Raw genomic sequence first — 72,089 nt, 5'->3', positions numbered from 1 at the left:
TCAAATCATGTGTATATACCTCTTGAACGCCTCCGTGGTCAGTGCTCTGAGGGGTAAAGCTCTCGACCAGCAAGCCGAAGGTCGCGTGTTCAATTCTGGTGTGCGCAAGTAAATTTTATTTGATTTATTTGTGTTTTTCACAACTTATTCATTTGAAAAAATGTATAGTATACTTGCGGCACGTTCCAGAGTGGAAGATACTCTTAGGGTCTCGCCCAACATTTAAGACCACCATTCAGAATTGAAACGTTGCTTGAAATGGCTTTAGCCGTGTTTGGTAATCAGATCTGAATAGCCAAGTAGTAACCGATCTTCCTCTTCTCCCCATCTCCTTCCCGTCCATAGTATCTTCAGCCTCGCAACATACCCCGATTGGGGATGCCATAGTCTCACTGGCTCCAAACGATTGTGCAGTATTCGCATGAAAAAAAAGGGAAAAAAAGCCCTTGAAGAAAATTTCAACTCTTCGCGAAGTATAAATAGTTAACCCAGAAAAAGCTCTTCGTTCGTATTTTTAGTTGGATGAAAAAACATAACTTCTTCTTCATTATAGTGAATTGGTTTTGGGGTATTATGCCGTGTTGCGCTACCTCCTTCTTTAGCAAACGTTTCGGACAACGTTGGCTAAAGAAGGAGTTAGCGCATCAGGAAACCTGTTAATTCATTGTTAAGGCCTGCAATCCTGTTTTTAACCGGAATTACTAATAATTTGAAGAGATTATTAATAAAGTAGCAAAAATTATTTTTTTCTGTGTATCCGTGCAATTCTCTCGGCCCCGACGCGATCTTTAACAGAACTATATAAATAATTAATTCAATATTTGTAATAGTTAGGTGTACCGTTTGAATATCACTGCTTTGGGCGATTTCGACTCTCGAGTCAATGGACTATTCAGCAGTTTAATGTGGTCTAGAAAATGAATAAAATACTAATTCTATTCACACCACAAAAGTAGGTACATCTTTATAATATGTGTTATACATTTCACATATGAACTGGATCCACTGAACCGATTTGATTATTATTAACAATTAAACCATTTTACAACAAAGTCCAGTCTATGAATTTTAATTGCGAGTTGAGACCGTTATAATATCTTGCGGTTTTGCCAAACTCGAGCGTAGAAATATATTATAATTTTCTATGAACAATTAACAATTATTAGATATACAGGGTGCGCCAGAGAAACTTACTTATTTGAAAAAATTCCCGTCCGTTGAGTTGGGCAGGTAAAGGGGCGGGAGGGGGCGCATCTGGAGGAGGACGTCCCCAAGTTTGTTTCCCATTCTCGTTAGTTGCCATTATGCTGTGGTCTAGAGTGCAGCGGGCATGAATTTGCTGCGACAACATTTCCCCAACAGCCTCATCTCTCTCCGAGGCGATCTCCCATGGCCGGCGCGCTCTCCGGATTTGACTCCATGTGATTTTTTTTTATGGGGTTCTTTGAAATCCCTTGTTTATGTCGATCGACCACGGACCATAGATCACCTGAAGAACAACATTCGCGATGCTATTGCCAATATTCCGATTGATATGCTGAGAAGAGTGGACGAGAACTTCAAAAAACGACTTAACCAGTGTATGCGCGATGAGGGTCGCCATTTAAAGATGTAATTTTTAAGACAGTATGAAAAAAAACTTGGTACATTGCATTTTCAAATAAAAAAGAATTACAACAATAACTACAGCGCTTTTGTTTTTATTGAACTTTCAAATAAGTAAGTTTCTCTGGCGCACCCTGTATATATCCGATGGGAATCATTTTAATTTGCACATAACCGCAAACATTAATCACAGGTTCATCGAAAAATATGATTACTTGGAATAATCATATCCAATTTCCAGTATACATTTGAAAATATATGTTTTTTAGGAGAAAGCAAGTTATTAAACTTAAATACATATAAATTGTAAAAAAATCTTCCGAGAAAAAATAAATGCCGCCGACAGGAATTGAACCCGCAGCCTTCTGATTGTCGGTCCAATATGTTCTTATCCTTTGTACTATACATAAAATCCTTGTCTCGTAAACATTACTTTATCATTAAATATGATATTATTTTTAATTTTACAACTTTATGTCCGGGTTAAACCTTCCCTAAAAACTAAACCCTTCCACACACTTTTCCATAAATGATCATCTAGTCAATCCTCAATATACAAGTGCATTATATAAGCATTATAAATATAAAATAATACAAGAACAACACGTCAACTCACGAGATATCAAATGGGAATATAATTCACCGATTCCAGATATTTTCATATCAGAGGGTTTGGCTCGAAATATATATTTATTGAGACTTTATGTCCGGGTTAAATCTTCCCCACAGGAAAAACTAATCCCTTCCACACACTTTTCCACAAATGATCATCTAGTCAATCCACATTATACAAGTGCATTATATAAGCATATAAGAAATACAAAATAATCAAATGGGAAAATAATATATAAATATTTGTTTTTATTAATGGATGTATTTATATTTTTTGTTTGTTTGACTGATGATTGAACCATCCTTCCCAGGCATTGGAGTCAACAACGCTAACACCTAAGCCAAATTCTAATTGGATAGTACCTACATTAACTGCTGTACATTTATATTTATTAAATGTTATGTCATCTGTTAAAAATTGGGGATGATCCTTTTTGAATAAAAACTGGTTTTCTTGATACCACTTTACATTTATTTCAAACTATTGAAACAGGTACAATATTTATAAAGAAACTGTGCGAATAACACTGCTACGATCGCTCTGACTTATGAGCTTGTTTATTATCGAGTTATTGTTGAGAAAAGAACGAAAAAATACATAATGCGAGCCTTTTTAAAGACTTCAAAACCCACTACATGTAAATAAAACACTTGTCATTGTGATGTCTAGCAGTAAAAATGAAACCTGCTATACCGACCAAATTGACACTATTTTCTAAGCAAGGACTCACACCATTTTGGTTAAACGTAGTAACTTCAAATTTCTAGACTACAGATGTCGGTAGCCTGCAAAATTGAACATATTGCCAGGGGGCGGGATTCAAAAATTGCACTAAATTTTTGAATGATAATCTATTTAAAAATAAACTATAAACCAAACAGAATAAACTAAAAATTCTTAATCTAAATATACCACAAAAATACTAACAAAATAATTCAAAATAGCAGAAATTAACAAAATAAAACCCCCTTTTTTTATGCCCTACTGGTAAACTTATAAATTTAACTGTATAAATGCTGTTGAATTACTCTATTAATAAACTAAAGATAACTAGAAAATTATTAATCCTATTAAATAACCAAAAAAAATTCAAAAATGACTAAATTACACACGTCTGCATACTAATTTTTACATATTTAAATAGTTCAATAACACAAATAATATAGTTTACACTGAACACAACACAATTATTGTTCTTTTTTTTTTTTTCTTTCTTCTCAGGTCTTCTGCTTGATCCATCCAAGGTGGAGTCGAGAAGATAAGCATCATAGTGTAATGTACATAATCAATCCTTGGTAAGGTCCGGGACGTCAATTACAGGTTTAGTGTCTGAATCCAGGGGCATCAGACATATCTTTGTGATGGGCCTCACAAAGACTCCTTGAGGTGTTTTTAGTGTAACAACTCGTACTACTCCATCCGCTCCAGGGTGTGTATGCAGAATTCGGGCCATTTTCCATAAAAGTGGAGGTAAATGATCTTCCTTTAAAATCACCAGATCGTCTTTTTGCAGTGCCCGTTGAGTGCTGGTCTGCCATTTAGTTCTCTTTTGTAGTTCCATCAGGTAATCTTGCTTCCATCTAGACCAAAAAGATTGAATTAGCGAACTGATCCTCTGATATTGAGTTAGTCTGTTGTCCGGTATCGCCCGGACGTCTCTCTCAGGAATGATACAGGATTCAGTGCCTATAAGGAAATGGTTTGGGGTAAGAGGTTGGTAATCATGGATGTCGTCGGATAAGGAAGTTAATGGACGGGAGTTCAAACAGGCCTCAATCTGACAAATTAAGGTATATAAGAGTTCAAATGTTAATGAAGAATTGTTAGTGATTCTATATAAATGGAATTTTGCTGATTTTACTGCTGCTTCCCACAAACCTCCCTGATTAGGGGCTCGAGGGGTTATGAACTTCCACTCAATACCTCTGTTCACTAAATAATTTTGAATATTGTCGTTGTTTTCCCTCAAGCTGGTGTACAGCTCTTTGAGCCTGCTGCTAGCTCCTTTAAAATTACTAGCATTGTCGGAAAAGATCTTTTCAGGTTGTCCCCTACGGGATATAAACCTTTTTAAACTGTTCAAAAAAGCATTGCTAGATAAATCCGAAACTAATTCCAAGTGAACGGCCTTGGTTGAGAAGCAAATAAAGATACATAAATACGATTTTGCGAGGGAAGCCTTCCTCAGCGTCCCACTTTTAATTAGAATTGGTCCGGCGTAATCTATTCCGGTGATAGCGAAAGGACGACTCGGCGTAATTCTTTCGGGTGGCAAATTTCCCATGATTTGATGACCGGTTCGGGGACGACATCTAAAACATACAACACATTTATGTAATATCTTTTTAATAGTATTTTTACCAAAGATGGGCCAAAATTTTAATCGTATTTTAGCTAACAAAGCTTGAGGTCCTGCGTGTAGGTTTACATAATGGTAGTGACGTATTATCAATTCAGTTAGCTTATGTTTAGCCGGCAAGATAACTGGGTGTTTTTGTTGGTAAGATAAATGTGTAGCCAAATTCAACCTACCGCCTACATATATTAGACCATCATGTAAGAAGGGATTAAGAGATTTTAAATTACTTTTCTTGTTGACGATGCCATGGTTTTTTTAATTCTTTCAATTCCTTTTGAAAGGCGTGTATTTGAGCTGATCTCAATAGACATTTCAAGCTTGATTCCAATTCCGCCACACTTAAATTGTCTGAAATTTTACCCTTAACACTTCTGCAGTTATTGACAAATCGCAATACATACGCAGTAACTCTTTTCAATTTAATAAATGATGAGAATTTTTCAAATATCTCCCATTCTTGAATATCTGTGGATAATAGAATATTTTTGCCTTTGAGTTCAGGTGGGTTTGAACACGAAATATTTGATATAGGCCAAGCGTTGACTCCCTCGGTCAACCAACTTGGTCCATTCCACCATATTGCAGAATTTATCAATTTATCTGTAGTGGTTCCTCTTGAAAGTATATCTGCTGCATTGTCGGCTGATGATACATGTCTCCATAGATCTGGATCACTAAGTTCTTGTATTTCGGCTACTCGGTTTGCAACGAAAGTAGCCCATCTCGTAGGTTGACCTTTCAGCCAGCACAACGTTATCATGGAGTCACACCAATAATGTGTGTCGATCTCCACTATTTTTAACGCTTGTTTTACGTTTTTAATTAATTTAGCCAGTAGCACAGCACTACAAAGCTCCAACTTGGGCAGGGAAATACACTTCAATGGCGCCACTCTTGATTTGGACGTTATTAAATGTGAATGCCGCTTACCGACATGGTCCACCGACACCATGTAAACGCAGGCTCCGTACGCTTTCTCAGATGAGTCGCAAAAACCGTGTAGTTGTAGATATGTAGATTGCCTGCAAATAATTTTTCTTGGTATTTTCAACACATTTAGTTGAATTAATTCTTGAAGGTAGGACCTCCAGGGTGCTAATATTTCATTAGGCAATGGATCATCCCACGCTGCTTTAGACTGCCATAACTTCTGCATTATCAATTTGGCTACAACTATAATCGGTCCTAGAAGACCTAATGGATCGAAGGTTGATGCGATGCAAGATAATATCTGTCTTTTACTCTCGGTTCGACTTGATGGTTTCATTATTACATAAGAAAAATAATCAGATTCATTATTCCATATTAATCCTAATATTTTCTCAGTCTTTGGATTGTCAGTAATAATTTTTTCAGAATTGCCTGATTCGGCAATCTTAGCTTGGCCCGACTCGGCTGACAACTCCAAGACATTGGACCTCCATTTCCTCAAGGTCATCCCCGCAGACAAAAAGATGTTGATTAATTGCTCTTTTAACTCTCTACAGGATTCCATGTCATCTCCTCCGGTTAACAAGTCATCCATATAGAAGTCATTTTCTATGACCTGACTAGCTCTAGGAAAATTTATATTGTTATCCATACCAATTTGCCGTAGACTTCTAGTGGCTAAGAAAGAGGAAGGCCCCAGACCATATGTGACTGTCTTCAGACGGTAATGCTTGAGCACCTCCTGCGGCGACTCGCGCCACACTATCTTCTGCAGGTCACGGTCCGCTTCACACACATTAATCTGGCGGTACATCTTCTCGATGTCAGCCGTCAGTACTACTTGATGTTTCCTGAAATGCAATAGTTGGGTGTATAAGTCCTTTTGTATAACAGGTCCTGTCATCAAGGCGTCATTGAGAGAAATTCCATTTGAAGTTTTGGCGGAGCCGTCAAAAACGACCCTCACTTTAGTAGTAGTGCTTGATTCTTTTATTACAGCGTGATGAGGTAAAAAATAGGATTCACGATCCCCCTTTGACTGGTCACACACCTCCATATGACCTAATTCCTCATATTCACGCATGAATTGTATATATTGTGTCTTCAATTCGGGATTTGACACAAATTTTCTTTCTATATTTTTAAATCTTTTTTCAGCAGTGAGCAATGAACTTCCCAGCTGATCAATGCATGCTCGACGCGGTAAACTTACTACGTATCTACCGTCGTCTTGTCTAGTATGAGTACTAGCAAAACTGGCTTCACAAGCCTTTTCTTCATGATTTAGAATCTTAGTGGGATTAATCTCCTCCAATTTCCAAAATTTTTCTATTTGGTGACTTATTTTATTTATAGATAAATTACAACAATCTGATACAGGCCTTTGCTTTGGGTACATGTGGATTGGTCCTGATATGATCCATCCCAGTTGCGTACGTTGAAGTGTTGGTCCCGATTCGAGTTTCAATCTATCGTTGGTTAGGATTTCCCAAAAGCTCTCCGCGCCCAACAGGATGTCGATGGGTGCAGCTATATTGAAGTTCGGGTCAGCTAGCTCCAATCCTCGTGGTAACTTGAAGTCTTTTTTCGCCATTGTCACTTGTGGTAAATTTGTTGTAATCTCCTGTAAAATCAGACATGATATTTCACTTTTATAATCAGTATGAAGCGAATTCATCTCCACTGAAATTCTCTTTTTTATGTGAGTGATGTTATTATGGATCCCAGAAACGGGTTTGTTTATCAATTCACATGGTAAATTTAATTTATTAGCAAATTCTGCTCTCATAAAATTTGACTGGGCCCCTGAATCAATCAGAATGCGGGCTTTAAAAATTTTATTGTTACTACCCACAACTCCTATGTTGGCAGTTGACAATAATATTATTTTTTCTGCTTTATCCGATGCAGAAAAATTCGATACTGAAACCTCGTTATCAGCATCCATATTGGAGGCCTCCCGCAGAGGTACCTCATTGTGTAGTAAGGTGTTGTGATTATCCTTGCCACAACGCCTGCAAGAAAAGGTTGCCTTGCAACTCTGTGCCTGGTGACCCACCTTTAAACATTTAAAACAAGCTTGGATTGATTTCGTAGCATCAATCCTCTCATGTAATTTTAATTTCAGAAATTTTTTACAATAATAAATATGGTGACCTTTCTCGTTACAATAAATGCAGTTGTTAGCCTTTACTGCTAAAAATACTGATGAATCTTTTTTGCAATTATTGTTGCCTAGTTGTGTTTTATGTAAGCTAGAAAATTTTTTCTCAGAAGCGTTCATCAGTTCCAATACTTGGGCTCTAGCAGATAGACATTTTAAGAATTCCTTTAACGTCGGTAATTCGTCTTGTAATATATATTGTTCCCAATTTTTTCGGGTAGCTGCGTCTAATTTATTTGATATTATATAAATAACCAATGGATCCCATTGATCTACCTTGACCCCGATATTTTGTAATGCCTTTAAACTAACGTTTGTTTCATCAATTAGATACCTCAATGCTACAGGCTCTTCTTGTTTCATGTCTTTTAATGAAAATAGAGCTTGGATGTGTTTATGAACGGTAGTTCTTAAATTTGCATAACGTTCATTTAATAATTCCCAAGCGGAAATGTAATTTAATTCAGAAATTTCTAGATTAGCAATTATCTTTAATGCGTTTCCCTTTAAAGTTGATTGCAAATAAAAGAATTTTTGTACGTTGCTTAAATTTCTATTGTTATGGACTAAAGTCTTGAAGGTTTCGACGAAATTAACCCAATTTTTCTGATCGCCATGAAATTCCCGTAATTGGAGGTTGGGTAGTTTAATTTCCACCTTACTTTGATCGACGGATTCGATCGCGCCTTTGGCCGTTGCCAAAACTGAGAAATATTGGTTTTCGAAAGCTTCTCGTTGACTATAATTTTCAATTTCGTCTGAATCCGGTAGCATTTCAATTTTCTGTTGAACTGCTTCGAATTCATCTAACAATGATTTCACCCGCTCATATCTTAATTTAATTTCATTTACCGACAATGCATTTAAGGAATCCGCGAATCGGGTTAGTTTTCCTTTGATTACGCCGCGTTTGTTTATTAATGACTTCATATTTTCCATTTTTAATTATATTTTGTTAATATCGGTTGACAATTATTTTATTTTAGCAAACACCCGTTTGAAAGAATACCACGACAATCTTGACAATACTATTTGAGAACACTATTCAATAATATTATATTCTTATTTTCAAGTGGGTAGTGATTTTATTTATAATATTGACTCTATTTAAGATTAATCTCGTTTAAATTACATGAGACCTGAATAAACATAAAATGGATGATAGGAAGGAAAGCACTGAATACTTATCTCAGATTTGCGATGTGGTCCACTTTCCTTAATGATTTCCAGTTTCAATCAATTTTGTATCCTTTTGGCTGCTGGTTCTTTGTTTTTTTTTTTTACATACAATCTCCTGATCGTAATCCGGCTCGAAGGACCATATGTTAAAAATTGGGGATGATCCTTTTTGAATAAAAACTGGTTTTCTTGATACCACTTTACATTTATTTCAAACTATTGAAACAGGTACAATATTTATAAAGAAACTGTGCGAATAACACTGCTACGATCGCTCTGACTTATGAGCTTGTTTATTATCGAGTTATTGTTGAGAAAAGAACGAAAAAATACATAATGCGAGCCTTTTTAAAGACTTCAAAACCCACTACATGTAAATAAAACACTTGTCATTGTGATGTCTAGCAGTAAAAATGAAACCTGCTATACCGACCAAATTGACACTATTTTCTAAGCAAGGACTCACACCATTTTGGTTAAACGTAGTAACTTCAAATTTCTAGACTACAGATGTCGGTAGCCTGCAAAATTGAACATCATCAAACATCAGAAAAATGCGTGTGTGTGCATGAGTGCCGCCAGCTGATCGACAACTCTAACAACCCCGCCAAGTTCTGATAGGGTAGGACTGACATTTATTTCGTACATTAACTCCTGCAATTTCATCCGCTTTCAGAGAAATGCGTATTTGTTCGCGGTTGTGTACGTGATCGAAACCAAAAGTTGGCAGAATGCATTGTCATCAACAAGGAGTATATCAACAACGAGTTTCAGCTCGATCGGACGTCGGGAAGAAGTTCAATTCCAAGATTTGCATTCATTCATAACCAAAACAAAAGTGTAATCCAAATAGATTTATTTAAAAACTGAAACAATTAAAGGTTTATAATTCAAAATATCCTGCAAAGTAACATGTTTTGGCGTGTCAGGGAGAGGGGGGTGTAGTAATGGATCTAACCGAAATAAAATAAGAAATAAATAAAATTAAATATTTAATTTTATATATAAGAAACATATATAAAATAAAACAACGTAATTTGCTACTTTGCCAATCAATTATAGAATATGGAATTATTGCTTGGGGAGGAGCAACAAACTCAGCTATCGATTACATAGAAATCCCACAGAAAACGAACTTAAAGGTAATACTAAAAAAACATAGACTGACTAATACAGACCAAATATTCAACAATTGTGACGTACTAGATATACGCCAGTTAAATTATAAAAAATAAAATTAAAAAAAACAAATTTCAACATACACAAAATATCACTAAATATCTAACAAACCAGTTAGACAAGCGTACAAAGAAAACATAAAAACTCCGACAGTAAATACAAACTTTGGACAAAGACACTATCAATATTGATAGACACTATAATAACAAAATTGAGGAAAACAAAAATAAATTCAGACACAAAATTACAAAATGGATAAAAGAACAAAAAAGACAACATTACCAAAATTTTATAACATAAAATAATAAAACCTACACGTAAGACACAAAACCAATATAAAACACAAATCACTCCCAAACACACAAGATTATATATATTTCTCTTTAAATGTATTATCTATATTATTTTTTTTATATTATAACATTACTGGATAACTATGAAATGTAAAAAAAAATATTGTACCAAGTAATAAAAAAAAATAAGTAGGTAATATATTAATCTTTACTGATAAACGTATTTACCTACTGTATTTGCCAATTATTATTAGAGTTTATATTGCACCTAGGGTTTTGTTGTTAAAAAATATTGCCAATTTATTAAAAATCTGGTCAAATTATCCATATTCCTATTAAAAACGGGACTGCAGGCCTTCAACGAATGAAGTGTGGCGTAACTATAGTCTGGATAACTTAGGTCGAAGAGCAAGCCTTGAGGGACCCCGCCTGGAGACCTGGAGAGTAAGATAAACATAGTTTCCACCTGCTGCCTTAATTATTATTATTACTATTTTAATATGATTAATTAACCAAGTATAAATAGACAGACACAAATACTTATTTTGGAATAAACCACGTCCCTAGGCTGAGCACGTGTCGAGGTGGCAGAGATTTAATCTAATTTTAATATCTTAACAGGAAATGATAAGAAAAGATGGATTTAGAAAGTTGAAGAAATACATAGAATGAAAGAAAAGAAAATTTATGAGAGAAATAGAAACGAAATGAAAATTACAGGTTATACTTGAATAGATGCATTTTTTATTTTTTAGAGAAAAATTAGATTTGCTAATTTATTAAGAATCTCTTCAAATTATTGGTAATCCGGTTAAAAACTGGATTGCGGGGCTGAATGAATTAACATGTTTCCTGATGAACTTTTAGTAATTACGAATATATTATCACGATGTCGGAACACGTGTTCATGAAAATCTGAATGTTTTCTCATTTCATCATGATATATTATTATCAAGGCAAGTGCACGAGCATTTTCCAGAGACGTTTTTCAGCAATCCTGTTTTTAACCAGATTACCAATATTTTGAAGAGATTCTTAATAAGTCGGGAATACTTATTTTTCTCAGTGAAACTTCAACCCTAAAAGAGATAGTGATAAAAATGGCGCACGGAGTCTGGCGCTAGTAAAAACCTCAAGGGTGCTATATTAGGTGTTAGGTATTGACTAATACATCAATGGTGTTAAGTATTATCAGCTCCTTGGCTCCTTGGATCCTTTTCGCCTTAGCAATTCGGCGCCCGGAGCGGACTGCTCCAATTGCGCCTGCACATGGCCGACCCCCGGGCCAGTTTACAAGCATCCCCAGGGGATCATGAGTTGAGATGAGTAATAAAAATTTTAAATTATTCATTAGTAGGTTCAGTAGTCAAGAATTAACTCAAATATAACGAGTTTCCTTTTTTCACAAATGACACAATTAATGCAAATATTTATGAAAGCAACCTTTTCCTGCGGAATATTTCCGTCACCTGATCACCCTTCACTGCACATGCGCACAACTGCACATGACTGCACATATTACACATGGCACACGATGCACACACCAGCTGCTGCTAGCTCATACCTGACCCAGTTTCCAGTAAGCAAAACAAACACTTATCGGGAAGCATTTCTCTTGTTCTTGACAAATGAATAACTCTTCTTTCAATGCCGCCGATTGAACAAAAAATAATCTTAATTAGAAAGCGCGGGAAGTGGAAGAAAATGGCTGCCTAGCCGTCATCTCACTTTCAATAGACAATGTATGCAGATTAACTGAGCATTCTTTGGACATAAACAAGAAATATGTATTAGATTTCCCAGCAATTATAATTATCATTATAAGTTTTCAATACTACGAGTGGCCTGTTGATTTCTGAACTTTCCCTACAAGAATGTTCCGTTCGAGAGCTTTGAAGCCATTTTCGTCATCACGTGATATTATGCGTGTAGTCCTACCACTGAAAGCTCCGTTATAACCTCTCTTTGCGTCACATGTATCGTGCATGAGAAAAGAGGAGAGGTTACAAGTTACAACCGATCTATCATCAGCAGTATGCTGTAATCGAGGATTCACTAGAAACTTTAGGAAAGCGACAACAATATCCTTCACGGCAACAATGAAGCCAATACTAATTCGTTTATAAACTATGCAGAAGTGACAAATATTTTTAATAGTACCAAAAAAATTTACAAAAAAGCATATAATTTTATCAATACAGGGTGTATCGGCACGTACCCGACAAACTTTTACCAGCTATTCCTTAGCACATTTGGAGTAAAAAATGTTATGGGCACTATGCTGTCCGGTAACATTTTTTTTTAATAAAAAATTTACTATTCATATTTTCACCACATGTCACCAATGTTTTATCCTTTGTCAAAGTTTGAAAACCCATCTGGAAATATTTTGTTCGAGTTTCGTTGAATAATGTGCGTACGTACCTACGTTGGCGCGCTTTTACAATTACAACGAAATGGCACGGCACCATTCGTCTCATTTTCAGCTATTATTATTTAGTGTGTACGAAAGAGCGAGGACACTTTTTGACACACTTGCTAATAACAGCTGTTGAACACGAGAAACAATGCAAATGACAGTGACGGAGTGTGGATTTTTTATTTATTTTTTGTTTTTAATAAAAAAAAATGTTACCGGACAGCAAAGCCCCCATAACATTTTTTACTCCAAATGTGCTGAGGAATAGCTGGTTAAAGTTTGTCGGGTACTTGCCGTTACACCCTGTATAGTTATTAGTTTCGTTTTCCGTTGTCATTTTAATTTTTAGTTAATTTAATCATATATCCTTATGTTTTCACTGTGTAATTCTTCAGAATTTTTTATATAATATGTTTTTTTTTTAACTTCCGATTTAGTTGTCCGGGTTAAATCTTCCCCAAAGGATAAACTTAACCCTTCCACTCACTTTTCCACAAATGATCATCTAGTCAATCAACATTATGTAAGTGCATTATATAAGCAAAATAAATACAAAACAATACAAGAACAACACGTCAACTCACCAGAGATCAAATGGGAAAATAATTCACCGACTCCAGATATTTTCATATCAGAGGGTTCGGCTCGGTAGAACTTCTAACAGGGCCTATAAATCCTACTGATCCCTCAACATAAATATTTAAAAAATCTTTTGTTATCCTACATGTATTCAAAATGACCGACTTTTGCATCTTTATATATAATTTTTTTGATAGATCTAATACGCCTAAATTTTAATTAGAGAGCTAGGTATAATGCCAGTAGCCGAAATAACGAATGGTAATATTTTTATAGTCTGAGAATGCCAAATTCTTTTTATTTCATTTCCTAAATCTGTGTATTTTCTTATTTTTTCACTAACAGATTTTTGAATATTACAGGAATTTGGAATGTAAAACTATATCGGGTCTATTATGACTAATCGCTCGGTCTGTTAGTATAGTTTTATCATAATATATTTTATAAAATTCGTTTTCTATAAATGAATTTGGTTCGTATTCATAATATGGTACTACATTACGGCAGTCAATCAAGTTTTGTTTAATTACCAAATTTTGGTGAATTATTTATTATTATTATATTTATTGGTTCACAAATTTAAAGTTGGTAAGAGCTTTACGGCGACTCTCTCTATATTAAGTTTTTTCTTATCATATTCAGTCTAACACGGGACCGACAGTTCTCAAAGGCAGCCGGCAATCGTTGTTATGGATCAATCAACAAACAAGTATTGCATGTCTTCGATAAAAATTGTATGTACCCATGGCATGAAGAGACATGGCATGATGATTCGTTTTTTATGCGTGCATCATGTTCAGTGGCGTAACCACAAATTCCTGTCCCCGGGGCAAACCTACGTTTGGTGACTTTGCAGGGATACCCGGCTTCATGGGGTGAGGTTTGTCTTCGTGGTGGATACGTCTACTATGGGAGAGGCCAAATAAGAGAGACTCTTTGACAGTGGGAGAAATAGATTCTTACGTCACTCCTGGACACACTGACCCCCAAATTCCTACCCTCATACCTTTTTCCTTTCCTGATCTTCCCTCTCCTTCCTTCTCTTGAAGAGACCCTCCGCACAGCACTCTAAAAACTTTCCTCAGGGCCTCCTGTGTGGAGTAAATGTAAAAAATAATATTAAAAAACACTACGCCATAATGTTTGTATTTTTATTTATTTATTTTTATTTTTTTATTTGGTAGAATATTTTTTTACATTTCAAAGTTTTCCAGTAATGTTGGCCTCACTGGGTGGCTTGCCCGTGCTGAGGCCTTCATTTTATAATATGAAAATATAATCTGAATACAATCTACAATATAAGATAAAATAATACATTTAATATATAATCTTGTGTGTTTGTGAGTGATGTGTGTTTATATTGGTTTTGTGCGTTACGTGTAGGTTTTATTTTTATTTTATGCTATGACATTTTGGTAATATTGTCTTTTTTGTTCTTTAATCCATTTTGTAATTTTGTGTGTGAATTTATTTTTATTTTCTTCAATTTTCATTTCAATTTTTAGACTGTTGAAAGCTTTTATAGAGTAAATATAAAAATATATTTTAAAACCCAAGCTAACCTATAACTTATACAACTAATGTACATATCTTTCTTAATGCTGAATTGAAAATGATGAATTTTTATATTTTTCATTAAGTGTTTTAAGTCTGTCTAGTCTATTTAAAAATCGATGTACCCTCTTCATTTAACTCCCTTTGAAATTAGTATTTTAAATCTTATGTAAATTAATTTCCTTTTGATTGTATAATGTTGTCTTTATGTTAAACTTTATTATTTATATTTACTCTGTTATTCTTTGCATCTATTAAGATTATTAGTGCGTAGATATTACGAGCCATTGCTATTTTACCCATTTTATGTTATCAAGTATAACTAAAGCTATTTAAAACATAGTTTTGGTTCTGAATGATGATATCTCACCGTAGTATGTAACCCATAAAAAACTTCAACGGTTCTTTTAGAAAATAACAGAGGGCACCACTTCCGTTTACAACAATCCTAAACTGTACAGTCATTAAGATAATAATACTATCAGTAAAATATGTTTTATTCGCCCGTTTTATTTTAGTTATGAAGCTACAAACTCTGGGCCCAGATCCAAAAAGCCAACCGCTCTGCCTCGTAAGTCAGTATCTATGGAGAAAATTTACTGATATAAAATACTGTTAATTTAATAAAAAATCTGGTCAAATTTTACGTATCTCTGTTAAAAACGGCACTGCAGACCTTTGACGAATGAATTGACAGAGTTCCTAACAAAGTATCAGATAAAAGCGAATGTTTTATGAGAACGGCGGAACACATGTCCATTCAAATACCAGTATTGTCGCATTCCGACATGGTATTTATTAGGAAAATAACACGTGTTTCGATATATTCTGTAAGAATAATATTTTATCAGGAAATTGGCATGCCATCACTCATTTCACAGGATCGTTTTTCTCCGTGTGCCCTTATCAAGGTCTGTCCCAGGGCATCTGCTCTGACAGTACATGAAGTGGCAACGCCACTCTTTATAACATTTTAATACGTCTAGCAATTCAGTTGATGAACCACTTAAAATTGTATTGAAATAATATAGAAGTCAAGGTTACTCACCTTTTTAAATCATAAGCATGATTAATCTTTATCGCTTGACGAAATAGTGCACGAGTGGGTGTCAGATATATTTTATAATATAATCGTTGTCTCCCGTCTTGTAACTTATAACAATGGGTAATACGAATTAGCGTAGAATCAATAAAAATAATATCTAGATATTTTTGATAATACGTTTTTACTGCCTTAATCAATAAGCCTATACAGGAATGTGAAGATAATATTAACGCAGGATAGTAACGCCTGGAGACGCCTTGTCGAGGTGATGAGTTCCCGTCCCGACTAGGACATGGGGAAGAAGTTGAAATGAGAAAAATATGCTGTGTGGAGGGACTTTTTAAGGAAATGCAGGAGAGGAAGTTCTGGAAAGGAAAAAGGCGTGTGGGTGCGTTGGAATCTGGGGATCAGTGTGTCCAGTGTCGTAAAAATCCATCCCTCCCACTGCCATGAAAAGCGATGGGTCAAGAGAGTCCGGCTGGAGATATCAAAGGGTCTCCATCAACCAGTCTCTTCCGATCCAAGCCTCCACGCAGCTGAGCAGTGGAATGCTCCACCAAGACCTGGACACACCTGACTCCATGAACCCAGCCCCCTACTAAGACACCAAAGGTCCGCCACTTGAGGTAACCTATGGCAGAGGTGTCGGTTATCCAATGAATGGTTCCCTGGGCGGCGGTACCCATACGCACCTCCTAAATTGATTTGCCCGAGTTATCAATGTGCTTACTTAAATACATTTTTGAACAATTCATAAAATTTCAAAGTTCTGTGATTGAAGTTCTGTTACTAACCAAGTACGGTGAAACAACCGGCCTATGATGAAATTGGTGACCGGATAACTCATCAAAATGATAATTCATAACATCTTTAAAACGTTATATAAAGTCATGGAAAGTGATGAAACAAAAACTTTATTAACTGGGTTAAGTAGGTTAGGTTAGGTTAGGTTTAATTTTTTTTTCATCGTCTAATGACTTTATATCACTTTTTAAAAGTGTGTTGAATTATCACTGTGTTGAGTTATCGTGGAACTGATGAAATTATAACAGAACTTTGAAATTTGATGAATTGTTAAAATTCTGTTAAACAATCCGTGCTGGCTACCAACACAATGCAGACACAAGCGCAGAAATCTGATCTGTTCACAACAAGAAGAAAAATAAGTGGTATCACTCATAATGCATGAGTTTTCCCAAATCAAACGGGGAATGTGAAAATCGTGGGAAATGTGTCAGGCGGTTGTGGCCATGTTCTCGGTGGGTATAATAGATCACTCCACGTTACTCGGATATTCCCGCGGCCGTGATCTTCAAATACTCGACTTTATCTTGTAACGAGAACTAAGCACTTTGAGCATAAGTTCACACAGCGGTCTCGCTAGGCCGGTTAGGTAATCAACTGCCGATCCGATATGTCAGGTGACTGACTGCCTAACTTTCATAAATCTAAAACTTTTCTCAGTCTTTATCGATTCTTTTTTTTGTGGAAAAAATGTTTAAAAAAATCCGCTCTTGATTGGTCTCCGTAAGTCCAATATTTCAAAAATCTTTCAAAATGTCAAATGTTTCAAGCGAACGTTGAAATTATCGCGATTGATTGATTTGAATTGCTTCGTTTTCAGATTTGATAGCACCGCTGGATTAAAAATGTCTGACGGCACAGGAGAGAACTTACTGATATAAAATACTGTTAATTTATTAAAAATCTGGTCTGATTATTCCTTTTTCTGTTGAAAACGGGACTGCAGGCCTTATGAATTGACGGCGGAACACGTGTTCATACAAATATTGAAAAACTGATATTGTCGCATTCCGTCATGATATTTATTAAGGCGATGCACTACGTCGTGTAATATTTTAAATTGAGCCGCTATCAATAACAACCCTTACGTAGATGGCGATAAGGTTTAAATTCCCGCTTAACGCAATCCGCCTATTTTGATTTATGCGTGAAAAAAACATGGCCAAAAAGTGCCTTTTATTTTATTTTGTGGATGTTCAGGCATAAATATTTTTTTCCATCATTTTATAAATAACTTAATTTGCCACACTATACAATAAAATCATAACCGAAAATGGGTTCATAAGTAGGAGATTTTGAACTTTAAAGCAGTTTTCATAGGCCTTTACATTATTTTTTTCTGGGCTTATAAAAAGACTTATCTAAGGCCAAGATATATTCTACTCGCAGTATTTAATTAAAGCATCTGAAACATTTCTAGGCGACCAAATTTTCAAACCAAAAATACACGATTTTGCATTACTACGTATGGCATCGCCTTAAGAAAAAAACAAGTGTTCTCGATATATTCTAAATGACTAATATAATATCAGGAATTTGGCATGCTATCGCTTTTTAAACTTATTATTTAAATAGTAAAATATATTTTTTTTACATTAGCTCCACACAGGAGGCCCTGCGAAAAAAATCCCTAAGGGCCTCGTCATCTTTGAGGATGCTGTGCGGAGAGGTATTTTTAAGGAAAGGAAGGAGAGGTCAAAAATATTTCCCTCGGCCAGTCTCTCCCGATCCGACCCGCCACGCAGTAGGTGGGCGAACGCATCTGCCACCAAGACCTATACAAACCTCACCCCATGAACCCGGGCACCTCTGCTAAATCACCAAACTTAATGAACCACTTGGGGTGACTATGGCAGGGGTGTTGGTTATCCAATAAATTATTACCGGGGCGGCGGTACCCACCTCCCAAATTATGTATCACTTCCCATAATATGTGTCCTTTTAACGCCATTGGGAAAGTGGTGGGTCCGGCCCTGTACAGACGCAATTGGAGCAGTCCGCTCCGGGTACCGACTTGTCAAGGCGCCAAGGAGCCAAGGCGCTGATATTACCTAACACAGCGCCCTTGAGGTTTTTACTACCGCCAGCCGCCCTTTGGCTCAGGACGGCACTGATACCTACATCACTATCGGCTTGAAATTTACGGCGTTTGAGATTCAATAACCGGCGACTACACCATTACAGTAGAAAGGGTGTATTACCTAATATCAATTACTAAACCTTGCCTTATCGTTATCTTCCGTATATTATAAGATCCACGTAAAAGATAATAAATTTTAGAAAGACCACTATCCATGTATGAATATTGCAATAAATTATTCGCGGTTACGCACCGTGAATCATTCAATCATCAAAACGAAAGCAAATTAGGAGATATTTTTTAAAACAATTTAAAATCGTCTTATTTTTAAATTATTTCTGAAAATCTGTTTTAGCATATATATTTTTCGCATAAATTTACGTGAATAAATTGTGCCAAGACTGATTGTTCTTGTTTTTTTTATTTGAAACATTTAACTGTATTTAAATATATTGTCACCAATAATTTATTTTATCTTAACCATTTTTTTTTTTTTTTTAATTTTCATTTTATGTAATTTCTGTATATATTTGCTCATACCGCGAAACTTTTACTTACTTTTTTATTTTACTTTTACTTTTATCATGATAATTAACGTAATAAAAAATAATATGAAAGTTTTTTAAAGAAAGCAATTCTAATAAACAAATAAAATATTATAAAAATTGTCTAGTTTAATCTTAACTTTACATTTGCGAGTAATGTACGTGTCCGGATAGCAAAATGGCCACTTTTGGTTCACCCTCACATTTCAAATCTTAAATGGAACAGGTGACCGAGCGCGAAGAAATAATAATTTTAAGGGTTGGTTTATACGAACGCTTTATTAACCACATAAAAATAAGATTTTTATCATAACTTTTTTATTTGGGCACTAATTTAAAAAAAAGTTAACATACTTTGCTAATGTAGTTTTTCACCAGGTAACCACTAAGAGAACTACATTCTTATATCTTAAACGCTTTACAATTTATCAGATATTTCTCAAATCGAGATCTGTATCGGAACAGAACAGTATTGATGAAGCTGCCATATTAATAGCTTAGCACAGCAATAAATTATCGTACATCTTGAAACACCGCTAACTAATTGCGTGGAACGTTGCTCTCAAATGGACCGAAATACCGTTCCTTTCGAAAACCGTTTGTTTTGGCAAAAGTAGCTCTCAAATGTCCAAATAGATTGAAATAACTCTAACACGATATGCAATGAGTAAATAACCTGTGGTAGAATAAGAAGATTTTTTGAAAGTGAGATATATAAAGATGTTAGAAGGAGCGGGCAAGCATTAAAAAACATTTATAAACAGGCGTGAACTAGAATATTTAATAAAGCATGACTTAATTAAAATAGAGCAAAAATCTTATGGCAAATGACTTAAATAGCGTTTAAAGAAACACTGTGAATTTTTTCATACATATAACATGTTAAATAACAGAACCAGGTGTGTTTTTTTATAATTTTCGGAGCATATTTTGCGATTTATTTCTATGGAGGGAATTTCATGTAGTTACTTTATCAGCACGGCCAATGTATATAGAGATTATCTTAAAAATTAAATTCTTACTAATTAGATTCTTACACGCCGGTTAGTGTGGTAAAGCTGGCCTTGAGACCGTTTCAACCAAACAAACGCCATGGTAATAAGTCAAGTTTTTCGCTGTTCTGACCTTACGCCCCGTGTAATATTTACACCGTGTTTATAAATAAGAAGTTATAGTTGCAAAACATGTTATAAATTGGTAGAAATTCGGAATGCGGGTTGTTGAGAAGTTTTAGAAATCAGGAGTATACAGTAATTGTCGTCTCATTTTAAACCATTTATTTCTAACGTTTTATTTTCTTTTTTGTTATTATTTTTCTCTTTAAATGTAATAATTATTTATATCTCATGTAATATGGCAGACTGGGATCGCACTATGCTCCTGGAGGAAGTCAAGGAGTATAAAATATCTGCTTTAAGGAATGAGAAAATGGGGGGAGAGTGGTTTTTAGAAATTTCACCCTCCTTGTATTTTTAAAGTCAAGTGTGCTAAATTTCATCGATTCCAGAAGAAAACTGTAGATTTGTTTAAAAAACAATACAACACCTGAACGCTTTACAAGGTCGGCTATCCGGAAACTCGTAGTATAAGCGGAAAACTGCAGGTGAGTTTTCATTACATAAATTTTGTACTTTAACTTTTTCTGATACGTGCTTTCGTTTTCGAATACATCGAGTTAAGTTGGAATTTTTTAGGTCAAATTTATTTTTTAAATCGGTGCCATGGATTTTGTTTTGCCTTTTAAATGCGCCAAAGTGTAGACCTGAATTTATTAAAAGTATTTAAATCCAAAATTATTAAACTCTTTATTGCCAAAAAAAAGAAAAAAAAATGAAAATAATCTGTATTCGGGTTCTCTATGTGGTGAAGATTCAACAGTTTCTTGTTTAGATAAATATATAGAGATTTATGAACTCCGTGGCAGAATGGTACGCTCCTTGACTATTTTCTGGTCGGTGTAAATCCTAGTTTGGACCAATATATTTTATTTTATTGACATATAAAACAGGGATTCATAATGATATGTCATATTATTATTATCGTCCTGGTGGAAATCTGCCGTCGAAAATCTAATATAAAAAAGCCAGATATTTTATTTATTTGCGGGAAATCGACAGCTTATATTTTACCAGTTTGTATACTGTTGTACCTAATCACAATAATGATCTCCTCCTTGTTATTGTATTTGAAAAGAAAGAATTTTTATGGAGCTTATTCTGGTGTTATTGAAGGTGTCATATTAAGATAAGATATCATTTTATAATAAATATACGACAACACATTACATTAATTTAGTTCAATCCAGAATTATATTAAAGTACAACACCAAAACTCACTCCTGATGATAATAATTCAGAAAAAAATATACCTATGGTTATTTATTGGTAACCTTAAGACAATAGGATATACATAATTAATTCAACACACAATTACACATAATATAAACAACAAAATTACACACAATATAAAGAACAGAAAATGAAATAACAGTGAAATTCTATTTTATTGACATTTTATACATTCGACATTCCTTTTTCAATTGCATTGAAAAAGGAATGTCGAATGAAAATAAAACAACTTAAAATTGAATTGAAAATAAAACAACAAAACGGTATTTTTTACCGGTATTTGCAGTTGAATGGTTATTTAAAAACTCCATAGCTCAAATTATACAATAAATTTCTGAAAATATATAAATACCTGAAAATAGTTTCTTTGACTTTGAAATGCCATACAGAAAAATTATGCAAATTTCACGACATCATAGCTCACTGTTCGTGATTATCCGCTGCATCAAAAGCCAGAGATTCTGCTTTGAATTTAAGATTATGCGTAGATAGGTACCTGCTCATTAAAAAACACTTTCATTTGTGTAAGTCAGCCCTGTTGTTCATAATACGTAAACAGGCCAGTTCTAGTAAATCGTACAATAGCCACGTGAAAGTAGTCAGTAACTGGTAGGTACCTGAAGACTGAACAGAAAGGGAGTTCATCTCGTTTAGCTGGTCACCTTTTCTGGCTCGGTGGTCATGTAAAAATCAAATTTTATGATCCCATCAATTATTTTCTCTTTCAATCCAAGTGTCACCTATTCACTTACTTATTCACCTGTGCGTTCATTCAGTGAAAGATGTCAACTAGATAAGTAAAAAATATTGAAAAAATCACATGAATTCAATTTGATTCGGTAGGGTGACGCTTGTGAATCATGTTCTGATTCGATTCTGAATGGTGACGCATGTGAATCAATTCCGAGTATAACATCGCTTCTAAATATTGATATTTTCATGCTTGCGTTACGCATGATGGGTTAAGTTGTAGGTAATACAGAGTAAATGAATTATCGAATCAATTAATAAAACTGTTTAGTCATTGAAGAATATAATATAAACATCTTTCAATGATGTTAATATCCTCTAGTCTTTGCAGGGACCAAATAAAAATTCTATCTTCCAGTTGCGACCGATACTTTTTTTTCTGTGTCTCCGTCTGTTTCATATTTCATTGAAAATTGTTAATAATGTCTTCTTTAATGGTTTAATATTACAATGAGGTTTATAAGTTTCAATAAGTTATTCCTAATAAATTGAATAAACCATAGTGATTCACTTTGACTTAAATTTGTCTGTTACAATATTGAACCGAGTTCATCAAAATATTTGATTGGATAGTTTATCTATGATTTTTAGAGTTTTGATTGATAAATAAGTGAAATATAGCACCATCGTAATTAGACTAAAAAGGGAAAATACAATTTAATTTACGCATCAACTTTGTTCATTATTGACCATCAATAAATTAGTTAAGTACCTGCGCTCGTTCGTACAAGATTTTAAGCCGTTTTTAAATTATCAAACAGTTGAGAACTGTTATTGAATGAGGACTTTAATGAATGATAATTTATGTTTAGATAGTTGTCTGTGGAGCAATTGATTGAATCAATATAAATACTTATCGTGCTTATCAAAATGTTAATAATATGTTCTTAATATTCCAAGCTCTAAGCGACATTGGCAGTGAAACATGATCACCAAACCTGTTCCGTAAGTATTAACTGTTGGTTCAGTGATCTAGTTATATCTTAAGATATGTGATGGGTTTTTAGTTTAGCATCATTATGTGAAAAAATTCTCGCGATTATTTCACACAACTAATTAATTATTAATGTTCTACTTAGTTATATTGCTACAACGGGTTCCAGGGATTTGTTTGGCGAAAGATTTTTTTTGTGAAGGTTGAATAAAAAATGAAGATTTTCACATTTATTAAATTTGAACTTCCGCTTTTTTTCCACTCACAGACAGCAAACAAGCTTCAAAACATCCTATACAAATAAATAATAATCTCTAAAAATGAATCAAAAGATGTTCACGATGCGCATTGTTCTCTTATAGAAATAATTATGAACACAGTGAATTTGATTTTGAAAAAGATTTCAACGCGCACTGTTTAGCTAGAAGCTTATTCACGAAAAAACACTGTTTCTATAAGTGGATAATTTTTAATGTATCTAATATAATTTATCAAAATACGTTCCTAAGATAAAATTTTTTGTAAAGTCACCCCTTAATTTTATGAAATACACTCATGGTACCTACTTTTAAAATACAAATAATCACATTTCTACATCTTATGAAAACGTATTTTAAGTGTAGGTACCTGGGTTTAGTATTTAATTTTAAAATAAAACATTAAAAAATTGATTTGAATGTTTTGAATTACAAATTATTGAACGAATAATTAAATTATTTAAAATTATTTATTAAATTATTTAAAAACTATTAATATATAATTAAATTAATTATTAAATAAATGAATGATTTTTAATTAAAATGAATTATTTAAAATTAAAAAAATTATTTAAAATTAAAATGAATTATTAAATTATTTAAAATAAAAAATAAAAATAAACCCGGTGTTGTTCATTTTTATTTAGGTTATTTATTTTTAAATTATAACATCACATCACAAAGTGCAAAGCCTTGTTTTTCGTTTGAATGTTTGCATTTTTTCGATATGATTATCCTTAACTTTTATTTATTATCCTTATTTTTTGACGATATCGTTTGCTGCAATAGTGCAATAGTGAACATTTAAACACTAACTGCTGTCTCACGTCTACTTTTGTTATTTTAAAGTACGAGTGAAAATAAGTTGGGTGTGGATATTTTATATTTGATTTACGTCGTTATTGCTGCACACGAGCAATGTGTATATTTTTTATTAAAGTTTACTAATATGATACTGATAACCACGAACTGGTCATATTTACTGGATTACCAGTTGAGACTGATCACTGCACGTATCTGAAAGTATCCCTTGAACACTAAATGCGAAAACGTAATATTTAAAGATTTTTAACTGGAATCACAACTGTCTGAGAATACTATTTAGCAGCGACCTGCGTTGATTTTTGAGTTAAATTATCACCTATCTAGTTAAAGTTATTGATTACGAACACAGCTGATTGAATTCCCTTCTTTCTCGCATTATCTTTTTATCAAGGTTAATCGCTTAATTTCCAGAAACTGATTACAAAATAATTAGTTAAATTCCATCTAATTTAAAAACGCACAGATAAAAGATAGCGCCGCGATTTACCACCAGTACTTATAATTTCAATTATTTGTACGTCAATAACAGAACATTAAGTCATGATTCAGATGCCATCATAAAAAAAAATGATTGCAGTTTATCTGCAATTTATAAATGGCAAAGATAAAAATGTTTAAAGAAATAATCTCCGATGTTGTTTTTACCTTATAAGGTAATATTTTAGGATAGGGCAGAAAGTGAAACGGTTTTTCTTACTAAATAATTATTATTCAGTTTATTGCTCAATTAGATGCTATCTTTCGTGTTGGTAAAGTGAAATTTTTTTGGTTTGTAGCCCATTTAAAACTGTTTCGGTAATTAAAAGATGTAAGTAAATATTTATGCAAATGTGTTGGCACGTGTTTAGAATATTGTTTTGATGTTTACATGCAAATAAAAAGCGTGTTTGAAAGTGAAGCCACAAATTTAATTTATTTTACGATATAGGTAAACATTATAATAAACAATCACGGATAGTCAGAGTTCTCAACAAATCAGTTCCAATTTTGAAAATAACAAAACAATTTTCTGTTAAAAATTATATATTAGCGCAGACCCGTTAAAATAACGGGATATTGTAACTGGAATTTTTAAAAGAGCAATTAAAATAATTTTGTTCTAAAATATTACATATTATAGTATATCACGTATTTTGTTCAAACAAACAACTCCAATATTGAAAGCAAATCCAAGTTTTATCCAAAGTTCGTTGAACCGGAGTTACAGACACAACCAAAATTAGTGATTTTAATTATAAGTATGTAGTTACTATATAAATCGTCTGAATTCTCCAAAATATAAAAACAACCATATTTGAAAATGACGCTTAAGGCGATGCACTACGTAGTAATGCAAAATCACGAGTTTTTGGTTTGAAAATTTGGTCGCCTAGAAATGTTTCAGATGCTTTAATTAAATACACCCTGACCTTTGAAATAATCGAGTATTTTTTAGATAAGTCTTTTTATAAGCCCAGAAAAAAATAATGTATTAGGCCTATGAAAACTGTTTAAAGTTAAAAATCTCCTACCTATGAACCCATTTTCGGTTATGGTTTTATTGTATAATATGGAAAATTAAGTTATTTATAAAATGATCGAAAAACATTTAAATATTTGTGCCTGAACATCCACAAAATAAAATAAAAGGCACTTTTTGGCCATGTTTTTTTCTTGAATAAATCAAAAAAGGTGGATGGTGTTAAGCGGGAATTTAAGCCTTATCGCCATCTACGTAAGGAGTGTTATTGATAGCAGCTCGATTCAAAATATTACACGACGTAGTGCATCGCCTTAAATTAAAAGCAAATCAGCGGTCTAGAGTTCATTAAACCAGAGATACAGACACACAAGTGAAATTAGTATTTTTATAATTTGCACCTAGTTCCAGAGTATCACCCTAGTGAGAGAGCACCATTCATCATTTCCTAAACTACTTCCTGCAGCTTCACAATATTCCCTGAATCGGGGGTAGCATAGTTCCACTGGATCAGGGAAGATGGAATTCTCCTGCAGCATAACAAAAAAGTTTAAAAAACTAACGTTTATCATGAACGAAACTCTACTCCAACTCAGGGCCGGCCCTATGCTGATGCAATTGGAGCAGTTCGCTTCGGGCGCCGAATTTCCAAGGCGTCAGTCTAGGCGTGATGGCGCTGACAACACCTAACAGTCCTAACACAGTCCATTGAGATTATTTTTCATAGTAACGGCGCTACACAAAAATACAAATCATCCTAATATTATTGATTACAATGATCACCTACCTAACTACCTAGGCGTCTACTGGTTTTGGTAAAGGGTGCCAAAATTTTACTCGCGCCAGGCGCCGTTTGGCTCAGGGCCGGCCCTGCTCTAACTCTACTCTAACTCTAGCCTAACTCTAGCCTAACTCTACTCTAACTCTACCCTAACTCTACTCTAATTTTACTCTAACTCTACTCATATTTGACAAATCTTTCATACAAATTTTAAATTTCATTTTTTATTTTGTTTTTATTAGTTTCTATAGCAAAGTTTGTACATGGTGTAAGTATAAAGCATAATATAAGTATAAATTCGTTTTCACAGTCCTCCTCACATTCTGAGGCAGCCTGTAGAATTTAAAAAATATATATTTATTCTGCAGGGTTTTCCAATAAGAGGTGTTATTTTGATATTCAATCGTAAAAGATCAATGGTTTCGTTGCTCGTGTGGCACGCAGCGCCGTATTGTTGAAAGTAAACGTTGTTCAGATCAATACCATCCAATTCCGGCCATAAAAAATCATTAATCATCTCTCGATGGCGCAATCCATTCACCGTCACCGTTGCTCCAGCCTCATTTTCGAAAAAGTAAGGTCCAATGACTCCGGCGGACCATAAACCGCACCAAACAGTCACACGTTGAGGATAGAGAGGCTTTTCAACAATAGCTCTTGGATTTTCCGAGGCCCAGATGCGACAATTTTGCTTGTTGACGAAGCCACCGAGGTGGAAATGAGCCTCGTCACTCAAGATGATTTTTCGATGGAATTCCGGATCATTTTCACGCATTTCAAGGACCCAATCAGCAAAGACACGACGTTGTTGATGATCGGCCGCCTTGAGTTCTTGTGTCAACTGAACTTTATAAGCCTTAAGACACAAATCTTTATGCAAAATACGGTGTAATGACGTTTGTGGAATGCCTAATTCCAAAGAACGACTAGGAATGGACAAACCTGGGTTTTCTTCAACACTTTCGGCTACAGCAGCAATATTCTTGGCTGTTCTTGAGGGACGTGCACGGGTTTTATTCTTCACATCACTAAGTTGTCCCAACAGCTCGAATTTTTCCACCAATTTCTGTATTGCGGTCCGACAAGGTGCTTCACGACGACCCAAACATGTTCGAGTTTTACAAACCGTCTCTGCCAAATTTTTACAATTTTTTTAGTGAATTTTAATGATTTCAATGCGTTGTTGAAGCGTATATCGTTCCATTTTTATTAATGGCGTAGTTTCTACTTGTCAAATGTCAAAAAATGACAGCTTCAAAAGTAACATCTACCGAAATAGCGGGCTATTCAATATAATACCTCTTATTGGAAAACCCTTTATTATCTTTATCTATTTTAAAAATATGTTAGTATTTAGTTATCTATACATCGTCTTCAAAACGTTTGCGAGTTGATTGTCACTTTATTCTCTGTCATGTTTTAACTTTTGTTATAAATATACGCTTTTCCATCAGTACGAATACTTGGTTAGCACGGATAAAATGTTACTTTCCCGACTGTTTTCATGAATGCATCATTTAGTTGTGTGCATCGGGCGTTATTGAGTGCAATGGGCGGGGTAGAGAGGTACTCAACCTTTACCTGTATTTGGGTCCAGGGGGTTTGTTTGTGATTCCCATAAAACGTTCAAACCATTTACGTGTTTTTTTTCACAAATACCGGTCCGAGCACCTGGAAATTTATCCAAAAAGTTATTTAAATCAATAGATAATAATAATAATATTTGGATGATTTGTATAGCGCCGTTTTTGTGCAAAATCACCTCAAGGTAAATACCAGTTATCGTTTCTTTTACAGCCAATGTTTTTTTAAATGTAATAACTACATATTTTAAAGATAATTAAACAATAATTTCCACTTATTCCTATTGACAACCAAAGGTCAAAATCTGATGAAGGCAAAACCACCTACATCTCAAGGCCGGTACGCTGAATCTAAACAGCCTCTTAATTTATAAGAAATCCTCAAAATAAAATCTTTTTATTTTCAAATTTTATAAACATTTTAATAAATTGAAAAAAAATTAGGTTCTTATTGAAGTTAGTAGGCTGATTTGATTCACTGTCGCCTTAGCCTTAAGCCACTAGTAATAAAACGAACTCAATAGTTTAAGTGATAGGGAATAGGTTAAATATACTAATTAAGTTGTTAAGGCGCTACAAAAAAGATCAATCATTTTTATTATTATTGCGATTTTGGTGGTTTTTGTTGTGTCTCCGGTGTTTCTCACAAACTCGCTTATTAAATAAAACTCCGGTTTCAATAAAACACTTGGACTTTTAATGTAATAGATTGACAATTGGTTCTGATATCTTCATTAGCAGGCGGTTGGAATAATAAAGACCCCGACCTTGAGGTTCCCACCTTATTTATTATCCCCTCAGTCTCTACAATACTCGATCGCTAAACGCCATCTATGGGTGAGCTCGTACACTGTTTCAAGGATATCACAGTTTTGATTATGTAGGTACACAGGTATACGATGTACCTACTAGGATGTGTTAATGCATGTTGATATATATATCAACTGGTATGTTAGATACGGTGGATCCCAACAGTGTGTTAAATTAATGATAATTAAAGATTATTTTTGGCATTCATTCAAGTCTTATCAATTAGGTATAATTATTTATCAGATCACACACTCAGAACAGACAGAATCAAGTTGCGTAAGTAACTCTACAGATTTTCACGTGAGTCCCAAAGTCTCCAATAAATAATATGGTTAAATTTGTGTTCATGGAAGAAGAAGAAAATACTATTAAATCTAAACGAAACATGAAACAGAATAAGACACAGAAAAATAAAAAAGGTAACGGACTCAACCGGGAATCGAACCCAGGATCTCTGTCGGACAACGCCTCTAACCATTCGGCTATTGGGACCTAATTATTATAAGTATTTTGTGTATCTTCTTAGTAGAATAAATTATCTTGCAACTAATTTTCCTCATATTTTGGGCAGCTATTTTTTGAATGATTTGGTTTGTAACCTAGGTAGTGTCTCGGATAAAAACATCCGTTTTTTTATTAAATTCATTTTAATAAAATCACTAAATTAATCACCACGCCATTTCTCCGCAGGACTTCACAAAGAGGCTGGAACTCCATATATATCGCCTAGTAGACTCTTCTGTTATTATGACTATATCTGATTCACTTTACCGAAGTGCCATGTCTTCCTAGAACATTTCCATATTCTTATGCCACGTGCGATATTCATTTCAAAAGCTTTGCAAAGCACCCTTGTGGTAAAATTTCACAGAAATACTAAAAAATGACTTGTGAAAATTCGTATTATTTTTGTTCACTTTAGAGAAAAACAAAAATTCCTGGGTTATAATAAACCGACAATATTTGATTGAGAAGAACAATTAATCAAATTTCAAAACTTATAATCAAGTTCTGTTATTCTTTCCATTTTTTTCACAAATCTTTAATACAACTTTCACAGAACTTGAATACTAACTTTGAAATTTGATTATTTTTTCCTCTGCTAACTAGTCCCTTAGCTAATTGAAAAACTGAAAAAGAATTGAAAATTGGGTGGTTATCCGACGCACTTGTCCCTCGGATACTAAACATTCTAAAACCTCCCATGAAGAATAAATCTGGTACTTGAACAGTTTTGGAAAGGTTTTGTCATTAACTAGTATGATGGTGATGATAATAAAATGAACGTGATGGCAAATGATCATCGCATTCCCAATCCCTGCAATGTCAGTCTGGGTGAGGAGGAGGTATTGGGGGTGCAGCCGGCAGAAGAAACGGAGGATATTATACAGGTGAGGAGGGAGGGGAGGGAGCAGACTGCATTGTCCCCTAACTGCACTCTGCGCCGCCCGTCTGCGTTGCTAGCCAGGCACAAATCAGGGAAGGCGGGGTGTCTAGACGGAGCTTTATTTATTTAATATGCAGGACGAACTCGTTGGTATAGTGGTAAAACTTTAGCTCTGGGACCAGAGTCTAGACGGTTTAGAACAACATATGGTTTTCATTTTGAGAGGCAGGTATGGGTACCGCCGTCCCGTGAATCTCTCATTGGATAACCAACACCTTTGTCACAAAATTAAGAAAAGAGCCCGGAGATATTGTTACAAGCGCATTTTGTGATGATTTATCAAAAGATTAAGAATCTTTGGATTTAACAGTAAAGAAAATAAGTGGTTTGTTGACTATCTATCAGAAATAACAAGCGTAACAAAATATGGAGGTATAACATCTGAACCACATCATACTAGTAAAGGCGTTCCACAAGATTCTGTCTTAGGTCCGCTGTTGTTCTATATATATATATATGAATGATATTGTTGAAGTATTAAAGCATTGTGCCAGTAAATTATTTGCTTATGATACACTATTATACATAGCTAGTAAACATTTACAGGATTCCATCTAGAAAATACAAGTTGATTTAAATTAACTAACTAACTAGTTACGAAAACAAAGTTTCTGATTGTGGATAGCCAGGGTGGAAATGAGCAGACAACTCTAAAATTTGATAACACAAATACAGAAAAGGTTAGAAGTATGAAATATTTGGGTGTAATATTGGAAAATAAATTAATATTTGACAAACACTTAATACATTACTAAGAAAATGGATACAAAAGTTGAATTCTTAAAAATGATCAGGATTAACATGGATCTCAAGACAACGCACCTTGTGCACAATTCTATTATAACTCAGCATTTAAATTATTTTTATAGTTTCTAATTCTTATGTAACAAATGTCTAAAATAATAATAAATTAAACAACATACGTCAACATTGATGCATAAAAATAAAAATAACATGCTTATTTATCTAATGTACCATGAAAATGTTCACAATGATCCTTAGAGAAGTTGCCGAGATCTTAAAAGCTTCCAAAAACTAAACTTACATGCACACAAAACAGCACAAGGACAAAAACTTTGGAATAACCTACCAAAAGCCGCAAAGGAAGCCACAAGAATACTATGTACTATGTAAGAAATAAATATGATTTCTATACGAAGGTACTTATTTTAGTCACTTTAAACCAATGTAACTGTATTTTGTAAACAACTGCAATTATTGAAACTTGCATACATCTAAATAAATATTAAAAAACAAAATGTTGTGATTTCCAAATTTTAGTACGTTGGAAAAAGATATACTAGGTATAGTATTTTTAAATTTATAGCTAAGTAAAATATACTTTAATAAATATATATATATATATAATTTCTAATAAATAAACGACAAGTCAATGAACGACTGGTCTCAAAATAACAAAATTATTTACACATATTTAATGATAATAACGTAATAAAGATTAGGGAATAATAAGTTATAAAATTGGGAAACGTGTCTTCCCCGCCAATGCGCAAATATCGATAAAAGTTCTTCCCACAGATCGCAGACGCAACGTTGCAAATTGCAAACAAGGGAAAGTCATATCGCCTTTCCTCTTTTCCTCTCCACTCCCATTAGCCGGTGAGTTGGGAGGCAACAGGATGCAGCCTGAAGCGAGAAGGTTCTATACGCAATGTTGCAATGTTTGAAATAATTCATATCATATTTTATTTAATGGCAGAAAATCGTTTCGCCATTAGTCAGAATCGAACGAATCGCTGCTAGAAATATTAATGAAAAACTGGTTTTTATTATTGATGCATTTTTTTCGTTAATTTAATTAACGATAATTTACATGCTACACGGAGAAAATTGATTATTAATGATTTATCAGAATCCTGTTAAAAGCGTGATGGCAGGCCATTTCCTAACAAACTATCAGTATATATCTGAACACGTGTTCATGCAGCTGCGTTTAACCTAATAAATAAAATGACGAAATCCGAAAATATTAGATTTATGAACACGTGTACCGACATCTCCATAACTTATTCGTGTTTTGCCAATAGTTTGTTAGGTTAACGAAAACCTGCAAACCTTCTAGATCACAAGGCCGGGACACTGAATCAAATTAGCCTCCTAACTTGTATGGGAACCTACAAAAATTAACTAAAACATTTCAAGTTGTTTTAATAAATAAGAATAAATTGAAAACAAGATAAAACGAGAATGTTTGTAAAACCCCATGTAAGTTAAAAGGCTGCTTTGAATGAGTGTCCCGGCCTTATGATCTAGGAGGTTTATGTTTAACAGGAATACGAATAATTTAACCAGATTTTAAAAAAAATTCTCATTTCCGTGCATTGCTTATTTCCCTGCTTTATACTCATTGATCGGGATTTTATCTAGAATCAAGGTTAGGTTAGGTCATACACTTACGGTTAAATCGATCAAAGGTTCATTTGTTGTTGAACAAATACTGTTATCGCTAATGCACTTTAGCAACAATGATACCGTTTTTTGTAATTCTGATTTAGTTCTAGATGTATAAAAAATATTGACCGGATAATATGAAATGTATGTAGTAGTCCAGTCAAGTTAAACATGAAAAGGGGGTTGTGCTTGCAAAAGGTCCAGTCATTCTGAATTTTTTATATGTTGTTAGGACCTAAACCAGTATTAAAAAAAAAATTTTGCAACTTCGAAAGTGCTGTGCGAGCGGCGGTGGACCTAAAAAACCAGGAAATTTTCGGATTTTTTTCAGTTTTTGATCAATATCTCAGTAAAGGAAGGGTCTGACCGGTAAAATCGGTTACATACTTTTAAAGAAGACTAAATTTGCTATAATTTGAGACTAAAGCAAGCTATATAAAGCCATTGGTTTTCAAGATACAGTTCTTCAAAAATAGGCAATTTTTTCCAAAAAGTGAAATTTTTTCGAAATGGTCACTTATTTTGTAAAATAATTTCTAAAATACGCATCTCACGTCAAATATTGTATTAAACAAAGTTGTTGTAAATTTAATAAGCTTTTATTTAAGACTAGATTGATATCTGTAGACTAAACGGTTCTCTCAAAAATGGCAGATAACCAAAAACAGTCAAAAGTGGATTTTGGGTGAAATGCAAATAAACTGTTCTCACGTCTTTTTATGGTTTTATTTATCAAACAGTTAACAGATATTTGATGAAAAAAAGAAAAGATATTACATCTATCGGGAATTACGTCATCTTCAAACATTGTTTTATATACCTACATACCAAAATGCTTGTACAAACATCATGGTACCTACTATAAGGACAAATTACATGTACACAAAAAAATAAAACTAATATAAATCATGTAGGTATTGTGTCTTGGTTGCCAAATCATGTCTTTCTTTTTATCATAGCTGAGAGAGGCGCCCAGTCTGTAGTCGGGTCATCTTCATCGTCCGAGCATTTCAGCTCCACATCCGGGACGTTAATGCAAAATTTGCCACCGCATGACTGACAGAGGACTGAGCAGTGGAGCCCAGCCTTTCTACACGAGCAGCTCCCAGAGTATCCTTTATTGCATTTACACGAAATTTTTCGCAAAAGGGCAGGAGGTGCGGGATCCATCGTGGTGGGGATGGGGGTGAGTACTTGAGAAGACAGCTTCCTCCCCCATTCAGTGGGATTCAAGTTGACTCCCCGCCACTTCTGCACTTGGAGGTAGCACCTTGCTGCATGGTGGCCTGCAGCATCTTCCGTCGGTGGCAAACGGGCGAGGTTTATGTTTGTTGAAGTGACAAACGTCTTATACCTCAGGAAATCCAAAGTATCCCTCGCGATGTCACCCCCATATAGAGCCATGAAGCACTTGATGCCTGCTTCACTCACGGCTTGTGAGGTAGAGTCTGGCCGAAGGAAGACCTCCACTTGCTCAGCAAGTGGTTCACTCTTGCTCAGAAGTGTGCTGATTTTGGTCTTTCCTTGGCCAAACGGTGCTGAGGTGGTATCGCACCCGGCAAACGCGTGGGTAAATAGTACCGTTCCTGGTAATTGTCGGGAGTCCTGGTTGTTGTAGGAGGTCGTAGAGTAGTGAATTTCTTCTGCTGATATAGTGAGAGACCTTTCAGTGTCTCGCGGCAATTTTTCAGTCTCGTCTCGCTCCTCAGGAGTTATGTCAACCTCATAAAAAACAATGCTGGCCAGTGTGAGGTTTGCCAAAATGTGGGCTCGAACAGCTCGTGAATATGCGTGCCCATTCATATGGGTACCCATGGGTATAGGTACTAATGGGTACTTGAAATTTGAAATAGTCGTAATTGTATTATAACCCTAGGATAAACCCACGATGATTAATGGATTTACTTCACAGCACAATATAACCATAAAAAGACGCGAGAAAAGTTAATTTGCATTTCACCCAAAATCCACTTTTGACTGTTTTTGGTTATCTGCCATTTTTGAGAGAACAGTTTAGTCTACAGATATCAATCTAGTCTTAAATAAAAGCTTATTAAATTTACAACAACTTTGTTTAATACAATATTTGACGTGAGATGCGTATTTTAGAAATTATTTTACAAAATAAGTGACCATTTCGAAAAAATTTCACTTTTTGGAAAAAATTGCCTATTTTTGAAGAACTGTATCTTGAAAACCAATGGCTTTATATAGCTTGCTTTAGTCTCAAATTATAGCAAATTTAGTCTTCTTTAAAAGTATGTAACCGATTTTACCGGTCAGACCCTTCCTTTACTGAGATATTGATCAAAAACTGAAAAAAATCCGAAAATTTCCTGGTTTTTTAGGTCCACCGCCGCTCGCACAGCACTTTCGAAGTTGCAAAATTTTTTTTTTAATACTGGTTTAGGTCCTAACAACATATAAAAAATTCAGAATGACTGGACCTTTTGCAAGCACGGATGTACATCTTGACTGGACTAGTAGGTAGAATAGGTTTTAATTCAAGAGGACACACTTCTGTCTGCTGACATTTAATTCTTAAATTAAACCGTTAGGCAATTGAACTACAATTGACTCTACCCCACAGACATAAGAATGTCTATGCTCTACCCAATTAAAATAATCTATTTATTTATCAAACGTGTTTACTTAACAAAATTCGTAGAAATGACAGGATTGGAATTCATTTTCAAATTGTGGACCATTTTCATAATTTTACAGGAGAGCAGAAGGAAGTTTTTTGTAATGGAATTTTTGAATTATTTCGACAACAAAAATCTTTTTTTTATTATAATTTATTGTTTCTTTAAAGATACAAACATGATTACGGAAAAAAAAATATTTAACCATTTCGATATTTTATGGGGTTGTCTTCATCTCAACATTTTTTTAAAATTAAGGACATGTTTTTGTTGCTTTATTGATATTTTTTAAGTTATTTTATTAATTTGGGAGACGGATATGGGCACCAACGCCACGGTAAGCATTTTTTGGATAACCAACAACCTTGCCATAGGTCACAAAATACTCTCAGTATCGCCCTGGTGGAAGACCATTCAGATTTGAAACGTTGCTTGAAATGGCTTTAGTCGTATTTGGTGACCAGATCTGAATGGCCAGATACTTCCCCACCTTCTTCTTCCCCATCTCCTTCTCCTCCCACTAATTTTACATAAGTTGTTTTGTGGACATTGATAAATCTTCACCATATATAAATGTCCATATCGGAAAAAAGTTGACGTGGCGTCTTATAATTCCTAGGTCCAGAATTGTTTTTTTTACCTACGTACCAAAATATATTGAATATTCACAAACCTAGCTCCACCCGAAAATTCAATAATTCTCATTGAAACAAAATCGTTTTATTTGTAAAGATGTAGTCCCCGGCATTACCCGGTATTTACAGATAGTTTTTCGAAATTTCATGTAGACAGTGACCTTCCTCATGTTTCGTCAATCAATTTCTCACATTCCTCTTGTTTTGTCAATCAGTCCTGAAATTAAACTGTAGATTTGTATAAAAAATATGTCCACATCCGCCAGCTCGCCTGCCAAAGGCCACAGACACTCTTTATATAAATAGATTTTAGGCTTCGTAGCTCTTGGTGGAAATGACACTGCGAAATAGTACCTAATTTGTGGGGTTATATTTCAAAACTGACTATTTCCAAAATTGAAAATGTTCAGTAATCGGAAATTTCTCTTATACGGTAAATTTAATATTATCAAAAAAAATCTAAATAAACGTGCAATTATTTTCATGTGTTTATTGTGAATAAATAGGAATCTGGAAAGTAGAAATTAACCCACTTCCCGATATCTGATCGAGCTGATAATCGGAAGATAGACTGGCTATCGATGACAATGCATTTTATCAACTTTTGGTAGCACTCACGCACAGACACTCATTTCTCTGAAATTGGATGAAATTTTTCTCAAAACTTACTTTTTGTTAAAATTCTTTGAAAAATGTGCAAGTTAATGAGAAAGTTTTTAAACTGTAAACCTATTCCAAATTAAAAATAATAATATATTGATGATTTGTAGTGCGTCGTTTTTGTGAAAAATCTCTTCAAGGGCGCTGTACAAATATATAATAAATTTCTACAACGATCTATCTTACTACTAAACTATAGACTAGTCAAACTATTATCAACTACTGGCTGACAGATTGCATCCACGAATATAAAACAACTATATGTACAATGCATTTGATCAATGAACGTCATACTACGTTAGAATGTCAATATATAATTATTTATTCATACTTTGTTCAGGCAAATATTTATAATGTTGTAAAATTACGGTGAAAAAATAAATATCTCCACATTCCATAATCATAGTACATAGTATACAAAATCACTGGTCTAAATTCCAATTTTGAAAATGACAATTAAAATATTTTCTGCTAAGACTGTTATCACATAACTCCGATCGAAAATTGGAACCTAAATATTGTGACGTCATATGATTGCCTAACTATATCCACCAATGAAAAACTCTGAAAATCTAAGGAATAAACATTCAGAGATTTTCATTGGTGTATAGTATAATAAGTATACTGCAAATGAGATTTTTACTGTCTATAATATTGGCATATCTATGGTTTTTTAGGACCAATTTATTTCATACAAAAACCCCGAAGGTATCGATCTAGTGAGTGGTTTATTTATATTTTAGGTAGGCAATTTATCGACTTGTCTGAATTCTTCACACAATCAGATCATATTTTGAAAACAACACTTATATTTAAATCAAATCCGAGTTCATTGAACCAGAGTTACACAGGACAGACACGCGACCGAAATTAGTACTTTGTATGACATCTTCTTCGTTGTTAGCAAATTATTTACCCATAGAGTTTTAAACATTCTCGATCGTTCCAACTTTAAATAATTACTGAAATCTTACATAATTTATTCGTGTAATTTATTCATTTAATTTATAATACATTCGTGGATTGAAGACAACAATATACAAACGTGATTTCTGCTTTAAACTAGAAACGTTGATGTTATGTTACTAAAATAAAGTATAAACAATAATAAATTAAGTAACATGGCTAGAAGACGGTTGGAAATGACATCACCAATAACCGCCAAAAGATTCCAGCAAAATCGGGTGACCATTGACCTCGCGGCCAGACGGAACGTATATCTTTAAAACTCGGCACGAATGGACTCGAGATAATTAAAAAATAATCATACGGTTAATCGGTAGAATCGAAGGACATATTTTAGATAAAAATGGATAAAAAAAAATTATTAAGATAATACATCAATAATTAAACTAGAAATTGATTTTATGAAAATCGATAGATGGCACGGTAATTGCACAACATCTCCGACTAATTCCGGAATTACATCGATATATTTTTTTAAATAAGCTGAATGAACATAGACATCCAAATTAATAAACGAGCCAATCAGGGCATGGGGAACAAACCAATATGCGCGAAGTGCTGGAGGCGGCGTGACCGTCCCACTTTCGGTGATTTGTCAATAAATTAATTTGACAGTATACAGGCAATTCGCATTGTAATTTCACCATTTGGTCCTCGAAAATAAAATCCGCTTAGTAATAATAATAATAATGTTTATTTCAGCTGGACAGAGCGGTGTGTGCATGCTCTGCCTGCCATAAAAGTTTACGTTTAAGTTAATACATAAAAATAAAATGAATAAAGAAATAAATAAAAATAAAAATAATAAATAAAAAATCAATATATTGATGAGCACATTAGGACTTTATGGTGGCTTGAGTGAAATTCTCCATCTCTGGTGTAGAGGCGCTCCCTGCCACTGGGCAACGGCCTGGACAGGAGTGTTGTCCGATCTCTGGTAGCGCTGACTCGTCCCGGCTATTCTGTGGCGCATCAAAGCAGCGAACCCATGCACCCTTCCTTCGGTGAACATCTGTGAGGCGCTGCATCACCAGGGTAGGCCAAATAGGGCTCTGTATGCGTGGTTGTACTGTACTCGGAGTGTGTTCATGACGCCTTGTGTGTATGTCGTCCATAGCTCGCTAGTGTAGAAGCTCATGCAGTATGTTTGGAAAAGTTGCTTCTTCACCGGAGGACTGCATTTGTTGAATCTTCTGGCAAGCATGTTAGCTCGCACACTCAGTACTCTTCTTTGACGTTCTATGTCTTTTTTATCATTTAGATCATCGGTGATGACATGCCCCAAATATTTGATTTCGCTGCAAATTTTCAGGTTGGTCCCGCCGAGACGTATAGGTGGAATGAAAGTGGGACCAGTATTTGCTTTAAATATCAGCAGGGTTGACTTTTTAGCATTGTACATCAGCCCATGACTATCAACGTAAGCTTCGCATATTGCCAGAAGTTTTCTCATCGCTCTTATCGATGGAGCTAGTATGACCATGTAGTCTGCATAGCTAATATTGTTCATACATACCCCGGCAATATGGCATCCAATTCTTCTCGTATTTAGTGTTTTACTAAGTTCATCCATATGCACGTTGAAAAGCACTGGAGACATTGAGCCTCCTTGTCTAACGCCACACTTTAATTTGGCTGCTTCTGATAGGCTTTCATTCCATCTGACAAAGTTTTCCTGTTGGTTTTACCATGTTCTCAATATATTAACAATTTGTGGTGGAACTTCTTGGTCAGTTTTTTCCACAACGCATTATGACAAACCCTGTCAAAGGCTTTGCTTAAGTCTAGGAAGCATGCGTACACCGTTTTTTTTCTGGCTTTATAGTATTCGATTGTTTGTTTCATGCTATATATGGCCGTATCAGTAGAGCATTCATCTTTGAAGCCCATTTGAGAGTCCTCTGTATTGAGCTTGTCTTGATTCTTGCAATTATTGTGGCAAGAGATATGGGTCTGTAATTAACAGATGATGTCAGGTTCAACTGGCGGCTTTTTGGGATCGGTATTATTATTGTTTTGGACAGCTCTTTCGAAATGTGTCCGAGGCCGATCAGGGCAGTGAAGAGAGAGGCAAGCAGTATTGTTAAGTACTCCCCCGCATGCTTTACATGTTCTATCACCAGTCCATCGTGACCTGCAGATTTACCTCCTGCCATGTTGCGTATTGCTCGCTGGATCATCTCAGGTAATATGACGATGGACGGCTGATGTTCTGGTTGGTGCGTTGTTGTTTCAATCCCTTTAACCATTATTTGCGGTTGATCTGGTGCGGAGCAAAATGTATTTCTGAAAACTTCAGCAATATCTTTATTTACAGATTTTCCATCAATCTGGCTCAGTGCGGTGTATTTCGCTTTCAATACGGCATTGGTTTTATTCCAGAAAGATGAAAAATTCTTGCATTCAAAGCTGTTCGCTATTTTGTCCATTTTGTTCTGCTCAAAGTTTCTTTGACAATTCTTATATTTTTTCTTAAAAAGCAATCTGGTTTCTTTTCTAGCTTCCATGATGGGACCTTCAGTAGGTCGTCCATTCTGCAGCCAATTTATATGTGCATTTCTAGACGCTTCATAATATAAGGCAACCTGCTCATTCCAACCCGCTGTAGCCTTCAATTTTCTCCCATTTTTTGGCCTTCTCCCTATGTTAATCGCAGATATAGCTGAGTTATTCAATGCTTGTACAATGTTTTTGTATAGGTCATCGATTTGGGTTACATTCATCGTGGTGCTGTCCATAATTACCATCCCTTTTTACAATGGCAAGCAAATTGCTGGCTACATAACAAACTTAACTACATAACCCAAGTCGGGTAAACAAAAGTTCGGGCTTGTTTCCAAAATTTAATATTTGGTTAAGTTTGACTCTTTTACAAGTGTATTAAAATTTAGTCACCTCACTCAATATTAGCGTCGCTACGCTAGGTGATTCGTTTAAGAACGAACATTCGGATAATACTCAGAAAAGTCCCACAATGGACAACGCTGCAGACCTTTGCCGTACTTTAATTTTCTGCGCATGGTCTAGTTATTGTAATGTGCGCTCTTCGATGGTCAATGGACAACTGATGTCATAGCTTGAAAGCATTCTCGAACCCTCCTGGTGCCAAAAATATGGTCACGTGGTATGCCTTCAGCTCGTCGAAGTGATACCCAGATTTCATGTTAGGGCAAGTTGATTAATTTGAATGTCTATATGTATGAATGATTTTGCCAGGAATGTTGGTTTCTGCTCATCTCCATAAACAGTATTGTCATATTTTACATAAAGATTATTTTTAATAATAATACTCACTGGATCATTTGAGAGATCATATTTTATTAATATATCATTTAGGGCATGCATTCAAAGTAGATATAGGTAGGTACCTAAAGTTTAAAAAATATATTGACAACCCATTGTATGACAAAGTATTGTATCTTTGGTAATACTTGCCAACAGTAGGTAATTAGGTTTTTAATATAAATCATTCAACACAAAGTTAAAAATCAATCATTTAAAAAAAAGGCGATCCACTTCGTTGTTTAACTTTCGGAATCAGAAAATGCAGATCACGCATTCCTTATGCAGATTATGACACTGGCCGCCTGTTCCAGCAAGATACACATTGCACATCAACCCTAATGATGGACACCGCAATGTTGCCCAAAACGTTGGCTAAATGATGTAGCACAACACGGCATAATACCCCAAAAATAAATCACTATAAAAGAAAAACTAGGATACGTAGGCTAGGTTTACGGGTTAGTTTTTTTTAATCACTTTTAATGACTTTGTATCACATTTTAAAGGGGTTTTGAGTTATCATGGAACCACTGTTTACAATTCTAAGGATTTATGTACATAATTTTGAAATACTGCTTTTAACTAGCATTATCATGGTCACCACAATCTAGACACACAAGGATGCCATGGTTTGAATTTTTTCGTTCCCAGATTCCTCGAGTGGCTTGCACACAAAAACCTAACAACATCACCTTTCGTTGCCCAGTGCCCACTATTCGCTATTATTTGTGTTGAATGTTAGGCATTGGACCACTCCGACTGCCTAAAAATATAAATGGATGTATTATAAAATATATAATAATTATTGAAGAAACCTATTACCTAACTACGTACACGGAGAAAACATTGCAAATTTAAAATATAAATATAAAATATTGCAAATTTATTTAAAATGTGTTAAAAACTGGACTGCAGGCCTTTAAGGTTAATCTCAAATTATATTTTGAAACTTCACACCGATAGATGGCGTTATTTTCAATATGTAAAAATAAAAGCGTAAACATTCGTTTGTTCAAAATCTTAGATCTGCGAAAGTTCTTTATCAATTGCTTTGAATTTTTAACACAACGTTGCATTCGAATACGCAAGTTTTTTTAATATTAGACAGGTAAAAAAAAAAATAACGCCATCTGTTGGATGTAAAAGTCACACGCACCATTGTTTCTATATCTGCACACACTGAGCCACAGCAGCGCGTGGTGGGGTACAGCTAGTTGTCAAATGAAACACTTTTGACACGTTGTGCTTTTGAATATTGAGATGAATTATTGGTTTGCGTCATAAGAGGAAGCTACAAGCCAAAAATGTGTAAATTCTTGGTATACCTTATATTATAGGTAATAGGCATTAAAATCGCTTGACAAACGGAATCTAGAAACGTTCGATTTCAAGCCTAAAACTGGTTTTTATTTATTTTGTAAATAATTTTATAAGAAAGAAAAAAGTTAATCAAGTGAAACTGTCACAAAAAATCTTAGCTATAAAACTGTATTTTTTTTAATTATGTCCTTTGCGCGTTCATACATTTCTATTGAAAAAATCTTTTTTTAGTAGTTTTCATTTATATTTTTTATTGAGTAATTTATTTTTTATTTGTATTCTACTCAAGGGAAACGATAAGAAAACCTTCAATTTATCTAAAGCACATTTTTTGGTATTCATAATGTACACCAATTCGTTATAAAGATTAATCAAAATAGTAATTTAGCATTAAGCTTCGCCATAGGCATCTATTTTAAAATATTGCTAATTCATAGTAAAAATCTGGTTAAATTATTCGTGTTCCTATTAAAAACGGGTCTGCATGCCTTTAACGAATTAATTGACAGGTTTACTTACAAATTACAAACTGTCGGTAAAATACGAAAATGTTATTAGGAGGGTTCATATCTAATATTGTCTCGTTTCGTCATTATATTTATCTGGAAAAGCGCATCTTTTTTATTATTATTAATTTGTATTAGGAAATTGATTGCAATCACGCTTTTAACAGTCCATGCTCTTTTTTCTCCGTGTTATGGACAGATATGAAACACAGATCTGATAGAGAAAACAATTTAACATGTCTAACGATCTCCAGCAGTTAATAATTTATAATTTAAGCCTACCCTCTGTGTTTCGCAGCAGACTTCGCTAGCCTTCTGCAAGAGGTTACTGTTTAAAAGACATCTGACCTTCGCTGAATTTTACAAGGTTCACTCTTTATTATAATACTGGCGTAGATCCGTAAAAAATAACGGAATATCATAACTGTAGGATTTTTGTAGATGAAAGTTTTTACTGTTATGATAAATTTATTATTTTAAACTAATCTCTGGAACTATACTTAATCCCCTTATATTGAAAGAGGTTAACTTATATGTGCCTAACAAGTATACTCTTGGGAGATCTCAAACTCCGAAAGCGAGGACTTCTGCTTATAAAAACTCGCCTATCAATGGAGCGATCAAACGCTAAACGATTCTGCATTTAATTGACCTTTGATATTTTTAGCGTCACAGTTCAGTCAACGTTGAGCAACTATCTTTTGAGGCATGTCACAAAATAGTAAAACTGCCCACATAAACTTTTATACTTAGATTTACCTCAATTTTGTAATCTTCTCCGTAATATATCGGTGCATAAACTGCTTTATGGAGAACGTGAATAAATTAATAAATAAATAAAAAAATGTTTGCCTCAGGATCACATTGCCTTTCAAATCAGATACACGGAGAAAACTAACTGATATAAAATATTGCTAATTTCTTTTGCTAAGTATGTTTAGGTATATGAAGTAACCTACCAGGTAACTATGTTTTCTGTATCCGTTTATAAATAATTAAATTAGATAGATCCTAGGAAATCTCATTTTTCACATAAACGGCGCTGTATAAATGATCCAATTACATAATATTATGTAATGGCATGTTGAAAGGCAGTCATCTGGGGCAAATGTTTATTTTTGAAAGGCAATTATCCTGAGGCAAATGCTTGGTTTTGAAAGGCAGTGATCCTAAGGCAAATAATTGTTTTTGAATGGCAGTGATCCTGAGGCAAATGTTTGTTTTTGAAAGGCAATGATCCTGAGGCAAATGTTTGTTTTTGAAAGGCAATGATCCTGAGGCAAATGTTTGTTTTTGAAAGGCAGTGATCCTAAGGCAAATGATTGTTTTTGAATGGCAGTGATCCTGAGGCAAATATTTGTTTTTGAAAGGCAGTGATCCTGAGGCATTTTGTTTTTTTTTTATAAATTCTTTCAGTTTCACAAACCGTACAATTATTATAATATCCCGTGATTTTTTAAAATCACGGGATATATAATCAAATTTATTAAAATGTAACTAACTAACTAACCATCGCGCCGTTTCGTTGTAAGGGTAGGCAGAGAAGACAGACCGCCAAACTATTCGGTCTTTGCACACACTCCTTGTCTCATTCACATTCATACATACTCTTCTATTATTCTAACTCTTGACATGGCCCGACTCAAGTATCTGATTCACTTGATCGTGCCATGTCTTCTTCGGGCGTTCTAGACTTCTTCTATCATTCACATCTGCGTCATATATTCTCCTTACAGTATTTTCTTCGTTCATTTGCTCTGCATGCCCAAACCATCTGAGCGTCACTTTCTTAATCTTATTCGTTACGCTTACATCAGCCTTTCTTTCGTTACGTGGTTTTACCACACATACACCTCGGGGATTTAATTTCTACAGCATTCAGTGCACTTTTGTCCTTCCTTTGCCAGTTCCTTGAAAAACTGCCATACATCAGGGCAGGTACCAGCACTGCATTGTGGACTGCTAGCTTCGCTTCTTGGGGCAGTTTTGTTAGCACCAACCGTGTTCAGTCCTCCATTAATTTAGTTACCTGCATTTACCCTTCCTTCAATATCTCTATCAGACTTCAAATCTCTCGTAAAATGTTTTAATTGTGTTAAAGTGTTTTATTTAAAATATTAATTTTTAAATATTCCCTAATGCTGAATAAAGTCGCCGGAAAAGTACCGATTGGAGTCGTTGCCGGCGTGATAGTTGGCTTGGGCGGTTTAGCGCGTGCAAACGTTAAATCAACACCACCTAAACTTCTAATATATGTATACTATTTTCGGTCATGTTAGTATTAGTAAAAGACGCGATCGCTTGGTAACGGACAGCTCGGCGTGAACGCCCGTCACGCGCGCCGCGCCGGCCAGTCGCGTACTAACAGTACTAACGGGAGCGCGCGTCGGCAGTTGTTACTTTCTCGTTACGAGAACAATCTTTGCCACACGATGGAACATTGCGGATTCTCTCGACGTTTCATAACGGACTTTATAAAAGTCTATAAATCATTTCCATGTCTATGGCAATTTAAATCTAAAGAATATAAAATTAGACGTCTGCGGAGCGAAGCATATAAAGAAATGATACTCTTTTGCAGGGAAAACGGATTCCCCGGAGCCAACAGAGATTTTGTTGTTAAAAAAATTCAGGGTTTGAGAGGATCGTTCAGAAAAGAGCTTAAAAAAGTACGTGAATGTCTTAACGCAGAAGAAGAATATATCCCGAATTTGTGGTACTATCACCTCCTAATGTTTATAAAGGAACACGATCAGGATCTTCCCTCTGATCCCTTGTCTGATGTGCCCGATGGTTCTGATGTATCCGGTGTACCCGACTCAAAAGTATTACTGAGAAGGAGGTTAAAGACATTGAAAAAGGTTTCATTGGGGCACCAGGAAACAATCCAACCAGAGGTGAGTCCTGAAAAGTCTTTATTCATTAAAATTATGTTATGGTCACAATATCTCACAATATAATGGAATATTCTTGATGACAGCATCAGTGTCATCGTATATTGTTGCGATTCCGTCCTAAAATTTCATATTTTCTGTGGCAAGAAGCGCTAATATCGGCATAGCAGTCTTTTCCTTCTTGTCTGAAGTCTGGAGTGCGTTCTAGAGCGTTTAAAAGAAACAACGCTACGCATGCGTATGCGTTCAAATAATGATTATTGTAAATTGTTTATTAAATTATACAATGCTTTTATACTTACTAAAATCTCAATTTAATATATATTTTATAAACTCGTGTTACTTTAATAATGGTAATAATAATTGGATATCTTGTATAGGGCAGTTTTTGCGAAAAACCACCTCAATCACTAGGCCCACACGGAGGAAACTTACTAATATGAAATACTGTAAGATTTTTTTTGTAATTCGTCAAATTATTCGTTTTCCTGCGAATGTTTTATGAGGACCGTGAAACAAGTGTTTATACAAATACTGAAATTGAGACATTCCGTCATTAAATGTATTAGGAAAAGAATAAATGCTCTTGATATGTTCTGAATGACTAATATTTTATCAGGAAGTTCGCATGTTGTCACTTTTTAAACAGGATCGATTTCTCTGTGCAGTTGTTTCGCAGAAAGTTAAATTTAAAATTGTCACCAAATTGCCATTCAGCACCATTTTTTTACATTTTGAAAATCCCCTTTAAATGCTGATTCTAGGTATGTTTCAGCTTTCTATAAAATAAACTGACAACGTGATAGTTATCCTCTTCTGATTATGATAATTTGTATAACGGAAACCTTTCAACTGTCAAAAAATAACAAAATAGCGCTGAATAGCCATTTGACGACTTTGTCACACGTGAATTTTTGAGAAACAACTGGACATTAGTTTCTATTCATCAAATTTGGAACTTTACTTTTCGCAAGTTTTGTGAAAGTTCTATTCAAATCATGTTCTATTCAGTTCTGTGAAAGAACTTGCAAATAATGGTACAGTAACAGAACTTTGAAATTTGATGAATTATTGTTCAAATTCTGTGAAACATCTAGAACTACCTACTCATTTATATGTATTGGATATGTTAACGGAAATGTACGTAATCCTTCATTGTATTCAATTCCTAGGAAATGAATGTAGTTCCTAAAATCGCCCGGAAATGTGTGAAATAAATTATATTAGACACATTTCCTAGGAAATCCATACATTTCCTAAATATCTATCGGAAATGTAAAACATTTAAGATATCAATGGGTACGCGCTAGTGCCGCGTAAACAGTCAGTGCGTACCTAACCTAACCTAATTTCCACAGGACAGAATTGCTCATGGACATAAAACAACGTGTTTTATTACAGAAAGCATTATTTTTATACATTTCCTAATACGATATTGTAATTATATACAATTCCTAGAAAATGTATACATTTCCCGCGATATGTATGTATTAAATAATTTTTATAACAATATTTTACACATTTCCTAAAAAAGCTTCGGAATTGAATACATTTCCTGGGAGTTGTATACAATTCCTAGATATCATACATTTTCGGTAACAGATACATAAATGAACTACTCAATTATTTATCCAATACGTCTGTCTCGACACTGGTATATCCTAGTGAGACAGATGTCGAAAAACACCTGGAAAACAACTTTAATATTGATAATAAAAATAAAAAGTTCACTAATTCCATGAAAATCATCCTGTGGTCGTACATTAAATTTAAAAAAAAAATACATATTTTGTTTAGTGTTACTATGAGAATAATATATTTTGATCCATCCAGCCTCCACAGGATGACACGTTGGTCCGCGCTCAAATTAAAGAAAGTAAAATAGTTTTGTAGTCATTATAATATGTATGTACCAAAGTTACGTTTTTTCGGTTGCAGGAGATTGAGACATTTCCTCTGCGGGCAAGAAAAAGTAATGCAGATTCAAATTCTCAGACCGATTTTTCAAATGATTACTCTGAAACGTTAAATGTGAACAGCCGCCAACAAGACGTAAGTGAATATAATTCTACTGGGATAATAGTGTCCAAAAAACTATTAAAGAGGGATTCTATTCAAGCAATTTATGCAGAATCGTTAATAAACAGCAAGGGCGGGTAGTTTCACAGAAATTCAAATGTAACATTGTCAACAAATTCAGCGCCATTTTGTTATTTCGACAGTTAAAAAGTTCCGTTAACTGCCGATTCTAAGGACTGATTGTTTTACAGAAATTGAACAATTCATCAAATTGCAAAGTTTATTTTAAAGTTTTTATATCATTTTAGGTCGGTCTTAACTTAATAAATCAATTCTACAGAATTTAAATTTTGTTTTTGAAATGTGATGAATTGTTCAAATTCTACAGAATTTGAATTTTGTCTTTGAATGTAATGAATTGTTCAAATTCTGAGAAACAACCCTTCCTAGAATTCACTAATGTCATTAAAAGCATGCCGTGATAGTTAATGAAATTGTAATACATAAATATTATATTGGTGTTACCATGCGAACAATATGATTCCTTCCATCGACCCTTCATGGTCCGGGGTGTTAGTCCGCGGATAGAAAATAGCTTTATTAGCAATCATATCAAGTATTGTACGTAAGTTACATATTTTCGATTTCAGGAGATTGAGACGTTTCCTCTGCGAGCAAGAAAAAGGAATGCAGATTTTTCAAATGATTACTCTGAAACGTTAAATCCAAGCAATCGCCAACAAGACGTAAGTGAATATAATGCCATTGGGATAATAGTGGCCAAAAAACTACAAAAGATGGATTCCATTCAAGCAATTTATGCAGAATCATTAATAAATAACATCTTACGCAGAGGTCTATTGAATAAGTTGACTGACGATACAGATGTCTGTGACAATGAGTGTAAGGACGGGTTGTTTCGGAGAATTTAAACAATTCATCAAATTTCAACGTCCATTTTCGGGTTCTGTGAAAGACTTATTCAAGTTCTGTTTTTATATCATTGTAGGCTAGTTGCTTAAAAAAACTGAAATAAAAACAGAACTTAAAAAAATCTTTCACAGAACATGAAAATGAACGGTGAAATTTGATGAATTGTTCAGATTCTCCGAAACAACTCGTCCTAAGACTAGGCCGGAAAATGCATCTATCGTGTTCTCATCAGAATGTCCAACCCTTCAATGAACACTACAATACAACAACACTACAACACCAGACAGCGGGAACAACCACCTTTTGATCAATTCACAAACAAAACAGAACTAAGGATGAGTTGTTTCGCAGAATTTGAAAAATTCATCAAATTTCAACGTTTATTTTTGGGTTCTGTGAAAGACCTATTCAAGTTCTGTTATTATATCATTATAGACTAGTTGTTTGACAAAACTAAAATAATAACAGAACGTGAAAAAATCTTTCACACAAAATTGAAGAATTGTTCAAATTCTCCGAAAAAACCCGTCCTGAGGACTGTTTAACAGAAATTCAAATGTAACATTGTCATCAAATGGCTATTCAGAGCACTTTTGTTTTTTGACAGTCCCCTTCTAAGGACGGGTTCTTTCACAGAACTTGAAAAATTCATCAAATTTAAACGTTAATTTTCAAGCTCTGTAAAATTTCCATTCAAGTTGGTCTATCATTATGGGCTGGTTGTTTCACAGAACTGAAATAATAACAGTACTTCAGTAGAACTTTAACTGGACTAACGCCTACTAAACTAAAACGACTGGCCCTGAGTCCGTTTTAGCTTTTGAACAAATTTTAATCGGCAGAAGAGGTTGTTAAGCTTGTCAGCAAATTACAAACTGAAACACACAAGAATCGGTGTTTAACGGCGACCTTTAAAATGTCAAAAAACAAAATGGCGCTGAATGGCCATTTAATGACATTGTCAGACGTGAATTTCTGCGAAACAATTGTGTTCATTTGGAGAGCTTCAGAGGAGCTTCAGAGCATCAGAGGAGTCAGATCCATATATAATATTGTTTATCAGAAATAAATAACTATTTTTTGATATTTTACTCACTATTTGGTATTTTTTTGTTTTTTTTCCAAGTGATCTCTTACGTATACAATATAATATTACAATAAACGTTGTATCTTTCTTATCTGTGCGTTTTAAAAAAACCTATTTCCATGCTTTAATTTCTCAATCATATCCGCTAAATACTTTAAAATTTTTCTGCATTTATAGTACAATATAACAATATTACCCTCTCAGAAGCTGGGTGTACTGTGCAGGGCCCGCAGATACTGCAGATAGTACACAACCAGCGTCGTAGCTACCTAGGGGCTACGCGGGGCAGTGCCCCGGGGCCCTCAAGCTCAGGGGGCCCTCGAATCCTTACCTAGAAATCTCGATCGAACTGAACTTTTGGAAATTTCTCCCATTTTCAAAATAAATTTGACATGTTGCAACTTGCAACCACACTTTAATCATGACAACTCAGTTGAAAGAAATTCAAAAATTATGCCTAGGAAATTCCCCTAAATTCTTTCTGTAGGTTGGCAGTGTTGTAATTTAAAAAAAAAGAAACCCAGTGGTGCATTTAAACGCAAACAACGCCAAGAAAGAGAAGATAGTAAACAAAAATTGCCCAAAATTGACAAGTTTCTTAGTCAGCCTTCTGCAAGTACATCTGGCCAAAATATTTCTATTGATAGTGACTCAAATAATGTGGTAACTGCAGTGTTGGTCGAGAAGCCTACTGAAGAAGATTCGACAATTATTGCAGTTGGAGATACCTCCGCCGCCGATCATGTGAACGTGGATGATGTTTGCATGACACACATAAGAGCGGAGGGTTTGGAGGAACCACAGACCTCAAATCTTCTTATGACTTGGGAAACTTCACGAACAAAATATTAAGTGATAACGAAAAACGTCAAATTATTGATATGGGGCCTTTACAGCCTTCAGGACCTTTTCCAACAGACATCAACCAGAAAAATAGGTGTTTTTCAAAATCGTACTACTTTTCGTGTTCTAAATATGGGCCAGTTAATCGTTTTTGGTTGTGTTATTCCAAAATACTAGACGCTGCCTATTGTCAACCCTGCTGGTTATTTGCTTCACAAAGGAATAATGTTTGGTGTACGGGAATTCGAGATTGAAAGCATTTATCAGAAAGAATTAAACAACACAGTTGTTCGAGTGGCCATTCGGAAGCATGTGCTGTGTATGAATTTTGGAAAAAAAACGATACTAATACTATCAACAAGGAACTTGAAAATTAAATGAAAAAATCATTTTATTTAAACGAAGTCATTGATACTTTTGCGAAAACTAAAGCTAGGAAAAAATTGTAAATAAAATTGTTATTTAGTTAGTTGGTAGGCCCGACCTTCATATAATAAAGCCTTGAATCTTCTCTATTTCGTTTTATTAGCCAAACCTACACCTAGTATTAATTGTAATTTATGTTGTTACTGTTTCATATTTTTATTACCTGCCCTGCAGTCTGCAGTGCACAAAAAAGAGCTAAGTAGCTTAGCATTTTTAAAGTGTTTGTATATTTCATATTTTTATTTGATAAAACCTAATCAGTTTAGATAGCAGTGGGGCCCCATTTTTTAATTTGCCCCAGGGCCCTTGGTTACCTTGCTACGCCACTGTACACAACTGCTGACCCTGTACAAATCGCAAGTGCGCCTAGCTGTTGCATTTGGCAGCCACCTCTAGTCTGGAGCCCCAAAATACCTGAAAAACCCTTGACGCTGTGCAGGAAACGGCGGTCCGTTTGAGACATTCCCCTCTCTTAACAAACGGATTGTAGTCTTCAGCGCACAGGCGTCAGGTATGTATGATATCCTAGTTCTACCGGTATTAAAATGGAAGATACTCCGTGGAAGCAGCGTCATTGATCCCTTCGGCACCGGTGCATAGTCTGGAAATACGCCAAACGCGTGCCACATATGTACACTGTCATTTTGTCACAAGAGAACAGGTCGCTTATACGACTCGTTCTTTAGTTCAACAGCTCGGCTGTGGAACGATTTGCCGACCTCTGTGTTTCCTCCATCCTACAACATGGGTCTCCTCAAGACACAAGACCCATGTTCACTCCTTCCTCTCCTTAAAAAGAAAAGAACCACCACACAGCATCCCCCTGTGTGGAGTTAATGTAAAGTTGTGTAAGTAAAGTTAATGTAAAAAAAAAAATAATAGAAAGACTAAAGAGTAAAATTACAGAATCAGTTGGAAATTTCGTCAAACTAACCCGATTGCAAGGTAATGAACGCGGGATAACCTTTATACCAATGTATTTTGGTACCGCACGTTTGGCGCATGCGCTTTCTCACGTTCTTCTTCACGCACTGGCACGCACGCTGTTCATCACATGTCGTAGGCCCGGACACTGCATCAAATCAGCCTCTTAACCTCTACAATAAGCAACCCCAAAAATTAAAATTAATTTATTACCATCAAAAATACTAATTTCGGTTGTCGGTGGGTGGTACGTAACTCTTGTTTCAATTCAAATTAAAAATTGGAATTTTCTTGTGTTACAATTATAAGTGCCTACTAATATTCTATTATTAAAAAAATAATAACCACTTGTTTGTGGTACGGCCATCATTTTTTCAGAAAATTGTCGCAGGGGAATAACTCTACAAAATGATATTTCGTATTATTATAATAAGTACTATACAAATGAAGAACGAAGGTCTAATATAAAAAACATAGCATTCTCTCTATTACTATGGAGTGTGATTATTCCTCCCTGATAATTGACATCGGTAACCTGATAAATTAATCAATTTGATCAATTAAATTCAATTTATAACAGTTGAACATGCTTTCAGTATCGCTCTGGTGTAAGACCAACATTCTGAATTGAAACGTTGCTTGAAATGACTTTAGCCATGTTTGGTGACCAGATCTGAATAGCCAGGTATTCCCCACACTTCCTCATCCCCATCTCCTTCTCCTCCCCACTAACTTCAGTCTGACGACATACTAAACAATTGAGAGCAGTTGGGACTCTTGTCCAGTATTCACATTTAAAAAAAAGAAGCCTTGTAAACCTTGTCCTCGGGGCAGGCCAACTGTACAAAATTTGAATACAAAAACGCGTAATCTCGTTGTCACCAATGTGGCTGAGTGTTATTTTGGCTCAGTGCTCTTAGTAAATAGTATTTGGATTATAAAATCTACATATAATCACAAAAAAAAAGTTTTCAATGTGCAAAAACTTTATTAAAAAAGGAAAAAAGGCGCAAACTTTATTAAAAGAAAAAAATATAACTGATGGCCCAACACTGCCCGACATAAATACTCAACCAGGGCAATAAACCAAAAAAGAGATACTGCTTATTCCAAACTTGAATACGTCCTTTGGGCCCGACCAAATCAAACAAAAAATAACAGAAATTAATGACGGATTGTTTCAGGGAATTTGAATAATCATCAAATTTTTATGTTAAATTCAAATTCTGTAAATAGCAAAACGCAAATAATGTCCTAGGCGCATACCGAGGAAAAGGTAAACAGACTGTGAGAAAGATTTTTGGACTGAAGAAAACGTTTGTGGAGGTCAAATTTCATCCTGGAATGTAGCGCCGCGGCTATTCGATTTAATGTTATCTCCATTGGACTAAGTTCCATGATGTTACGTTGATTGTATCAATATTGTACAATAAAAATACTCAGTGATTTGAACAATAGATATTATAAATATTTGATAAATCAATCACAATGTTATCTTTGTCACTGGCGCCGATTAACTGATTATCTGAGACGTGTTTTACAATCGAGTGATCACAACATCATTTATTAACAAATCTTTATTTTTAAAATATCTAGTAGGTACTTATAATGTTAACGAACTTCGAACTTCAAATGTAATCAGCTCTAATCAATGTATTTCAAAATTGTTCAAAACAATAAATATTTCAGTTTTCCATTTTTTTTAAATGAATCAAAATATGTTTATTGTGTTTTATAATAAAGAATATACTGGATGGCAAGGAATAATTCCATAAAATTTTCTGTATGGCAAGCAGTCCATAAAAATATACTGGATGACAAGGAATAATTCGATAAAATTTACTGTATGGCAAGGAATAAGTCCATAAAAATATACTGGATGACAAGGAATAATTCGATAAAATTTACTGTATGGCAAGGAATAAGTACTTGAAAAATACTGTATGTCGAGGAATAATCCATAAAAATATACTGGATGGCAAGGAATACGTCCTTAAAATATACTGGATGGCAAGGAATAATTCCTTAAAATATACTGGATGGCAAGGAATAAGTCCATAAAATATACTGGATGGCAAGGAATAGGTCCACAAAAATATTCTGGATGGTAAGGAATAAGTCTACAACCTTAAAGTTTAGTAGTGAGGCAATGAACTGGGAGAGAAAGTACATACGAGTACCTACCGTTAAAGTCTGAAAAACACGTGTTTTGTTTTTTAATATCAACTAAAATAAAATTGAAATGTGTTAAAATAAAATTTCATGGATTGTAAACTGATGAAAAATAATCTTTACATAGACACATATTATTATTCTTTACTCTTGTCAGCTGCATGCTGTATTGGAATCTGAAAAATTTATTTTCATTATCAACATTTTAAGTTTGCATGTAAAAAGTTCCACTTTATGAAAAGTAATATTGTGATGAAAAAACGTATCCAGGATTTACAGCAAAATTCCGAAACTTCAAAGTGCTAAAAAAAAATGGTTCTTAAAATTTCTGAATCCTGGGGGCGGCGTGGATTTGGTTTCTATACAAATCAACAGTTTTATTCAGAAATTGATGCAATTTTGCACACTTAACCTTCGAAATAAGAGGAATGTCACTATTCAAAACAAGAGGAAGAAAGCCCGGTCAACGCCGGGGAATTCAGAGTCTATTTATCCATTTATATAAGGAAGAGTCAAACACCGGGCGGACATCTGGCGGGCGGCGTGGATTTGATTTCTATACAAATCAACAGTTTTATTCCGAGATGATGAAATTTTGCACAGTTGACCTTCAAAACAAGAGGAAGGTCAATGTCTACGTATGATTTCAAAAAAATTGAAAAAGCTCGGGCATCGCCGGGGTTAGTTACAACAATTATTCTAGGTAGCATTTCTAACTATTCAAAGATATTAAGATCTTATTATATTTATAATCTATAATGTAGTACACCTACACCTACATCCGACGTTTGACCTTACCTCGCTATAGTCTATAGTAAAAATGAACTATAACTAGGCCCGATCCACAACTATGTTATGCCCAAACATGATCTGTATGTTTAGTCTGTGCATAAAAATAGCAACATTGAGATTACCGCCGTATAATTTCATGCGGCCTTGACTCCATTCGTACAAGGCATGGACTAAATGTTTCGAATAATTTATGACTTTCTATACGCGTAGAGATTATTGGGTGTTTGTAAGCTAAATCGATCCCTAATACCTACAGCGTGTAGTGCACAGTACCTGCAAAGAATTGAGAATATTTACTTTGTCCCGTTACAAACCGGTTTCGCTAGATTTGTTAGATTTTTCATTCGTATAACGGTTAAATAGATAAATCGACATAATCAAGCTCCACAGCTTACGATGGAAATGAAATTGCATTGGGGTGTTTTCACAAATTATGAATACCGTTAAAAATATATACAAGATATAAAGTTTATTTTTCGGATTCTGGTCATTATTATAAAAATGTGTAATTTTAATATTTTCATTCCGAAGCGATTAATGGCTAATGGCTACAACGGCATTATGACGTCGGAACCGCCAATGTCTGGTAAGACGGCTGTCACCAACGTCGCCCGGTGTGACGTCAACAAAATAATAACACTATCATTATCGTATTTAAAAAAAAATAATACCCTTAAGGCCTTTATTCCACGGGTCGGTAAGCAGTCAACGTAAACCGAACCCTGCAAGACACTGCGCAGGAAATTAATTAAGTTCGCTATAGTGAGGTAACGGTTTGAAGCGCAGTTCAATGAGGAACTTTTCTGCGCAGTGTCTTGCAGCATTCGGTTTATGTCGATTGCTTACCGACCCGTGGGACGACGGACGAAATGGTAATGTGTGTTCCGTTTTCGGTCAATCCTGTCAAGATGGTAACCGTGTTTGATAATACCTTTTTGCGCTCTGGCGCACGAGCTGTCAAATCGAACAAATCAACATTACTTTTCACAGAACTACTAGTTGTTACGTAAACAACACTATCCTGATTCCTGATGCATTCCACCTTCACAATTGTTATGGCAACAATAATTTGATGAAAGTTCCTACATCTTATGTTTGTTGGAAAGTAATACTACACATATAATAGTTTAAAAAATCAATCTGTAAAAAACTAAGATTTCTTATATACATTTTTTAACTGTATTTTAAAACGTGTAGGACCGATATTTATTTCGCATATTAACTGCTGTAATATCGTCGGTTTCAGATAAATACGCATATAACCACGTGTGTGTGTGTGTGATTAATACCAAAAGTTGATAGAATGCATTGTTTATTTATTTATTTATTTGAGGAACATAAACAGTCTTATTAATATAATATACATAAGAGAATAACAAAAAAACAGACCAATTATTAATGTTCACAGATATATATAGAAACATAAAACTAACCTGTAAACGATAAACCTATAATATGCCTACCATAAACAGCAATAAATAAAAGTGATTTTAACTATACCTAAATAGACTTGGGTTGGAACGGGAAACGGGAGGAGAGGGATGAGGAAAAGTTGCCACGCAAGTAATATTAAAATATTAGGTACAATCAATTTAACAGTGGTTAATATGAGTTAGAATGTGATACAATGAAATTCTGTAGTGATAGTAACTAGCAGTGAATATGTCAGCACGAGTGTCTATATTTGCAAATTTATTATTATAGTAGTTACATGTCCTTTGCATAAATTCATTTTGGTTGGAATTGGTATTGCATCTATCAATGTAGAAAAGGGTATTTTGTCTGCTGTATCGAATTGGCGCATGGAAATTTATTTTTTGTTTTGTCATCGACATCGAGTCTATCTGATGAGTTTCATCTGAACTGAATGTTGGAAAGTGAGTTAATTTCCGCTTCCGAGATGTGCATTCATTCATCATCGAAAACGAAAGTAAAATTCCAATAGATGTATTGAAAAGGGTAGTATTTCATATGTAGTAGTACCTAACCTAACCTAACTACCAGTGGAGAATTTCGTGTAACAACAATCAGTACATTTTTATGACAAGGAAGTGTGAACTCTCTATCTCAATGATATATTTTTTAATACTTATACTAACTCCCTCCATAGCGTCCGGTCTAGTTTCAAGTACGTTAAGACCGCACAGTGGTACTGTATTGCATTTGACATTGCTGAAAAAGCGTTGATTAATGACCTTTATTCAATTGACCCTGAAGCTTATCAAGTCTCAGTGTGTCATGGCACCGTGAAAGCAGACATTTCAATATCAAAAAAGAATTTAGGCTTTCTTTGAATTGTTTCTATGTTAGATACAAACATAATACATAATATAACAGAACATATACAATTAACGATACGCAGAGAAATACACACACTTGAGGATCGACCTACAAGGCATAAGGACTTATTTCAATGTCACCATTCACAAACAAATTATGTAGCAAACTCGTCAATTCCTCGCCTACATAGCTTAGCAAATGTATATACCAGGAAATTATTTTTTGCAACCTTTAATAAAAAAATATTTATAATCCTTATATACAAAATGGTAAAAATGTCAATGTACCCAATGTAAAAGCCTTGTGATACAAGAATGGAATATTTTCCAAAACAAGCAAATTTTGGCGTCTTGTCTTATGTTTCAAAAGTAACATTCAAAATTAAAATTCCCACTTCCCATTTTTTAAGACACCATAGCATCTTTCACCTGAATATATTAAAAAATAATATCGCCTACTTTAACCCTCTGACCCAAATGTGTCGACTGTATAATAAGATTGAGTGTGCTGAAGTAGATATTTTCGTCGATAATCTATACAGATTCAAAAAAATGTTCTGCTACACTGCTAAATAATATGTTTAGATAATTATATTATGTATCACTGTAACTCATTTTACTGAGCTTATGTATAATTTTATATTATTATTTATTTGGTTTATTAAATGTGCGTAACCTGTATTTAATTGCATTTTTACCTGTATGTATGTAATTTTGTAGATTTTTGTCTGTAACTTAACTGAGTCTTTGTAACTGGATAGTTCTCACGTAAGTGAGAACATCTGTAAAATCCCAGTATAAATAAATAAATAAATAAAATAGAAATTCTATTTCAAATCTAGTTCTCGAACGTGATGCTGCGATGATGGATGTGACGTTTCGTACTGAAAATATTTGTTTTGAGCTCATAAATCTGTCAAAATTTTATGATGCCAGAGCTCACCCTTTTCAAGTTTTAGTGAGACGTTCGATCAGTTATTTGCTTTTGATTTTATCTTCGTAAAGTATTGTTTGTAGTGATATGTTTGTTTTATTTACAGGGTGTCAAAGGACGTACTTGACTCACTGTAACCATTGTGATTCTTGGCATTATTTGGAGTAAAAAATAATTAATATTTTTTTTCATGACTCAGTCGCTAAAGGGTTAATATTAAAACTTGTCAAAGCACAGACTCGATACCAATGATTTTTGAAAAAAAAATCGTTTATAGAAATATAATTCTTACATTTTCATACAAAAAAGAGCATTATCAGAAGTTACCATAATTAATTATCAACGATTAGGTTGTATAAAAAGAAATAAAATAAAATATAACAAAATATAAACAAGTCATATTATAAGCAATGCAAAAAAATAACAAGTTCTAAGCTGTTAATTTAATTATCACCTCCCTAATTGAGAATAACTCGTGCTCGGGAGTGTTGTTTTAAATTTTTAATATTAATTCATTTTGGGAATATTACCATACATATAAAATTATGAACATATGTGTACAGAATAACAGATGTCTATACGCTAAATATTACAAAATTAAATAAAATATTTTACAGAAAAATATAACTTTTTTTTAAATTTCCGTTTATATTTATACAAATATTTTTAACACTGTTATTTTTATGCAACAATATACCAAACAACCAAATTAGTGTACTTTAAGTTTATTCTTAAAATGTTCATAATTGTACTTGGGTTGAGTTGTACTACAAGATTCTGGACACCGTGTATAAATTGATTAAAATGTTCTTAATTTTTTTCAAATCGTAAGCTCACCAAGAACTATCACAGTAGTACTTGTATTGAATTTTTGTGACGTTTATTTTTAACTAGTTTTTGTAATTATTTTTTTGCTTACTATTTAAGTTTTATTAAATAATTTCTCGTATCTGTATCTGAATGCGTTACGTAAAACTATCATCTATTAATATTGTTTATAACTATTACGTGCCAATAACAAAGTACATTTTAATAACAAAGTATTTGCTAATTGGATAAATGATTGCATGTCGGATGTACTATCAACAATATCAACACGTTTAGTGATCAGTATTTGAACAAGACAAGTGATATGAAGAAAATGAAATCAGATGAACATGATTATTTGAATGAAACTAAATGCACGTTTAGCATGAGATGTGTTATTATGCAGAAAGATTATTTCGTGCAAAGTTAGTGCATACTTACGTATTTATTTTTATCAAAAGAAATCAAAACACATTTTAAAAACGTAAATATAAAGCAGAAAATCTCTTTATCTGAAACAGAAAAGTATCTCGAACGTGAGCTTTGGGGTTTTGATATTAGCACTTTTTTGTCTGTAACCGCACAAGAGTCCCAACTGATCCCAATCGTCTGGAGCCAGTGAGACTATGACATCTCCAATTGGGGTATGTTGTGATGCTGAAGGTAGTGGGGAAGGGAAGGAGATGGGGAAGAGGAACGTGGGGAAGTACCGTTCTACAGAGATCTGGTCACCAAACACTGCTAAATTCTTTGAAATTCTGAATGGTGGTCTTTCACTCTGGAATGTGCCGCAAATATAATATTTATTATTTTAATTTAATAATTTGTGAAATAATACGGGATTTGAAACTGCGACTTTCAGATTGCTAGTCGACAGTTTTACCCCTCGACCACAGAGGCCGTAAAGTTACTTTGTTTTAAACAACTATATTTTTTATATTAACCCCGACCGGTTTCGGGATAATCGTTCCTTCCCCAGAAGAAAACATGTACTAACTTAATATTACAAAATTATTATGGGTGTTAAAGTGGAGGTGGAGGTGTGATTAGGAAGTATTAATGAAGAGTGTGAGGAGGAGATATGACGGACGGCGAGGAAGAAACGGTTGTTCCGAAACCGGTAATATAAACAAATATATTGGTTTAAAACAAAGTAATATTGTTTCATTTAAATTCTATTTTTGATCGTCAAAATAAGACGAGACGTCAAACGTTCTATATTCTTGAACCCAAATTTGAGAATTATTATTTGTGTCTTCAGTAGTATGTATGTATGTATTTACAGAGGGTTAAAACTAGTTTGCGTAGACTTCTAAATTCAATACAGAAAAAGCTGTGCAAATTTCATAACGCCATAGCTCATTATAAAATAGAGTTATTTCCTGAATCAGATGCCAATTATAGTTTGTAGCAACCCATTTTTCATGTTTGCATATTTTTTGAAAACGAATGCTAACCGGTTATTCTAAGGTCAAAGGTCAACGCCATATTTTATTACCATAGTTTTTTATTACGTCTGGATGTCTTCCAGTCCAATACCATTACTTTCATTTTAGCCCAGCCTTTGTACACGTCATCATAAATATTATATACCAGCTTACGTTTACCCGGCATTGCTCGGAGACTTATAAATGGTATGGAGAAATGTTTTTAGGTAAGTTTGTGAATTCTATATTACCTGCCAAATTAAGAAGGAAGAAGGAAGTAAGATCCATAACAAGTCCAACAGAATTCAGGTCTAAACTAAAAACTTACCCTTTTAATCTGTCATACCAGATAAAATGTGTACTAATAATAATAATATGTACGGTGAAGCAAACTGTGTATTTGAATGTACTTATTTTTACACATAAAATTAACTTAGGGATGATGTCTAAGGAACTGAAAAGAAAAATAAATTACAATAACGAGATACACGGACACGGGACGAGAAATTCTAAGCAAATTAGATTGCCAACAAGAAAAAAAACAAGCACCCAAAAATCTTTGATGTACCAAGCCGTTCAACTCTATAACAAAATCCCGAAGGAAATTGCTGTGATAGAAAATATTAATAAGTTCAAAAATGAATTAAGAAAATATGTCTATCTCAATTATTAATGTTTCTTTTTTTGTGACTTTATTGAAATATTTAAAGAAAGATTATGTTTGCCAAACAATGTACATGTTTATATATTTATAAAACTATTAGCACACACGAAGATGTGAGCTAACTTAAGATTAATAAATAAATAAATAAAATAAATACCCTTAAATTGGATATACTATACCTGAAAGAAAGTCCAATTATATCCAATTTTTCAACTATGTCCTAAATCCCGTATCTAAATTTAAAAAAAAAAACAATTGGTTAATGTTAATTAAGTGTTAATCTCAAGTGACCTACCAGGTAAGTATAATACTGTATATTTTCTCCATATATAGTTAGTTATAACATAGATCATTTTAGAAATGTTTTGCATTTTTGTACAGCGCCCTTGAGATGATTTTGCACGAAAAAGGACGCTATACAAATCATCTAAATATTATTATTCATACATTCTCCTTGCACCTCTTTGCATCACTTACGTCTCATTTTACCTCAAATAATTATTTGATTCAAGTCTTCCTCGGGCATCCTCGACTTTTTCTATCATTCACTTTACGCATTATCATGAAGTCCTCATTTTTAATGTTAAAAAAACTACATTATGTTGACTTTAACTCGACTCCATATCTCATTCCAGTGCAGAGATAATGCGTTAAGTCTTCCTCAGGCGTCCCCGACTTCTTCTATCAATCGAACTTCTCTTTAAACACTCCTGACACTAATAAGAACAAACTTAGAAATTTTCATCGAAATCGGTCCAGTAGTTTTTGAATTTATAGGGGACGAATAACGAAACATTAATTATTATACAGGGTGTATCGGCACTAACCCGACAAACTTTAACCAGCTATTCCTTAGCACATTTGGAGTAAAAAATGTTATGGGCACTTTGCTGTCCGGTAGCATTTTTTTTTCAATTAAAAACAAAAAAATTTAAAATTTCCACACTACATCACTGTCATTGGCATTGCGTTTCGTGTTAAACAGCTGTTATAAGCAAGTGTGTCAAAAAGCGTCTTCGCTCTTTCGCACACACTAAATAATAATAGTTAAAAATGAGACGAATGGTGCCGTGCTATTTCGTTGTGACTGTAAACGTGCGCCAATATAGGTACACACGTGCATTATTCAACGGAATTCGAATAAAATATTTGCCAGATGGGTTTTAAAACTTTATCAAAGGATAAAACAGTGGTGACATGTGGTGAAAATATGAATTATAAATTTTTTATTAAAAAAAAACGTTACCGGACAGCAAAGTGCACATAAGATTTTTTACTCCAAATATGCTAAGGAATAGCTGGTTAAAGTTTGTCGGGTACGTGCCGATACACCCTGTATATTATGTATACACAATTAGAATTAGATAAGTTCGTAAATTCTAAAAGTGTACTTACGTATCTTTTTCTTATGCCATATACATGAATTATTATGGTAGTTTAGCGACAGACGCGTCATCAGGCATATATGTATTTGACTTCCAAGAAAGGATATCAGCCAGATGTTCGTAGTTCATACCAAAAACAGTTCTCATTCTGTGAGAAATTATATGTCCATAATTTGATCTTGAATGCGCGACGTAGCATTTTGTTTCTCGTACAAGTCTTGTTTCGGGCATCGCACGAAGTTCAGAATTGCAACTTTAACTGGTCAAAAATATTTGTAAAAAAAAATAAACGTAAATGAGAAGAAAAAAATCGTTTCAATGACCTCTGGACTTGCATTGATTTTCAAAATTGAAACTGATTGTGCGAATGTTTTATTTATTTTTATATTAACTCCACACAGGAGGCCCTGAAGAAAATAATTTCCCTCAGGGCCTATGTCATCTTTGGGGATGCTGTGTTGAGGGTCTTTTTGTGGAGAGGAAGGAGTGAACATGGGTCTTGAAGAGTCCCATGTTGTAGGAGGGAGGAAACACAGGGGCCGGCAGTTCGTTCCACAGCCGAGCTGTTGAACTTAAGAACGAATAGTAGAAGCGACCCGTTCTCATGTGACAAGTGTCAACTGTGTACAAACGTTGGGCGCGCGTTTGGCGTGTATCCCGACTACGCACCGGTGCCGAAGGGATCAATGACGCTAGTTCCTCAGAGCATCTTCCATTGTAATACCGATAGAACAAGGACAGCATACCTACCTGACGCCTGTGCTCTAAAGATTGCAGTCCGTTTGTTAAGATTGGGGAATCTATCAAACGGACCGCCCGTTTTTGCACAGAGTCAAGGGTTTTTTTCAGGTATTTAGGGGCTCCGGACCAAAGATGGCTGCCAAATTCGACAGTGGGGCGCACTTGCGATTTGTACAGGGTCAGCAGTTGTGTACTATTAAAGTATCTGCGGGATCAGATAAGCGATAAAGTATGACTAATTCATAAAAAAATACAAAAATGGATAGTTCTATATTTGAAATGTGTGTTAATTTTGTTTAAATTTTAGACAGATGTTATAATTCGTCACTTTTACTAATTTGAAAGACAATGATCCCGAGTCAAGTATCCTGTGGTTTTTCACGGGCTAGTATAAAATATTATACAAATCAAATATAAATTTCACGGAGAAAAATAAAATAAATATTGGTAATTTATTAAAAACCTCTTCAAATTATTGGTAATCCGATTAAAAACAGATTGCCGGAATTACGAACGAATCGACAGGTTTCCTGATTAACTTTTTAGCAAATTACGAATATATTATAACGATGTTGGAACACGTGTTACGTCAAGGCAAATGCACGTGATTATACTTTTTTTACATAAGCTCCACATAGGAGGCCCTGAGGAAAAAAATCTCTTCAGAGCCTATATCATCTTTGGGGATGTTGTGTGGAGGGTCTTTTTAGGAAATGAAGGAGTTCCGGGAAGGAAAGAGGTATGAGAGGTAGGTAAGAAGCAGTGTGTCCAGGAGTGACGGACGTATGAATCCATCCCTCCCACTGCGGTGCTGGGCGAAGTTCCGAGAGAGTCCTGTTGGGGAGGTCGAAAGGTCCCCCTCAAATAGTCTCTCCCGATCCAATCTGCCACACAGTTGGTGATCAGATGCATCCACCGTCAAGACCCGGACACACCTGACCCAATGAAACTCGGGAACCCCTGCTAAATTACCAAATGTAGCCAACCACTTGGAGTGATCTATAGCAGAGGTGTTGGATACCCAACAAATAATTCCTGAGGAGGCGGTACCCATACCCGCTTGTCCCTAAATGAAAACAATCTACCACATTTTGTCAAGGGTTTTAAGTATCGATATTTCTTGAAATACTCGCCAGGCGGTCCTTTGGCTAAGGCAGGTATTATCAGCGCATTGGCTCCTTCGCTCCTTAGCGCCTTGGCAAGTCGGCAGGAGGATCATACTGCTCCAATTGCGCCTGCAAAGGGCCGACCAACTATAATAGAAACATATCGTGGAGAACTATTACAAACTGTATGTACTACTAGTACTAGAGTACTATCACAAAAACCATAATGATGTTTATCATTTTATGGCCAGCTGAAATTGCATTTCTCACCTTTGTGCAGCGTCTGTATCTTGGAATCTCACACTAGTTGGTGGATGCATGAATTTAGCGCTCACAGTTTTGAGTACCGCAAGAGTTTAATTATATTTCTCCATTGGACCGGTTTGTGGCCAACTTGCACATCCATCTCTATCTCCCCAACTGCAGCATCCTCAATACATTCAGAACGGTAAAATACATCAATATCTTGTAAAAACGCGTGGAGAATCACCGGACATATTTTCAGTATCTTTAAATCCTTGTTCAAATTTTTAATCGTGTCGTGTTTTTCTGGGGATCCTATTAAGAAATGGTATTGTATAACTCAAATAAAATAGGAATAATAATATGATGATAAATAGATGTAAATGTAAGATAATACACCATATTAATTTGGTACAACTATCTCCTGTTTTGAAAATCAAGGAACTTTGCAAAAATAATAAACCTAACATCAATTTGTAACATCAAAATGATTTTTTTATATGATATATCTTTTAGCGCGCATAGGAGTGCAAAACCTGCTCTTGCGTAGCAAGCGTGGCAAGACGGAACGACACACTTCGGTCATTGTCGTGACTCGTCGGCTCTTTTCGTCCGACCGCCAAAACTCTGTGCGTTACATTTTTTTCTATTCTCAAAAAATTTCAGTGGATGTATTCTAAATTACGAATTTGTAATAAATTTGTTTGTATATTCTAATAAAAATAAAAGATATTTTTTAAATTAAAAAAAAAATTATATCAAAAATATAAATAAATGTTTACTTTCATTTTCACTTCCTCGAATAAAAATCAAATTCGATCATTCACGTCTGTCAGGTGTCACATGACGACTACTTTTTTCTACAATTTATGTACTTCAAAATATGATTGATATGCAATTAATAAATATTTAAAACAAAAATGTGCCAGAACACCATTCAGAATTGAAATTTTGCCTGATATTCTAATAAAAATAAAAGATATTTTTTAAATTAAAAAAAAAAATTATATCAAAAATATAAATAAATGTTTACTTTCATTTTCACTTCCTCGAATAAAAATCAAATTCGATCATTCACGTCTGTCAGGGGTCACATGACGACTACTTTTTTCTACAATTTATGTACTTCAAAATATGATTGATATGCAATTAATAAATATTTAAAACAAAAATGTGCCAGAACACCATTCAGAATTGAAATTTTGCCTGATATGGCTTTGGTCGTATTTAGTGACTTATTTAGTTACTTCTTGCCGATGTCTTTTTAAAATACTAGTCATTTCTTGTTCTGATAATCCCCAAAGCCAAGATTTTTCGGACTTAATGTTTTATAATAATGCATTGTTTTTCAAAACGACCTCTTTTAAAGATAGTACCTATATTTGTAGACTCTAGATCTAGATGCTTCATAAAATATTTGTACACTGATTCCTGGACCGATTTCAACTCATCGCCTAACTGTGTGTGGCAGTTGCTAAATCACTAACTAAACCATATTGGCGGTTGGCGCCGATCTGTCTTTATATGGCCGTATTGCAGTTGACCGCGGCTAATATTAAAACAGGTTTCACTGTCGGGTACCTACCTGCCTTTGCCGTACCTTTTATGTAATCATAATGGGCTCATTCTCATTGTGACCGCGAGGGACGGACCTCCTCAAAAGCCTGTCTTGGCGAAGAGGTGTTTTAATTAAAGAGGTCAGCGAAGTTACCTAGATTTAATAAAGTTTTTGCTTCTTTGTGGTCAAATAGCTCTCTTAATATTCTGGCTTAGCGAAGAGGTATTGCAGTCAAAGATGCCAGCGAAGTTTTCTGAATTTTAGAAAAGTTTTATGTTCAGATGACTCCTAATGGACTATTTGTGACCACGGGGTGGGACCTTCTCAAAGGATGTTTTAGATAAAGACGTTAAGGAGGTTTTTCTGAATTTAATGAAGTGTTTTACTTTGTCATGGCCAAATGACCCTGGAGAAGCCTAAAATTATTGAAAAGCATTAATTTTGTTGTATTAAATCCGTTTTCATAAAACATTTTTACTAGCTTGAAACCGTGAGAAAAATGTCAAGAGTTCACGTAGACCTCGAAAGCCGAAACCATTTAGAATAAAAAACACATGGGGAGAAGGCGAATAATTAATCAGGAATTATATTTAATACCAAGAAGTTTAGAGTGAGAAGATGACACAAATAGAAAAGTGCAATACAATACGGCTCATGTTCGATGAGTGTTTTTTTCTTCAGTTTTTTTTTACTATTTACCAAACACCTTCAGTTCAATTAACCACAGAAGGTATATGTAGATTAAAAGACAGCTAGTAGCTGAGTGGACAAATGAGCTAGGTTCCTACTCAGCTGTTCAATCCTCTATCATTGCACAAGCGACGCTCGCGTGTTATTCGTAATACAAATATCATTAAAAAATAAAAATGTTACAAAATAGTATTTTGATAACGGCATCGATATTTTAGAGATAGCAGACCTTTGACTTCTGACGTAGAATACTTATTAGCCTTGATTGTACACTTAACGAAAGTACACTGAGTTTATTTGGGTTGATATAAAAATAGACACCTGCAGAGCACGTAACACCACCGCGATAAATGGCTAACAGTTATTATCATACAGGTGAATTCTAAGTGACTAATGTTTTTGTGTTATTTTATTATCAACATCGTTTAAAGAAGAAAGTCAATATATTTTTTCGTTCGCGGAGAAAAATTACTCATATTGAATATTGTTAATTTATTAAGAATCTCTTCAAATTATTCGCAACCCGGTTTAATACAGGATTGCGGGCCCTTGACGAATGAAGTGATGGGTTTCCTAATTAACTTTTAGTAAAATACGAATGTATTATCACGATGTCGGAACACGTGTTCATAAAAATTGTAATATTTTCGCATTTCGTCATTCTATATTATCAAGGCAAGTGCAGGTGGATGAACAAGGGTTACGATATGTTAGGAATAGGGTGCTGGGTGGAGGGTCTTTTTCAAGACCCATGTTCACTCCTTCCTCTCCACAGGTCGGTAAATCTTTCCACAACCGAGCTGTTGAACTCAAGAATGAGTCGTAAAAACTACCTGTTCTCATATGACAAATGTCAACTGTGTACTTACATACATGTTAGGCGCGCGTTTGGTGTGTTTCTCGGCTATGCACCGGTGTCGAAGGGATCAATGACGCTAGTTCCTCGCAGCAGCTTACATTGTAATACCCGTAGAACAAGGACAGTGCACCTACCTGACGCTTATGCCCTAAAGATTGTAATCCGTTTGTTAAGATAGAGGAATCTATCGAACGGACCGCGCATTTCTGCGCAAAGCCAAGGGTTTTCTTCAGGTATTTTGGGGCTCCAGACCAGAGGTGGCTGCCAAATTCAACAGTTAGGCACACTTGCGAATTGTACAGGATCAGCAGTTGTGTAATATCTGCTGTTTCTGCGGGTCTTGTACAGTAAGCCCAGTTTCTAAGAGATTACTTGACTCTGGCTTCGATAAAACTCTAACCAGCTCAGGAACCTGGCCTGACCTGGCTAGAGTTGATTAGAGAATATCAGGGTATTTTAGTAACGGCCGCTGTTCCCAATCCTAATAATCAAATTCTAAGCGAATCACCACTGCACTACGTAATTCCAACACACAATAATTGCTTAAGCAAGCCGCTCAGTCTAAGCCAGCCGGACAGCTGGATTAGCTATTTAAGCAATATATAAGGAAAAAGCTAGTTACAAAAAGTGTCGACAGAGTGAAAAAATACCGCGAATCAATGATCAAATGTCACTCTGACAATCGACAGTCGCGCTCTTTTCAGTTTTTTGTGTTGCATTTGTCATTATCGTTTTAAAATGGATAGAGAAGTTTTAGACATTTTAGATATACTAGATATTGCGGAATGGGCCGAAGTAATTGATGAAAACATCGGGTTATACAGGCGGCGACAGAGTGTGGATGTCAATTACATCGAACTATTTATTTATTTATTAATTTACGGACAATATGTCCATTAAAACCATAATATTGACACGAATAAGAAAACATAGATGACAGTGAATGGAGAGTACATGTATGTGAAGGGCAAAGACAATGTAAAATAGAAAAAGTACATATAGAAAATAACTACAAATGAATTAAATGACAAAGAATTTTTTAACCGTTTTCGTATGACGAGAATGTGTTTTTTGTATATTTTGAACCTAATTGAGGAGAATTTAATTTTATTTACGCAAGTGTCATTTTTGCGATGAATGTGCGAAATATTTTGCCCTTACCTCATGTCAGATCTGAAAACCTTTCTATTCTATCAATTTAATGTTATTCTTCGCACGCTTTGCTTTGATCTCCATTTTAAGGTTTGTTTGGGTTTGTTTTGCTGTCGCACGGAGAAAAAACTTACGTCGATCTGCCAAATCAAATGGGAAGTCCCGATTGTGGCATCACGTTCAAGTTGTCACTTTATTTTTAATATATTATATACGTTAGTTTAAAAAATATGAAATACCAGTTTATGAATAACGGTATTTAAAAGAAGTAATGTGTATTAATAAGAGCTACAATAATTAACTCTTTCATATTAACTTAACATAGAAAGTTTTTAATTTGATGTCATTTTATTGTCTATGGTAATGTGCGGTAGTGTGTGGGGCTACTTAAGATTTTCAAAGATAAAATTATTGGGAACAACGCAAATCGAACGTTCCCTACAAAATGCTTAAAAATCGCTTGGCTGAGCAAAAACAAAGATTTGAACTTAGATAACGATTAAAAAGTTGGGAACAGCGGCCGTAAGTCATTGGACCTATCCGCAAAGATTATATTTAGGCATTGAACCTATACGCAAAGATTTTATTTACTAATTGAACCTATCCGCAAAGATTTTATTTAGTCATTGGACCTATTCGCAAAGATTTTATTTAGTCATTGAACCTATCCGCAAAGATTTTATTTAGTCATTGAACCTATCCGCAAAGATTTTATTTAGTCATTGAACCTATCCGCAAAGATTTTATTTAGTCATTGGACCTATCCGCAAAGATTTTTTATGTCTTCGGCAGGTACGAATGTCAATATATTATCAACATCATTTTTTTTTCTGGCTACTTTTGGCCAACTTTTGCAATATTTAATCTATATCTCGTATTTTTAACTTCGTCCTATCATTTAAAATTATTATTATCAATATAGAAAAAAGATAAAAAAAACTTCTATCAAGAGTGAAAAATTGTAATAGTACATATAAATGTCGACAATTTTGTGAAAGTAGGTGCATCAATTCTCAAGTTATCGATTCGATTAGAAACAAACTGATTATCAATTATTTAAGGCTATTTTAGCGAATGTCAAACGAAAATTTAAAACGGAAAAATCAGATTAAGATTTGGTCGCATCTAGAAATTGAACGCAGGACCTCAGTCTTGCCGGAGCTTTGCTCTTCCTTATCCCCTTCTGTCATACTTAACTGTATTAATTAATAACTGATTAAGATCTATCAACATTATCCTCATTTTCTTAACGCATATATTTATTGGCTGCTATATTTACATCTATGATATGATAAATATGAAGATTCTTTCCGAACTAAATGCAATCGAGTCATCATCATGGAAGATACATATTATAAAACAAATAAAATAGAATAAGCTTATTTAGAAATTAATATAATATATTACAATTGTTAACATTCACAGTATTAAATTGCGCCATATAAATGAGTATTTATTAGATTAAATAAAACAACACAACATTGTTTAAACCACTATATGTATTTTAAGCGCAAACCGGTTTCGCCAGAACCGTTCCTAACTTAACATGAATAATATTACAGATTATTGGTTTTTACGTTATAGCTCCACATGAGGGGTGGGTTGGAATCTGGGGTCAGTGTGTCAAGGAGTAACGGACGCGTGAATCAATCCCTCCCACTACGGTGCAAGACGATTGGTCGAGAGAGTCCGGCAGGAGAGGTAAAAATATCTCGCCTAACCAGTCTCTTCAAATCCGGCCCGCCATACAGGTGGGCAGAGCATCCGCCACCTAAACCTAGACAATCCTCACTTTCATGAGCACCCCTGCTAAGTCATCAAATGTAGCCAACCACTTGGGGCGACCTATGACGGAGGTGTTGGTTATAGAATTAATGGTTCCCGGGGCGGCGGTAGCCATAACCGCCTCCCAAATAATACATATACAAGGTGATCATGTATATAGGGTGTTGAAGTGGGGGTGGAGGCATGACTAGGCATTATTGAATAGTGGAGCATATTTATAAACATAACATATTTATTTGACTATCCTCTGACGGAAATCCCCCAAAGCCTAATCCTTTACTCTATACAAAACAGATTTCAAGGATATTAAAAAATCTTCAAATCAAGATCTAAGTGATTTAAACATTGGAAGTGGTCCATTACTTAAGGATCAGATGGTTTCCTCCTTCACTGTGCAGTTCAAGACTCTAATGTTTAATTTATAAAGGAAGCTACTTTTTATAAAAATGTCTCTAGACACCCAATGTCCAGGCATACACTGTTAGTAGGCAGTATGCGAGTGCGTACATGTTAGTTATATAACTGTATTACATCTCATCTTCGCCAATTGGTGTTGCTACCTAAATTTTACTAAATTTTACTGAGGACAAACTAACAAGAATTATAAGAAAAATAATAAGATGAGATTATGACTTGACAAAAGCAGCTAAGTTGCAGTCGTCTGGCAGTCCTGCCGAGAATGAGGGAAGCGATCTGACCAGCTACAAGCGAGACTCAGCGTCTTCTGCTCCTCTCAGCCAGCTTGCCGAGGAGTCCCTCGAAGAATGTATTAGGATTGAGGAGGAAAGAACCCGAACCCGAACGTGATTCAAACAGTTTAATAATAATCTGCCAAAACCACAAAACTACCTACTTACATATGTTATTCTCACATTACTCGACACTGCCACGTCGCGGGCCTCTACGTGACAATTGTGGTTTTAATTTGATTTTAAAATATACTAATTGTTGTTTAATTCAATTAGTTTCCGTGTGCCATATTTAATATTTTGGCGTACCTATTTTTTTTTGCAATGTAATTATAAACATGACGTGGTCCATGTTTCATTTTATCAGCAGAACGTTGTGGATGTTAGTGGTAATTGAGGTGTGCCACTGATAAGGGAAATATGCAGAAATGATAAGAAAATTCCACGTCAATTCAATGATTGCAAAATAATGTTAGATACTAGTTTTGGAGTGTAATCTTAATTAATTTTCGTAGAACAAACGTTTTAAAAAATATCTTTTAATAATCTGATTAATTTTTGGAATGTACGATTTTGTTAGAAATTAATTCGTGGAATTGTAAAAACTTGTAAGCAATGTTAGCGATATTGATTTATCGTATTATGTTAAATGAAAAATTGATTAAATTTCTTTGTTTAAACCATTAAATTATTTATATGTATGCATTGC

At 34.5% G+C, this 72,089-nt stretch overlaps 2 protein-coding genes across 2 annotated transcripts; one reads left to right on the top strand and one right to left on the bottom strand.

The window, feature by feature from the left end:
• Positions 1-2,635: 2,635 nt before the first annotated feature.
• LOC149419032 (uncharacterized) lies at positions 2,636-7,101 on the bottom strand. The gene is made up of 2 exons (XM_089637656.1): positions 6,162-7,101; positions 2,636-4,530 (listed from the first exon to the last, which is right to left on the bottom strand). Exons 1-2 carry the CDS (start codon positions 7,099-7,101, stop codon positions 4,442-4,444), a joined length of 1,029 nt encoding a protein of 342 aa, XP_089493782.1. The 3' UTR covers positions 2,636-4,441.
• Positions 7,102-45,342: 38,241 nt separating this feature from the next.
• Positions 45,343-71,498, top strand: LOC149419031 (uncharacterized). Its single transcript, XM_089637921.1, has 4 exons — positions 45,343-45,868; positions 47,804-47,917; positions 48,535-48,787; positions 71,338-71,498. The coding sequence occupies exons 1-4, from the start codon at positions 45,404-45,406 to the stop codon at positions 71,496-71,498; spliced, it is 993 nt and encodes a 330-aa protein (XP_089494047.1). The 5' UTR covers positions 45,343-45,403.
• The last annotated feature ends 591 nt before the right edge of the window (positions 71,499-72,089 follow it).

This window comes from Hesperophylax consimilis, chromosome 12 (genome assembly GCF_061612785.1).
Source record: "Hesperophylax consimilis isolate HC1 chromosome 12, BYU_Hcon_1.0, whole genome shotgun sequence".
Taxonomy (NCBI): domain Eukaryota; kingdom Metazoa; phylum Arthropoda; class Insecta; order Trichoptera; family Limnephilidae; genus Hesperophylax; species Hesperophylax consimilis.
This window is presented reverse-complemented; position numbering and strand designations above follow the sequence as displayed.

Coding starts and splice junctions, on each gene's coding strand:
- LOC149419032 (XM_089637656.1), bottom strand. CDS start 7,101: ATGGCGAAAAAAGACTTCAAGTTACCACGAGGATTGGAGCTAGCTGAC. Junction 4,531..6,161: donor TAGAAGTCTACGGCAAATTG/GTATGGATAACA, acceptor TGTATGTTTTAG/ATGTCGTCCCCGAACCGGTC.
- LOC149419031 (XM_089637921.1), top strand. CDS start 45,404: ATGGAACATTGCGGATTCTCTCGACGTTTCATAACGGACTTTATAAAA. Junction 47,918..48,534: donor TGAACAGCCGCCAACAAGAC/GTAAGTGAATAT, acceptor TTTCGATTTCAG/GAGATTGAGACGTTTCCTCT. Junction 48,788..71,337: donor AGATGTCTGTGACAATGAGT/GTAAGGACGGGT, acceptor TGACAAAAGCAG/CTAAGTTGCAGTCGTCTGGC.